We start from the raw sequence: 68,592 nt of genomic DNA, 5'->3' as shown, positions 1-68,592 counted from the left end.
AGAAGAAGAAGAAGAAGAAGAAGAAGAAGAAGAAGAAGAAGAAGAAGCAGCAGCAGCAGCAGCAGCAGCAGCTCTCAGGGCACCTGGCTCAGTCAGTAGAGCATGCAACTCTTGACTCAGGGTTGTGAGTGAGCCCCACGTTGGGTGTAGAGATTACTTAAAAATAAAATCTTTTTTTTTTTTAAAGAAGCAGTTCTCTATGTCCTGATATACTGCTAATGTAAAACAATAATAATAACAACAAAATCAAGAATGGTGTGTATATTACACTGCTGTTTGAGGTTAACAAAATGAATGAGAGAGCCTGGGAAGAGTATTTGCTGGATGAAAGAGCAAGAGTCTTGCTTCAGTCTCTATTGCCTTCAACCTTAGCCAGCTGGGTACTGAGCGGTTCCTGTATGGGGCAGCCTGAGCTGAGGAAGCACACGTATGTACTCCAATGAAGTAGATTTTAAATTTTAGTGGGCATAAGAATCATCTAGGTTACTTGCAGAAAATGAAGAGTCAAGTGGTCTATCCTCAGAGATTGTGACCCTGTAGGTCTGGGATTGGGTACTGGAATTGGCGGGGGTTTTGTTTTATAAGTACTTAGACTATTTTTAGAGCAGTTTTAGATTTATAGCAAAATTGAGAGGAAGGTACGGAGATTGCCCAAATACCTCATGCCCCCACATATGCACAGCCGCCTCCATTATCAACATCCCCCACCATAATGGTGCATTTATTACAACTGATAAGCCTACATTAACACATTATTATCACTCAAAGTCCATAGTTTACATTACAGCTCACTCTTGTACATTCTGTGGGTTTGGACAAATGTATAATGCCATATATCTACCATTATAGTATCATACAGAGTAGTTTCATTGTCCTAAAAATCCTCTATGCTCCACCTAATCTTCCCTCCCTCCCCACCTACCCCTGGAAACCACTGATCTTTTTACTGTTTCCATAGTTTTGCCTTTTCCAGAATCTCATTCATGTAGTTGAAATCATACAGTATGTAGTCTTTTCAGATTAGTTTCTTTCACTTTAGTAATATGCATTTAAGTTTCCTCCATGTCTTTTCATGGCTTAATAGTTCATTTCTTTTTAGTGCTAAATAATATTCCATTGTCTGGATGTACCACAGTTTATTTATCCATTCACCTACTGAAGGGCATCTTGATTGCTTCCAGGTTTTAACAATTATGAATAAAGTTGCTATGAACATCTATATGCAGGTTTTTGTGTGGACATAAGTTTTCAACTCCTTTGGGTAAATATGATTAATAGATTGTATGGTTAAGAATATGTTTAGTTTTGTAAGAAACTGTCAAATTGTCTTCCAAAGTGGCTGTACCATTTTTCATTCCCATCAGCAATGAATGGGAGTTTCTGCTGTCCCACATCCTCGCCAGCATTTGGTGTTATCCATGTTCTGGATTTTGTTCATCCTAATAGGTATGTAGTGGCATCTCATTGTTGTTTTAATTTGCATTTCCTTGCTGACATAGGATGAGGAGCACCTTTTCATGTGCTTATTTGCCATCTGCAAATCTCCTCTGGCCTATTTGTTATCTTTTTTATTGAGCACAAGAGGCCACTGTGGGGCGCCTGGGTGGCTCAGTTGGTTAAGCGACTGCCGTCGGCTCGGGTCATGATCCTGGAGTCCCTGGATCGAGTCCCACATCGGGCTCCCTGCTCAGCAAGGAGCCTGCTTCTCCCTCTGACCCTCCCCCCTCTCATGTACTCTCTCTCTCTCTCATTCTCGCTCTCTCAAATAAATAAATAAATCTTAAAAAAAAAAAAAAAAGAGGCCACTCTGATGCAGCAGATCCTTGGCCCAGTCTTTGAGAAATAGTGCTAGAGCAACCACAGAACTCACATCTGGGGTGAACTAAAGTCTTCTCAATGAGCTGAGGTCAGATCCAGGATCTATGAGAGGGGAATCCATACCAGTCAGCCTCAAGTTCAACCTCAAAAGAGCCCTGAAATTCGGCTCCTGTTCATGGGAGAGCTCCCGTTCACAGAAGTAAGAGGTCCCTCCACAAATATTCATATTTCGGTCCTTTTGAGCTTGAGGCTCTCTATATCATTTTTTAATAACTATAATGGAACTGCAATAAAGGTCATTGCTAGTCACCCAGAGTTATTCACAGATGGAAAGCTGGATTTATGAGCACAAAACAATTGGCTGCCCAGTTGATGACTTAAGAATGTTTTATCTAAGGGCATCTGGGTGGTTCAGTCGGTTAAGTGTCTGCCTTTGGCTCAGGTCATGATCCCAGGGTCCTGGGATCGAGCTCTGCGTCGGGCTCCCTGCTCAGCGGGGAGCCTGCTTCTCCCTCTCCCTCTTCCTGCCGCTCCCCCTGCTTGTGCTCTCTCTGTCAAATAAATAAATAAAATCGTTTTTTTAAAAAAAGAGTGTTTTATCTACTTCAATTTATATGGTGACACTTTTCTTCTCAGAGAACAACATGAGATAGATATCCTTTAAATAATAATTCATACCATTTTATACAATTCTATGTATTGTATATACTACATATTATATAGTTTAATTATACAATACATGAGTATTATAACTTCATTGGTTTGTCAATTATCTTTATTTCTTGTAGTCTATTTAGCCATTAGTTGTCTTTTGCCACTTATTTTTCATTTACTTCTTTTGTTATTTTTAGATGTGATTCGGGTAAAGTAGAAGTGCAGATACATGTGCAACGTTCACACATTTTTCTTATACCAGTATTTATTATTCTTTTCATCAGCTCTGCAACATTTTTGAAACCCATCAATATTGTTTCATTTGCAATTTAAAAAGTTTAAATTACTCAAGAAATTTCTAAATTTATATTTTATTCAAGAAAGTACAGCATAATCTTTGTTACATATCAGATGGGTGAGAACTTAGGCACTGCATTTTCCCCAAATTTTGTCCTATTGTAAGATACATCTCCTGATATGTAGTGCTTACTATGTAGGGTACTATTCTAAATGCAGTATAAACATAACAAATCTGATCTTCAAACAAGACTATAAGGGAAGTGCTGTTCCCACTGTGCATGTTGATTCTCAATATTACTGTCAAAGTTAGACTTCTGACCCTAATTGAAATTCATCATGAATTGCAATTTCCCTATCCTACCTAGATTCTAAGAAAACCTGAATGCTCTGTGGCTTCCTTGGTGCTCTCAGAAGAGAGTTTCCCCTGCATATTGTACTGCTCCAGGTCAGTCCCGGCAACTGCAAGGTGTCTTGATAGTTCCTATTGGAACTGGGGTTCTTGCTTGCACCCTGCCCTTCTTGACATATTTCCCAGTCTTTGCATAACAAACCCTCTCTTTTTATCTACCCTAGCCTCTGCCTGCTTCCCAAGGCATTACTTGCTTCTACTTGTCTGAGCAATGTCTGTTGTCCGCATTCCCTCTGAACATAGCACATTTCACCTTCACCCCATCCTTAATTGATTGGGCCACTGGACTGGACATCCTAGAGACTATTGTCTTCTTGATCTACTTCAGAGTTCAGCAGGCACTTGAATTGCTGAAAATAACCCCACAACTGGGCCAGTTTCTTCTGACTCAGTTCTGACTTTCTACTTCCATTTGTTGGGTTTGGGTGCTTAATATATGTAGTATAAAAATCTACTCAAGCTTTGACACTTTTGTATCAAAAGTAGACATTCTTCTGATTTAGAAATGATAAAGGCTCTGAGAAACTAGGTTTCAGTGATGTGACTGAAAACATAAATCTGTCATGTTATACAAGGAAGGGAATGTAACAGAATCCCCATGGGGAGGTAAACATCCTTCCCCTACCCTTCCTGCTTCACAGTTGTCTCCTACTTCTTTACATCTGGTCTACTCTTTCAGTTTATGTAAAGAACCATCTATTTAGAGGATGTAAGAGTTTTGTTCCCCCAAATAATGGTTCTATACTTCAGGTTGGGCAAGTGAATACATCTATACAACCATCCTAAATTAACTTTCCCTCAAATTTGTTTTTCCTCCTAAGTCTGGCATTCTCATTGTAAGGAAGAAGAGTGAGTGCTAAGCTTTAAAGAATTCTGCCTCATATTCAAGACCCTATATCATCACTGGAGTTAGTTCACCAGTGACTACACTTAGTACTCTTGAATTCCATAGTATTTATAACCTGCTAGTTTTGTCTCAAAAATCATTGAATCGACCTCCTTGAATTGTAAGTTTTTTTGTTTTTGCTTTTGTGTCTGACAGGGTACCCTTATAAAAATCCCTAGAAGGATTTAAAATGTTTAATGAGGGATCTTGTTGACCCAAATATACACTAACATGGAAAGTCTTCAGTTTTAAATCCACTTTCATTCAACTTATTCAACACTTAATGAGTGCTGAGTATATGCCAGGCACAGTTCTAGGTACAACAGAGAACAAAACAAAATTTCTGCCCTCATGGAGTTTACATCCTAAATGGCAATAAACACTAAACATAATGAGTAAATTATATACTTAGAAGATGTTAAGGTCTACAGAATAAAGAAAAAGAGTGGAGTAGAAGGGACCAGAGTATAGTGAGGGAGATATAGGTTGCCATTTTAAAGAGTGTTCAGAATGGTCTTCATTAAAAAGATGATATTTGAAGAAAGACTTAAAGGAAGTTATGGAGAGAAGCATGTCCAAGAAATGGACATATGGTCTGGTAGGTGAGAAGTGGATGGAATGAGATGCGTTAGGGATTGAATAGGTCATATATGGGGGACAGGGATGAATCTACAACAGCCCTATTAGCTTTGGTTCAAAAATGAGAGAACAGACTTTTATTACTTTGAGTAGAGATTTATTCTTCTGTATATTCCCAATAAGATTTTACTTTTTAATATTTATAAAAACTTAAAACATATTTTATCAACTATATTGATATATAAACTGTACAAGTCAATGAATTTTGATAAATTACACCTGTGTACTCACCGCCACATGCAAGTTACAGAATATTTCCATTATCCCTATGAGTTTCCCTATAATGCTTTGCAGTCCATCCCTCTCTTCACTGCTAGCCCCAGTCAGCTACCAGTCAGCTTTGTGTCACTATAAATTGGTTTGCATTTTCTACAATTTTTATATAAATGGAATCATACAGTATATACTATTTTATGTCTGGTTTAACGTGACACTTTTCTTTTTTTTTTTTTTAAGATTTTATTTATTTATTTTAGAGGAAGGGGCAGAGGGAGAAGGAGAAAGAGAATCTCAAGCAGACTCCATGCTGAGTGCAGAGCCCAAAGCAGGGCTTGATCTCACAACCCTGAGATCATGACTTGAGCCGAAACCAAGAGTCAGATGCCCAACTGACTAAGTCACCGAGACACCCCAACACGATGCTTTTCAAATTCATCCACGCTAATGCATATATAAGTATTTCTCATTCCTTTTTATTGCTGTGCATTCCAATGTATAAATATACCTTATTGACTTCCAGGGAAGATGGCGGAATAGGATGACCTAGACTCACCTTATCCCACAGATAAAACTAGAGAACACTCACAGCAGTATAAATAACTCAGAAAATGACCAGAAAACTGGCAGAATAAACTCCACAACTAAATATAGAGAAGAGGCCACACTGAAAAGGGTAGGAAGGGCAGAAACATGGATGGTCAGGAGCTAAATGGTGTCACAGGGCGGTCTGTGGCAGGTGGGGGAGGGGGAAAACTGCAGGCATGGAAGTGAGTTCTTACAACCAGTGGGACTTAAACCCTGAAATTAAAAAAAAAAAAATCAGCTCGTTCAGATCTGGGAGAGCAAGGAGGGTGAGAGGAAACTGAGTCCCCACCCTTAAAGAGACAGTACAACGAACAGTCCCTAGAGATACAGCATAGAAGCAGCGATTTGAAAGGTGCCTGGGGCATAGGGGCGGTAGAGTCACTTACTCAGAGAGTGTCTGGAGAAGCAGAAATCACTGAGGAAGTCCTCCAGGAACAAAGGAACTGACAGGCGCCATTTCCCTCTCCCTGTCCCCTACCTAACTTCCTTTTTTTTAAAGATTTATTTATTTATTTGAGAGAGCGAGAATGAGAGAGAGTACATGAGAGGGGGGAGGGTCAGAGGGAGAAGCAGGCTCCCTGCCGAGCAGGGAGCCCGATGCGGGACTCGATCCCGGGACTCCAGGATCATGACCTGAGCCGAAGGCAGTCGCTTAACCTACTGAGCCACCCAGGCGCCCCCTACCTAACTTCCTAACACTGCCACCCTGCCCCTGCCACCCAGCCTCAGTCCACTGTGGCAGGGCCCCTTCCCCAGAGGAACCAGGAGCGCAAAGATCACCAGCACCGCCACCCTGCCACTCTGCTGCCTGCACTGTGCTTCTGTGGAGACTAATGGCCCCTTCAGTGCCAGTGCTGCAGGGCCCCGGCCATGGCCCACAAAGCTTGCTGGCATCACCACCCCACCCGCAACCCCAGCCCTGCCCTGTGCTTCCGGGGAACCACCCTCTCCAACATGCTCTCGGCCAGAGCCCATACAGGGCAATGCGGCAGGTCTGGCAGTGTGCAAGCAGCGCCTACAGTGGCCAGCACGGCTCCAAAGTGACTCCTGCCTCAGAGAGAGAAAGAAAACCACACACACCTGTCAGATAGAGGCCTCAGCAGTGGGCTGGAGGCAGACAACTGGTCTGTCTATAGGCTCCACCCACCAGTGAAAGCTTCTCAGGGTACAACATAGGGAAAATGCCCTGCATCTTGGGCAAACACCTGGTACGACTCAACTCAAGCCCAAGGAGTCCCCAGACTGGCCCATAACACCACAGGGAAACCATTACAGGTAACTGCACTGAAGGAAAAAGCAGCTTAGCCACAATAGCAGGGCATGTGCAACACACACAGGCGATCTTCCGAAAGCACCAGGTTCTGATGACCATGAGATCCTACACAGCAGGGCACACAGGACCTCATCTTCAAAAGGCCACTACTCTCCAGTGTAGGAGACAGAGCTGATCGTCCTAACACACAGAAACAGACACAGACCGTTAGACAAAATGAGGATACAGAGGAACATGTCCCAAATGTTGATTTCTATACACAAATAATGAAACAACAGAAAGAGAAATTTAAAATACAATCTCATTTATAATTACACCAAAAATAACAAAGTACCCAGGAATATACTTAACCAAAGAGATGTAGGTGCCCGGCTAGCTCAGTCAGTAGAGCATGAGACTCTTAACCAAAGAGATGAAAGACCTACACTTTGAAAACTAAAACATTTGAAAGAAATTGAAGACACAAGGAAATGGAAAGACATTCCATGCTCATGGATTGGAAGAACAAATAATTTTAAAATGTCTATGCTAACCAAAGCAATCCACACATTTAATGCAATCCCTATCAAAATACCAACAGCATTTTTCACAGAACTAGAACAAACAATCCTAAAATTTGTCTGGAACCACAAAAGACCCTGGATAGCCAAAGCAATCTTGAAAAAGAAAAGCAAAGCTGGAAATGTCACAATTCCGGACTTCAAGCTATATTACAAAGCTGTAGGGAACAAAACACTATGGTACTGGCACAAAAACAGACATATAGATGAATGGAACAGAACAGAAAACCCAGAAATGAATCCACAATTATATGGTCAGTTAAACTTTGACAAAGGAGGAAAGAATATGCAATGGGAAAAAGTCTCTTCAACAAATGTTGTTGGGAAAACTGGACAGCTACATGCAAAAGAATGAAACTGAGCCACTTTCTTACATCATACACAAAAATAAATTTAAATTAAAGACATAAATGTGAGACCTGAAACCATAAAAATCCTTGAAGATAGCACAGGCAGTAATGTCTCTAACATCAAGTTTAACAATATTTTTCTAGATATATTTCCTGAGGCAAGGGAAACAAAAACAAAAATAAACTAGATGATGAATGAAGAGGTGGTAATATATACAATGGAATATTATTCAGCCATAAAAGAATGAAATCTTGGATCTTTATCCATTCATGTATCGATGGACACTTGGGCTGCTTCCATAATTTCTTAGCTATCATAAATAACACTGCAATAAACATAGGGGTGCATGTATCCCTTTGAATTAGTGTTTTTGTATTCTTTGGGTAAATACCCAGTAGTGCAATTGCTGGATCATAGGGTAATTCTAGTTTCAATTTTTTGAGGAACCTCCATACTATTTTCCACTGTGGCTGCACCAGCTTGCATTCCCACCAACATGCACAAGGGTTCCTTTTTCTCCACATCCTCTCCAACTCCACATCATATATATATCCATAGTCACACAATGTAATATTATTCAGCCATTAAAAAGAATGAAATCTTGCTACTTGCAACATGGATGGAGCTAGACAGTATAATGCTAAGTAAAATGAGTCAGAGAAAAATACTATATGATCTCACTCATATGTGGAATTCAAGAAGCAAAGCAAATGAGCAAAGAAAAAAAAAAGACAAATCAAGAAACAGACTCTTGACTAGAGAACAAACTGATAGTCACCAGAGGGAGAGGTGGGGGGTTGGGTGAAATAGGTGATGGGGATTAAGGAATACACTTGTCCTGATGAGCACGAGGAACATGTTGTATGGAATGGTTGTATCACGATTTTGTACACCTGAAACTAATATAACACTGTATGTTAACTATACTGGAATTAAAATAAAAACTTCATAAATAAAAAAATTTAAAATATTAAAAATAAAATAAAAGATTTGGCTTTTAAGCTTCAATAACTGCAAAGATGCCAAATAAGCAAAGTCCTCCTATACCCATCAGATTATCTGTTCAGTGTTCATTTTATCAAAATAAATCATGAGCTCAAAAAAATATATATTTATATATCATATTCAGTTTATTATTAATATATTAATGTTGCATTTATTAATTGTGTTCTAAAAGTAATTATAACGATCCCACAATCTGGATTTAAGTACTTAAAGCCTATGGACACAGGACATTTAAAAGCCCAATCCAAATTTATATCCATATGTTTGCTCCATTCAGTTATGATAGAGTAATAAATAAAAGACATTTAAGGATGAGACTATGTTACATTAATAGGATAAAATTCTATGGAGGGTGTGGAATGGAAAGGAATAATAGGAAATTTCCCAGTGATAATGAAGTTAGCATGTTACACTAGGGTTTTTAGCCCCCATTATATACATTTAAAGAAATGATGTGACTTTTATATTTTTAAATCAGTATTTATGATATGCTAGAAATTTAATACTTTACAACTTTTTAAAATTATAAAATTCTATATATATTAATTTTAAAATGTGACAATTAAAAAATAAAAGTAAAATGTTTGTGTATCCCTTCTCTCAGATCCCATTCCTAGAGGTTGCTCTTTAATTGGCCTTTAATTGGTGCAAGAATGTCACACGGTTTTTAGAGTTCCCCAGGTTATTCTAGTGTGTAGCCAAAATTGACAATAGCTGTAGTCTAAAAACAGTAGTCTCTCTCAATAGGATAAGACTGGACAAGGAGAAGGAAAAAATGAAAGCTGCATTGTTTACCACTTACCTGAGAGTGTTAGTTGTCTGGCAAGTAATGGTTTGCAAGGTTTAGAAAAATACCAAATCAATAGTCCTTATAGAACTTGAGCACAAAAATGTTAACCGGTACTATGGCTGATAACTATGGTGCTTTGCAATGATGAAATGCTATTATTTGCTAGGCACTGTGCCAACTATTATAAGTAAATGACATTATCTCACCTGTAGATAATTCCAGGCCTGGAACACTAAACTTCAGCAGGTATGGTGACAAAGAAAAACCCCAGGTGGTAGTAATTCAATTATACATTAACTGACCTTTGCCCCTGGGCTCATCTATTAGCCTTTTTTCATAGCAGTATTTCTTTTTGCTTACTGTCCCAAAATTCAAGTCTGCAATTTAACTGTTTTCTACTTCCCTATTCTCCTCTATTCTCATTTTCTGCCTTAGCTGTGTCTTCTTCTCTCTCTTATTTCTTGTTATGATTTATAGTACAGTGTTAAAAGATGGGACTAGCATTTAGCCTTGAAGGCCAAATTCCATAATTCATTAACCAAGTGACCTAGTAAAATAATGTAAAATGAGGGTCATCATTACCTTGTGCAGTGGGCCGAATGGTACCAACTCCAGAAGAAAATGCTCACATCCTAACCCCTAGAACCTGTGAATATCACCTTACATGGTAATAGATGTGATTAAGTTAAGTATCTTGAGAGGAGAACCTTATCTCAGGTTATCTGAGTGGACCTAAAATGCACATCACATGTGTGCCTGTGAGGGAAAGGCAGAGGGAGTTTTGAGACACGTACATAGAAGAAAAGGTGATAAGAAGACATAGCAGAGAGATAAAACCACCACAAGTCAAAGAATGCCAACAGCTACCAGAAGCTGGAAAAAGCAAAGAACAGATTCTCCCCTTCAGCCTTTGGAGGAATTACAACCCTGCTGAACCATCGATTTCAGATGGATCCCAATACTATTAGGGAATAAATTTCTGTTGTTTTAAGTCACAGAGTGGCAATTTGTTACAGCGGCCATGTTGGTTACCTCCCAAGCCAAAGAATAAGCTCAGGAACGTACAAATGTTTTGTGAACTGAAGTGCTATGCGAATACGAGCTCTCCTTACTGGTCATTTTTACGAGGACCTCCGAGGCCGTGCAAATAGCCATCATCGTGAATCAGTCTTCATGAAACAGAGGTAAGAGTTGTTCCTGAGGCTTTCCTGTGTCTTTGTATACCTTTCCCCTTAATCCTTCTCTTCCCCCATAAAGCTTAGTATTTCTTTTGGTGGTTGTGTGGATATTGCTAATAATAGCAACTTCCAAAAAAAATGAATTAGAACTACCTTAGCTGTGCCTCTTAAATCTTGCTAGTAATACTCTCTTTATTCCAAGATCTTATGTTAGTCCAGGATTTAGAGCAGGTTTTCTCAATAGCAGCAAGATTGACACTTGGGACCAGACAATTCTTTGTTGTGGGGAATATCCTGCATATTGTATGTTTAGCAGCAGCTTTGTCTTCTATACATTAACTGCCTATATAGTATTGCCCCATCAAAATGCCTCCTGACAAAAAAGGCCAAATATTCTGAGGGGCAAAATGCCAGCCCTCCGTCCTATCCCCACCAGGTCAAGAGCCACTTGTTTAAAGAATGATCACACAGACTGGCCAAATATCTAGTAGGGCTCTACTCCTGGTAGATAACCCCAATCACCATTCATAATAATATTAAGATCTGTCCTAGATCTAAAGAAAGGATATATCTCCTAGTAGCCTACTGATTGATCATTAAGTTAATCTTTTTGATAATTTCATCAGTGTTTTTCAAAGTATGATCAATATTCCATTTGTGGCAGAATTATTTGAGCTTCTTGTTGATCTACTGAGACACCCAGAAATTTGCATTACATGTTTTGCAGATGATTCTTTAATTTGTTAAAGACTGGTTTTGATGAACTTCAGACTCTGGGTGGATGCTGTTCTTTGTTCCTCTTTCTTTGTTCTAGAACCTGATTCTGGTTCCCGCAAAAAAGTTCTTCACACTTATTGTCAATTAAACCCCAATTTTAGATACTACAACCTAGCCTTTGCCTATAGTGACATCTCAGATCCTATATCCTCACTCACAGTACTGATATATCACCTGTCTGTCCCCAGTAGTACAGTCTCCTTAGGTGTACTCTCAGATTTCCTTAGATGCACATTCAGACCTCTGTATTAAGAGTTAGCTCAACTACTGCCTCAGCAACCTTTTGGTGTGGCCAAGTGGCTTCAAGCTGACATTAGCCCCTACCTTAAGCTCTTGCCCTCGAGAGTTAACAGCCCGCAGAATCACAAGTAAATATAAATTCCTGATATGACTCCCTCAACCACTCTTGCAATAAGCATTCTCCTCCACCTCCTAGGACCTTCCCCTTGTGTGCCAAGACTCCCAGAATTTTACCAAAATCTACCCTTTTCTGGTTTGAGTTAACCAATCTGAACTTAGCCTAGGAACCCCAAAGCACTCCATCCAAGTACCCTAATAGAAGTATATGCCCAGATCCTGCCATGCTCTCTCTCTACCTGCACTCAGCCGTGACCTCCCTGCATGGCCTCTCTAGGCATGCAGAGTACCTCCTCCGGGACCTGTGAGTAATAAACTTCTCTATTTCACTTTCTCTTAGACTCTTTTGTTGAACTCTCCAGGCTTACCATCTGACAGCCCAGAGCTATACTTAACAAATGTTAATTTAACAAAGTCACAACACTATGATTATCTCTATACAAATTAACCCTTGACTCTATCCAATGTAGCAACTCTCAATCCTCCCAGTTTCACCATTTTTGTGTATATGCCTACAATCTAAATCCTGGCCTTGTCTTGCCTCTTTAACTCTGAAAAACGATAGCCTAGAGAGGCAAGAAACCCACAGATCTAGCAGAGAAATGGCCAAGTTGAAGGAAACAGATCCTTCAGTATTCCCCATCTTGGTTGCCCAAAGAAACTTGGGAATAATCTTTGATATCTTTTTCTGCCTTATCTCTCATATACCATCAATTATCAAGTCCTATGGATTCAACCTCTTAAATATCTCTTTAATCAACCTCATTCTCGCCATCCTATATAAGGCCTTTGGATGTGCTGTTTCCTCTGTCTTTCTGGCTGCATTGTAGCCACTTCATTGTTAGGTTAACCCATAATCATGCTCCAAAATGCATCAAGAGCAAACTTACATATCTGCCAAATGCAAGTTAATATGAAGATGTCACTGATAAGACAAAACAATGAAAATACCAAAAGGCACCAATTTTACCATAGATTCAGTGCAATCTCTATCAGAATCCCAGCTGAATTCTTCACATAAATTGACAAACTGATCTTAAAATTCACATGGAAATGCAAGAGGATCCAGAATAGCCAAAACAATCTTGAAAAAGCTGAACGAAGTTGAAGTATTCACAGATCACAGTTATAAAACTTACTACAAAGCTACAGTAATTAAGACAGTATGGTACTGCCATAAAGACAGACATACAGATCAATCTAATAGAACTGAGACTTCAAAAATAAACATATGTATCTATGGTCAATTGATTTTTCACAAGGATATCAAGACAACTCAATGTTGTCTTTTCAACAAATAGTGCTAGAACAACAGATATCCACATGCAGAAGAATGAAGCGGACCCCCACCTTGCACCATACACAAAAATTAACTCCCTGTGTAACCCTAACATAAAAATTAAAAATGGGATTATATACCTAAATGTAAGAGCCAAACTATAAAACACTTAGAAGGAAATATATGGGGGTAAATCTTCACAAACTTGGATTTGGCAATTGTTTCTTAGATATGACACCAAACGCATAAGAAACAAAAGAAAAAATAAACTGGGCATCATCAAAATTAAAACTTGTGCTGCAAAATGATATCACCAATGAAGTAAAAAGACAACTCCCAGAATGGGAGAAAATATTTGCAATTCATGTATCTTACAAGGGACCTGTATCTAGACTATATACTCTTCATAATAAAAAGATAACTAACCCAATTTTATATAGGGCAAAAGATCTGAATAGACATTTCTCTAAAGAAGATATACAAATGACTAGTAAACACATGAAAAAAATGCTCAATATCATTAGTCATTATGCAAACACAAGTTAACATCACAAGGATGGCTATAATAAAAGACATAAAAATAAGTATTATAAAAAGAACAGATTGGGTGGGGGTGGGGGTAGGCAAAGTAGGTAAAAGGTAAAAACTTCTAGTTATAAAATAAATAAGCCCTAGGGATGTAATGTGCAGCATGGTGACTATAGTTAATAATACTGTATTGCATGCTGAAAGTTGCTGAGAACAGATCTTCATATCACAAGAAAAAAATCTTTGTAACTATGTATGATGACAGATGTTAACTGGACTTATTGTGGTGACCATTTTGCAATGTACACAAATAACAAATCATTATGTTGTACACCTGAAAATAATGTAATATTATATGTCAATTAAATCTCAATTTTAAAAAAAGAAAAAAGTGTTAGCAAGGATGGGGAGAAATTAGAACCCTTCTACATTGCTGGTGGAAATGTAAAGTGGTACAACCACTTTGGATAACAGTCTGGAGTTCTTGATGGGGTTAAAAATAGGTATCAAATGACCCAGCATTTCCTAGGTATATACTCAAGAAAAGCAAACATCCGCACAACAATTTATACACAAATGTCATAATAGTGTTACTCATAATAACCCCAAAGTGTTATTCGTAATAGTCTAAATGTGTCAGTTGACTAATGAATAAATAAAATGTGGTATACCTATGCAAGGGAATGTTATTTGGCCATAGGAATGAAGTATTTATACAAGCCAAAACAGGGATGAATCTTGAAAATACTATGCTGAGTGAAAGAAGCCTGTCACAAAGGCTACATATTTCATAATTTCATTTATATGAAATGTTCAGAATAGACAAATACACAAAGTAAATTAATGGTTGTGGTAGCCTAGGGCTGAGGGTAGGGGATGGACAGGGTTTCTTTTAGGAGTGATGAAAACATTCTAAAATTAGATTGTGATAGTTGCATAACTCTGTGATATACTAAATAAAAACCTCAGTTGTATGCTTTAAATTATATAATATGTAGACTATATCTCAGTAAAGCTTAAAATGCATCAACCAAAAAAGTGAGATTTAAATTTTCAAAAGTGCATCAACTTAAAATATGAACATTCCTTCAAATATGAATTCCTCCTATATCATCTAATAGCTGGATGGTCAACTGTCAGCATCTCAGATGTATCTTTGACCTCCCTTCCACAGACCATGTCTCATATTCTCCAGGTTATCTGGTGCACTCCAGCCACACCATTCTCCTGTCTATTCCCTAAATGAACCACCTTTTTTTCCTGCCACCATTTTAAGGAATCAGTCATAAGTGTACATGCAGACTTGTGAATATCGCAAGGGTGAGATCAAAGAGAAACATATTCATATGGTAAAAGAGAAAATTGTAGATTCCTTCGGGATATAAAATATTAAAAGTGAGTTCTGGAATAACAGATAAGCATACTTGTCTTTTGAAATTTTGTAGTTTTATTTAAACTAATTATTGGCTTCTTGAAATTTTGTTCTTCAGATTTCAAAATGATACGGTAACTAAGAGCGAGGGCTCTTATCCCAGTATCTAGATTCAAACTGTGGTTCTGCCACTTCTTAAGAAAGTTACTCAATGTCTGGTAACTCAGTTTTTCTCATCTGCAAAAAATGAAAATGATAGTACCTACCTCATCAGGTTGTATTAAAGACTAAGTAAGTTCATATAGAGTGCTTACAATACCTGTAAGTATTCAATAATTAACTAAAATAGAAGACGGTACAATATAATGGTTAAGAGTCAGATCAAAAAGTGTTTGAATCCTGGCCAACCTCTTAAGAGCTCTGGGAATATGAAATCTTGTTCATAGTGTTCTTTTCCTTTCCTCAAAATATCTGTGCATATTTCAGTTCTGCACTTAAAAATTACTTAAGGGGCACCTGGGTGGCTCAGTCGGTTGAGCATCTGCCTTCGGCTCAGGTCATGATCTCAGGGTCCTGGGATTGAGCCCCGCATCCGGGCTCCCTGCTCAGTGGGGAGTCTGCTTCTCCCTCTCCCTCTGCCCCTCCCCTCTGCTCGGGTATTCTCTCTTGTGTGAAATAAATAAAATCTTAAAAAAAAAAAAATTAGCTGAGGTCCTGATCTCAGGGTCCTGGGATGGAGCCTGCTCAGCAGGGAGTCTGCTTCTCCCTTTCCCTTTGCCCCTCCCCACCCCCTGCTTGTGGTTGCTCACACTCTCTCAAATAAATAAAATCTTTAAAAAAATTATTTAAGTAATATCTAGAAATCAAAACATCGGAAGGGTAAGAGAAGTCTCACTTCCTACCCTCCCACCCTCGTTTCTATCCCTCAGGCTAGCCACTCCATTTTTCAGGTTTCAGTTTTGGTTATAGCTCTAAATAACAATTTTACCTCTTTTATTTACATATAAGTAAAAGATGAAAATTTTAATCACTCCTTTCCTCCAATTTTATAATTTTAGTTCTTCTACTGCTGAATAACTTTAAAAGACACTTAAAAATATTTTTCTCAACCAACCAATTTTAGAAAATACCTTCACTTCCTTCTGAATTATCAGTTATACAACTACTTTAGTAGTTTTCTTTCTAGAAATTTGTCCATTTGATTTGTTGGCATAAAATTGCTCTTAGTATTTCTTTATAATCCTTTTTATTTCTATACAGTCATTAGTAAAGTTCCCTCTTGCATTTCAGATTCTAGTAGTTTCAATCTTTTTTCATAGGTTGATCCAGCCAAGTTTGTCAATTTTGTTGATCAGTTCAAATAACCACCTTTTGGCTTCATTGATTTTTCTCTATTGTTTTTCTATTATCTACTTTATTTTCTGCTTTAAATCTTATTTCATTCCATCCACTTGCTTTGGGCTTAGTTTGTTCTTTTTCCAGTCTTAAGGTGAAAGGTTAGGTTGTTGATTTGTGCTCTTCTATAATGTAGGCAGTAGAAGCTATACATATTATCCCTCTGAAGCATTGCTTTAGCTGTATCCCCTTATGGTACATTGTCTTCATTTTCTTTTTTCTTTTTTTTTTTTCCTCCCATTGCCCGCCGCACACAAAGCCCTTCCATTGTCTTCATTTTCATTCATTCCAATGTATTTTCTATTTCTCTTGTGATTTATTTTTGACACATTGGTTATTTAGGAACGAATGTTTAAATTCCACATATTTATGTATTTCCCCAATTTCCTTATTTTTTCATTGTGATTATTTTGCATGATTTTAATCTTTTTAAATTTACTGAGGCTTGTTTTATGACCTAACATATTGCCTAACCTGAAGAACGCTCCATATGCCTTAAACAGAAAGCAAATACGTCTGACTATACATGGCATAAAGGGAAAACAGTCCTCAGCTTGATTCCATGATTCAAACAGCATTAAGCCTACTGGCCAAGGTTTAATTTGGGGATTCCACACCAGCAGAGGTCCTATCTCTTTCACAGGAAATTCACATCTTACTACATGTGTTAAAAGTAGCCTGGGGTTAGCTAGAAACAGTATTTATCGGCCTTTTTCAAATCATGGCATTCAAAAAGTGGTTTTATTCACAAGGCATACTGGAGTAAACAGAAGCAGCTCCTGACTCTGGTTCTTCCAAGCAAAAGCCTAACTACAACAGAGGTGAAAGGAATGCCTAAGCACACTCATAACTACAGTGACCATATGCTCCAGGTTGCTTATTGTCCAGGTATGACTACTAATTCCTGCTTTTTCAAAAAACCTCCCAGCTTGGATAATGGACTATAATTACCCTGCCTATAACCCACTCAGAGTAATACCAGCCCCTACTACCAGGTTGGGAAGCCACACTACAGTACTACTCCCACCAAACTCCCAGCTGCACGTTATTTTACCAAGAGAACTTATAAAAGCCAATGCTTAGTTCTACCCTCCAGATTTTGACTTTAGGTATCTGCATGTTTAAAAGCTCTAGGGTTGATTCTTTTGAGTAAGGGTTAAGAATCATAGCACATAGTTTGGATAGAGCCCACCATACAGTATCATATCATTCTACTTTCGTTAGCTGAGGCAAAATAAGGAGAAACAAACTCTAGCCTGTCCATTCTGACTCCCCTTCTGCTCCACCCAACCCCAATTTCTCTCCAACAACCTTAAGGGATAACCTTTGTTACCAGCCCCCACTACTCAGTACTGGTGAGACCTGGATGATTTTCACTCACCTTATGTGGTTTGTTTACATTGGCACCAGTGAACTCCTATTAATCCCTACCCATCCCCTATCTTCCAAAAATACCTAGAAATTACTGCTCTATTGATGGCACGGTTTCTTGTTTTCTAATATTGCTATATTTGTCTACTTGTTTTGCATTTCTTTAGCCCCTTTAATGAATTTTGGAAAAGGAAAAGGGAAGGCTTCATCTCACCATTTTCAAACTTTTTTTCATCATTTGGTTTTTATAGAGAGCAATGGCTAGTTCTAATTATTTTCTTCATGTACATTTTTTTGTTCTTAATATTCAGCAACAAACTTCATCAACAATCAATTCCCATTTTCCATTGAAAAAGAGGGACACTTCCCTTCTGAATCCAAGATAACCCTGTCAATAATAGTAATGGCTAAATGTTGTGACATATCTCACCATCCATTCAAATTGTCATTCAGGCTCTTATTACAGTAGACAAGTAGGAGCTTCGCAAAAGTAAAGACTGAGGGTGAGGAGATAGCTTTGGGTAAATATCCTGAGTTGTTTAGGTCTAACTTATATCTGATACTAAGTTTACACATAATCATATGTTGTTAATGTCAAAATTAAGAGAAAATTTCTATGCCTTTAACAAATCTCCACTACCCTCACCTAAGTACTTTTGTAGTCAAGGCATAAATTCCCAAGTGGTAAAAAATACTGGCTTCAAAAAACATAAAACACAAACAAAAAAAAAACTACTGGCCTCTACCACCAGTAAAACTAAGTACCTGCCACCAGTAAAATTCTTGTTCACCTTAGTTACACAACTACTGAGGACCTGTTCTACTGGTGACTGAGGAAAAAAAAATCCAAAATTGGTAGCAAATGCTCATAATGCTTCAACAATTTCTGAAGGATTAATAAACAAATTTGGACCCCTCCTCTCATCACTTAATCCCACCCAATTCAATGCACAAAATTTCCAGTATAAACAAGTAATTTAAATAGAACCTTAGAGAGCATGGCCTGGGAGCTGAGCGGAGGCAGAGGAGATGGCTTCCCAGCCGCTGCCTCCCCACCCCCCCACCCTCCCCCGGAAACCCTGGGGGACCCGCCGAGTTCCTGGGGCCGGGCCAGGACTAGGACCTGGCCCCACTTTGCAATCTGCTTATTTGGGTCCTACTTTACTGACGAGCCCTGGCCAACCAACACTTACCAGAGTGCCCCCACCTATTCTTCCAAGGCCATCCCAGCAGACAGGAAGCAGCAATGTGAGTACTTTCAGACCTGCTTATAGCTCATTTTCTTCAGGATATGGTACTTATGGACATTCATTTTCTGGAAGCTATAGCCCTTATAGTTATGGATATAATGGGTTGGGCTATAACCGTCCCTGTGTAGATGATCTGCCACCGAGTAGATTTGTTCAACAAGCTGAAGAAAGCAGCAGGGGTGAGTATCGTGCATGCATTTGCCTCTGTCAGTATGATGACGGATGCTACCTTTTCAGCTGTCTATAACAGTTTCAGGGCTGTATTGGATGTAGCAAATCACTTTTCCCGATTAAAAATACATTTCATAAAGGTTTTTTCAGCTTTTGCCTTAGTTAGGTCTATAAGGTATCTTTAGAGACAGTGCAGTGGATGATAGTTTAAGAGGCTCTGAGAATGAGGACCTTTGGGCAGAAAGTGAAAAACTGTGGCTTGCCTTGGTGATGAGGACAGAGCAGCTAACTCAGCAAAATCTTGGCCAATATTCTTGTTTTTTGCTCTTTTTTTTTTTTTAAAGATTTTATTTATTTGACAGAGAGAGCACAAGCAGAAGGAGAGAGAGGGAGAAGCAGGCTCCCTGCTGAGCAAGGAGCCTGAATGTGGGACTCGATCCCAGGACCCTGGGATCATGACCCGGGCCGAAGGCAGCCGCTTAACCGACTGAGCCACCCAGGTGTCCCTTGTTTTTTGCTCTTATCCTTGCTGGTGGTCCTTACCTCATCTGGAAACTGCTGTCTACCCATAACGATGAAGTAACAGACAACACAAACTGGGCAAATGTGAGGATGACCATGTAGCTGCTAGAGCAGAATATGATTTTGCTGCTGTATCTGAAGAAGAAATTTCTTTCCATGCTGGTGATATGCTAAACTTAGCTCTCAAAGAACAGCAACCCAAAGTGTGTGGCTGGCTTCTGGCTAGTCTTGATGGTCAAACAAGACTTATACCTGCTAATTATGTCAAAATTCTTGGTAAAAGAGGTGGAAAAGCAGTGGAGTCCAGCAAAATTTCTAAGCAGCAACAATCTTTTACCGATACAACACTAATTAAAGAAGCCACACCTACTGATTCTTTGGATGAACAGGAAGCTGCCTTTGACTCTGTCTTTGTTGAAACTATTAAGGTTCCAGTTGTACCTGATTCCACTGGGAAAGGTGGAGATAAACAAGATCTTTGATATCTTTCATGTTTGCCTGCAATTGAACTATACTTTTAAAAAATTACTTCTAGGGGTGCCTGTGTGGCTCAGGTGTTAAGCGTCTGCCTTTCAGCTCGGGTCATGATCCCAGAGTCCTGGGATCGAGCCCCGCATTGGGATCCCTGCTTGGCAGGAAGCCTGCTTCTCCCTCTCCCTCTCCCCCTGCTTGTGTTCCTTCTCTTGCGTTGTCTGTCAAATAAATAAATCTTTAAAAAAAATTACTTCTAGGGTGCCTGGGTGGCTCAGTTCGTTAAGCGACTGCCTTCGGTTCAGGTCATGATCCTGGAGTCCCAGGATCGAGTCCCGCATAGGGCTCCCTGCTCAACAGGGAGTCTCCTTCACCCTCTGACCCTCCCCCGCTTGTGCTCTCATTCTCTCTCAAATATATAAAATCTTTAAAAAAAATTACTTCTTACAAAGAAATTAATCTACAATCCAATGAACACATTTGTTAAATGGCTATTCCAGATATTTCCCTGCTAGAAATTATTAAAGTTATACACTAGCATGTTGGTCTAGTCACCTGGTTACATTTTACAAGTTACTGAACCTCACAGTCCAATTTATTTCACCTAGATTTTAAGATTATGGAGATTGCTATCATTTTCATCTGTTATTTGAAAGTAAGATTAATGAACTATAGAATACACCGTTTGCTACAGTAGGGGTCTTTAATGCTTTTTAAAGTTAGAGCTTAAGGGCGCCTGGGTGGCTCAGTCGTTAAGCAGCTGCCTTTGGCTCAGGTCATGATCCCAGAGTCCTGGAATCAAGCCCCACATCGGGTTCCCTGCTCGGCAGGAAGCCTGCTTCTCCCTCTCCCACTCCCCCTGCTTGTGTTCCCTCTTTCCCTGTGTCTTTCTCTGTCAAATAAATAAATAAAATCTTAAAAAAAAAAATAAAGTTAGAGCTTAATTGATTTGGAATCCTCAGAAATCAAGTGATATATAAATATGAGAACAGGCTAAAGCCTTTTTTTTTTTTACAAATTTAAACGGAATAAAAATTTTCTGATCTGTGTATAAATAAATAAATAAAACCTTAGAGATGTCTATAGCGAAATTTAAACTGAATAAAAATTTTCTGTTCTGTGTATAAATAAATAAATAAATCGAACCTTAGAGATGGCTATAATCAAGTTTTTTAAATTAAGGCTGGTAGTTGGCAGCCTATATAATAAAAGGTCACTGTGTCAAAACTATACACTCCCTTCCTTCTTCCCACATTTTATACAGGATTTGTGAGGAAGGAGAAATGAAACTGGATAAATTCTAAATTCAGTCAATACAAGCAAAAAAGACTAAATTCAAATACTTTGTTGCACATCACCTAAGTAAATCAGAAACCATTTTATAGAAGGGTGTTTCAAACGATGTTAAAATGAAAAAAATATTTAGCTTATTTAAAATTCTTGTTTAGGGTCTATTTTAAATATTTAGTTCCTTACCCAGTAAAATTTTTAAAAATATTTTAAAATGTATTAAATGGTTTTGTATCTTATTTGCCATTAAATATAATAAATGATTTAATCAATTATCAAAAGTACTTTGTGAACAATGTGAGAGTCTGATGAAAGCAGCTTTGTATAATTATGCTTTGTTTTTCAAATTCAAAGTAATAAATGTTCATTTTATTCTTTCCAAAGACTCAATTTAAAAAATATTTTAAAAATATTTAGCATATTACTGCTTTAAAATTTTAAAACACAGTCTGTGCTTAATAACATTTTCAAATTTGTCTGTAAGAGGTTGCTGCTATGTAGAGGAGGGAAAGTGGTTGGGGACAGGAAAGAAAGGATGAGAATATTCTTAAAGTGAATGTTGATAAAATTAAGAGAAATAATGGATATCATCATCAGTTAACTATATAAAAACTTCCTGCTGTTTTAGCACAACCTGGTGATGACTGTTTTAGGTACAGCAAATGTCAGAAAAAAATCAATAAAATTTTCTAGTTATTTTAAATCCACTTCGAGTAATATCCTTTTAATTCACAAATTTAAATATACACATTCAGAGCAACTATAAAAACATATGCCTTATTTTTAAAATGGCATTTCCAAAAAAGGAGTTAGCCAAATACAATAGCAAAATTACATGATTACAGTAGGCTGAATGTGCAAGACATCCTTTAAGTAAGTATCAGAAAGTAAAATAATCACACAGCCCTCTATTCTGTCATCAAATTATTTCAAAAACCCTAATATTGGTACTCCCATGAACAAAAGTACAGAAACCTCTTTATGACAAACGGCTTAGAACAGCGTAACACTGTTTCATTTCTTCAGCATCTTCCCCTCTAGCACTCTTTTGTACTTCCTACAGCAATTACTTTGTTGGGGCAACTTAAGAAACATCTAAAAAGCAAGGCTTTAAGTGAGTGGTCACTGGTTACTGATAAAAGTTCTTGTTCTTTATAACAGAAACTTTGAGTATACTGTTAATCAAGATGGCATTTGGCATATGGCATGCCCGTCTTCAGCATGTACTGGTTTATTAAGAAAGGTGTGGAATCAGATTATTCTAATATATAAAGTATTAACAGTAACATTCTCTTACAAACAAAGCAAACTCAATACAATTTGATATTATAATCTAGTTCTGCTCTAGCTCTTTCCACTGTTTCATACTTCTTTTTCCTATATGAGGGTGTAAATACTTGAGAACTTACCAGATACTGAGCCTCCCAATATATGTAGGAAGATCTGATTTGAATGTGTTGATTATAAAATAGCATCCATAGGTAAAATGCTAAAAGAGTGCAGAAGGTAATTGCAAAGATGTGTTTTGTACTTTTGTCAGGTGTTTACAAAATTCATTTCTATCTCACCCATTCTACAATACTCACTACCAACATTGACGCCTATGTGCTCCCTGGGCTCATCTGAAGCACAGGACACAGTAAATTATTTGACTAATGACTTTCACCGTTCTCCTAAAGATGGTATATAATAAGTACCATTCTAGATGCCACAGGGAGTGAGGGCTTAATTCTGGAAACCGAAATAAGAAACTGATAGACAACAGTGCACCTCCTCTTCTTTTCCAAAACACTCTAGCCTCAGAACCATGGTGTATCTATTTTTTTTTGCATGGTGTATCTATTTAACTAATGGCAGACTGTCCTGTATTCATAACCACAGGGGAAAGTTGTTTGAAAACACCCAACTTTATACATTTAAATCTTATTCTTCCTCTTGTTATATTTTTCTCTTCAGTCCCTACCTTTGTCAAGCTCAGTATACATAAGTCACCTTTTTGTGACTTTTGACTTATTTTCTATCCAGAAACAACAAAAATCTTCAAAGCTTTTCTGGAGATTTAGAAACTACCATTTCTCAATATTTAGCATAATATAAAGCCCATATAAACTTTGAGTTATCCTGTTCCTGAACTGATGATGAGAGAGATGAATGATTTTGATCAAAAAAGTGGTATGGATTTTGAAAACCTTTGCTTGACTCTCCTAAGAGGATAAACAAATGCTAAAAGTTGGTAAGGTTTTGGTGGTATGTGCTAGCCGGAAAGTTCTTGAAGTTCATTTTACTAAGGCAAATACATCAAAAGAATCTCATTCCACACTATACAGACCTTTTTTTATTATACTGCAACATAATTTGAAACTAAAGATAATTTTCCTTGCTAACACTGTGGAGCAAGTTTGCTTAGCTTTTTCAGTGGTCTGACTTCTTTTCTCTTAAGGTAATGGTGACAAAGATTCTAAAACAAGAACCTCTGAAAGAGTTTTAAAGAACTACCCCAAGACATTTATACACTGGAACACTAGTCACACTACTCTGTACTATAGACCATAGGCTGACAAACTTACTTTATAAGGGGTTGGATAGGAAATATTTTAGGCTTTGCAGGATACAGTCTCTGAAACTACTACTCAACTGTCACCGTTGCACAAAAGCAACCATAAACCATGAGTAAAAGTATAACCATGTTCCAATAAAACGTTATTTATTTATGGACACAGAATGTCATATTAATTTTCATGTGTCTTGAAATTTTCTTTCTAATGACTTAAAATTGTAAACTCAATTCTTAGCCCACACGCCATGAAAAGCAGGCATTGGGCTCGATTTGGCTCACAGGCCAGAGCTGGGTGTGCCTTATACACGGGCTTATATATGTTATACAAAACGTTTAAATTCCAAGCCTAAGACTTTGGAGACTTGTTTTTAGATCTCTCATTTTAAAATTTATACCAGACAAATTATCTACTCTGGATAAATATACTCACATGAGAAAGAGAAAATAATTCAGAATACATATCCCTATTTAAAAAAGAAAACAAAATCTGCAAAATGAATGTTTCACCTTAAAACATATAATTAGGAAACATTTAAAATTTTTATTCTATGCAGTATAAAACAATATGCATAGATTTGGTACATAATTTCTTGGTTTTTACTGTGGGGAAAAAGGCAAGTAAAAGGTTTATAAATCTCTCCATCCCTTTTATAAAAACTGCAACTGAAATCAGCAATTCCTTGCATGTACAACCATCAACTCTGAATATATGAATTATACCTAGGGACTGGAATTTACCTAGATGAGTTATGGGTGCTCTTCTAAAATGTACAATTATATCATAGAACACTATGACTTGTACAATTTGGGACAGTTTTGAATATGAAACTCCTGCCTCCATATATAATATATAAGGAAACAAGAATACTCTTTGCAGTCATCAAGTATAAAAAAACTTCACAGTCTGATTTACCTTTATCAAAGGTAAAATGATTCACTGCTGCATTTCATGGATTATTTTGATCCTCAGTAGTTCCTTAACACAAAATAAATTTCACATGAACTTTTTATCTGTTTGGGTTTCCCAAAGCAAGATACTAATACAAAATGTACTGAACTGGCAGAAGTCCATGGGCTAAAGAAAAAGGAATTAAATATAAAATGTTCACCAACTTTATCCTTTCTAATTTTCAATAGCTTCAGGTATTGACACCTAATTGGTTTCTTGTGTCTATCCATTATGAACATAACTCAATCTTCTATTTTAATACTCCTCAGTGTCATCTTTTCCTTGGTGCTTTACTGTGCGACGTATAAGATCATTTCGTCCAACTTCCATCATTTGTTCTTCCCAGGATTTCATTTCATTATAATAACGAATTTTATCATCATTAGCAAGTTGAATATATACCTGAGAAAAAGTGTAACTGTTAAAATGATTTCTTTAGAAGAGTCCTTTACAATTAATTTCTAGAATGCTCCATATACTCTAGAAATCACCTTACTGTTCTACATGCATAAAGGGGGACTGAAGAAGGAATGCTTTTTGAGATAAAAGATGAGAAAAGAGGCAGAGATAAAGATTTTTGTAAGAATTAATAAAGCTGGTACAATTTTAGGGCTTGGGATGTGGGAGAGGAGCAGAGGTAAGGCGTAACTGTCACTGGATAGAGTGAGTACTCTAAGTTATGAGTGACATTGTTTTAAAATACCAATTTTATTTGCAATTAAAAACTACCAAAAGAAAAAAGCCACACCGTTTCTAAGGATATAAAAATAATTTTAAAATATTTTAAAGTGTTATTAGTGATATAAAATTGTTTTCACATGAATCAAGCCTTGCCCTAATATATTCTCTCACAGCTATTCTAACTAGATACTGGAAACTAAAACCATACTACTTACCTGTTTTTGAGAACTAGAGAGATTTTTCCAGTTTTCATTTATAGTCTTCAGCTTTACCTGTAAAACACATATGTTTAAGTAGCAGATACAGAGACTTCAGTGGTTAAAGATCTTTTTTTTATTATTCATTCCAACAATAAAATCTCAGACGTCAAGAATCACAGGCAGTCTTATCAATTCCTACCTTTCTTTCTAAATAAAAACTATTAAACTGTTGAAACATACAAAAAATGAATAGGATGAAGATATTTACCTTTTTATTGAGATATAATCAACATGTAACATTTTATTAGTTTCAGGTGTAAACTTCGATTCGTTATTTGTATATACTGTGAAATGATCACCACCGTAAGTCTAGTTAACATCTGTTACAATAACACTGTTACAAAAATTTTGTTTGTGATGAGAACTTTTAAGATCTATTCCAGGCAACTTTAAAATATTAAGTATAGTCACTATGTTGTACATTATATCCTCAAGACTTATTTATTTAAAATTAGAAATTTAGGGCGCCTGGGTGGCTCAGATGGTTAGGCTTCTGCCTTCGGCTCAGGTCACGATCCCAGGGTTCTGGGATCGAGTCCCGCATCGGACTCCCTGCTCGGCGGGGAGCCTGCTTCTCCCTCTGCCTCTCTCTCTCTCGGTCTCTCATGAATAAATAAATAAAATCTTTAAAAAAATAAAAAATAAAAAATAAATAAAATTAGAAGTTTATACCCTTTGACCATTCTCACCCATTTTGGGCCCCAACCCTAACCTCTGGCAACTACCAATCCATTCTCTATAACTATGAACTTGGTTGTTTTCAAGATTCCACTTATAAAAGAGATCATCCAGTATTTATTTGTCTGTTTATTTCACTTAGCCTGCTCTCAAGTGCCATCCGTGCTGTTGTAAATAGCAAGATTTCATTCTTTTTGATGGCTGAATATTCCATTGATAAATAAACCACAGTTTCTTTATGCATTCATCCATTGATAGACAGCTGGATTGCTTCCACGTCTTGATTATTGTAAATAATGCCCAATGAACACGGGGGTATGTAGATATCTTTTCGAGATAGTGTTTTTGGTTCCTCTAGATAAATACCCAGAAGTAGAATAGCTGGATCATATGGTAATTTTATTAATTTTTTGAGGAACCTCCATACCATTTTCTATAGTGAGCTGCAATTTACATTCCCATCAACACATGCACAAGGGTTCCCTTTTCTCGGCATCCTTGCCAACACTCATGATTTTCTCATCTTTTTGATAACAGCCATTCTTTTTGATAATAGCCATCTTCTGATAGTATCATTCTGGGGTGATATCTCATTGTGGTTTTGATTTGTATTTCCCTGATCATTACGGATGCTGAACACCTTTTTATGTTAAGCTAACACCTGTTAGCCATCTGTATGTCTTCTTTGGAAAAATGTTTATTCAGATCCTCTCATTTTTTTTAAAGATTTTATTTATTTATTTGTCAGAGAGAGAGAGAGCATGCAAGCAGAGGGAGGGGCAGGCAGAAGGAGAAGCAGGCTCCTCTCTGAGCAAGAAGCCCAATGCGGGATTCGATCCCAGAACCCTGTGATATGACCTAAGCCAAAGCCAGACACTTAACCGACGGAGCCACCCAGGCACCCCCTCCCCACTTTTTAATCAGATTTTTTTTTTACTATTGGGTTGTACGCGTCCTTTACATATTTTAGATATTAACACATATATGATTTTCAAATATTTTTCTCTCATTCAGTAAGGCTGCCTTTTCACTCTGTTAATGGTTTCCTTTGCTATGCAGATGTATCCTTTTTGATTCAGCAATATTAATATCCAAGTATAAATCTATATTCCTATGATAGACTAACTTCTAAGATTAAGCGTTTATTTCTTCCCTGTATCTTAATGTTTTATTCTAAAATCTGTGCCAAAGTGTTTAGGTGTAGTCATAGGAACAAAACAACACTAGTCCTTAATTCTACTTAGCTGAACTTAATTATATGACTTGGAAAAAGTCATTATTATCTCCCTTAGGCTTGGTTCTTCATTTATAAAATTAAAAGGATTCAGGGAACCCATGGCTGGAGGAAAGGCAGAGAGGAGAGTCAGCACACCTCATAGAGCTTGTGCTGTTACTTCCAGAAAGCAGAGACTGAAGGAATAAATGGGTGGGTGGAGAATGAGGGGCAGAGGGAGACAGACAGGGATAGGAGAAGGCAAGTGTGAAGGAGACAGGCAAATGGTCTGAAAAGTATCTGTTTAAAGCTAAGAGGAAGTCATCAGTGATTTTAAGGAGAAGCAGAATAAGAATAATGAACTTTACTGTTCTGAACTCTTAAATTTTGTCCTATCAACAAAAATGGAGGTACCCGATAGTATCTAGGGCTACATAACCATTACGTTTTGAACATTTTAAAACTTACCTTTATAAACACATCTAATATATTCAGGGACAGTTACTAAATAACTGCTCTCTTAGCTTTGGAAGGAATTGCTGTAATGCTCTCAATTCTTTAAGTTTTTTGCTTTATTTAATCCATAAAGTTTTGTATTCACTGAGTTCAACAATAATTTATGAAGTTGCATGCCTAAATAATCTGAGCTTTCACCTAAATAAAATAATTCATTAAAAAAAATTAAAGAGATGGAAAGGTATTTACTTTTGCTCCCTCCTAAAACCCATTAAACAAAGCCCTTCCACCAGGTGAGAGGAACAGTGAGAGGATGCCAGCTATGAACCAAGAGGGACCTCACCAGTAGGCAACCATGATGATGTCTTGATCTTGGACTTCCCAGCCTCCAGACTGTAAGCAATAAATTTCTATTGTTTATTTTTTTTTAAAAGTAAATGAATAAGCATTTTTTTTATGGCATAAGCCCACATGGAAAAGACAACAGGAGAGGGCACTACCGACACAAAATTTTAGAAGCTGAAAAGCAGGTGGAGAAATGGTGACTTACCTAACCAACAAGGCAAATTCCCAAGCTGGCATTGGGGAAAGCCAAAAAAGCACACCAGTTCACAATGCAGAATTCCCAAGTAGCTCAGGAATTGGCAGCATCAGATAGGTAGAAAACAGCAGTGAAAGTTGGGCTTAAAACAGGAGACTGACCGAAATTCTCTTGAAAAGGAGATTAAATCTCCACCATGGGCAGATTCTAGGATTTATCCTCTCAAAAGGGTAAAACAGAGCTACTCTGTGGATACCAGGTACAGTTGGGGCCAGTGGCGATTAAGTAAAAATGTATATAGTATCCAGAAAGAAAGGCAAAAAAGGCTAAGAGAAAATAATACAGAAAAGAAAATGAGAGGACCAGCTCAGAAGACTCTCTCTTAGAGAGAACAGAGGAAAAAAAGAGGGGAAGGGAAGAAAAATGAAAGCAGATCACATTCAAAGGACTAATAATCAAAATGGCTTTATACTTCTCAAAAGCAATAACAAGAAGCTACAAGGGGCACCTGGGTGGCTCAGTTGGTTAAGCAGCTGCCCTCGGCTCAGGTCATGATCCTGGAGTCCCGGGATCGAGTCCCGCATCGGACTCCCTGCTCAGCAGGGAGTCTGCTTCTCCCTCTGACCCACACCCCTCTCATGCCCTCTCTTTCTCTCTCTCTCAAATAAAATCTTAAAAAAAATACAATAACAAGAAGCTACAAGAGAAAGAAGCAATATTTTTAAACTTTTGAAAGAACATGATTCCTACCCTAGAATTCTATGCCTAAATCATCAAACAAATGTAATGATAGAAATATTTTCAGACATGCATAAACTCAAAAAATTGATCTTCCATGTACTCTCACTGGGGAGATGCTATAAACCAAGAAAGACAACAGAAGAAGCAAAAGCACCACAAGGATGAATGTCAACTGTGCACTAAGCATAAAAGGCCACAACCAAATTGGAACAAATCAGAGGCACGAGACTAAAACTGACAGAATAGCTAATGCATCTAAATGCACTGAAAGCTGGTGAATATATTTAAGAGTTTAAGGCTAAATTACTGATAGTATATAATAAGCTAAGGAAACAAAAACACAAAACATAATGAACTTCAGTGGAAGTGAGTTTTGTAAGAAAGGAAAAATAATCATAGCAAATGGCACAGCTCAGCTATAACTACATTATCATAGTAACATACTCGATATTGAACTAACCAAAATTATGGTAACTACACTGGGAGGCAGGTGAGTGGAAACATGTTGAACAGTGGGATGAGAAAGTGTTAAAGGTTAGTCTTAAATAGTGGGAGGTAATGCCTAAAATATAGATAATGCTTAAAATTGAAATAAATCAAGAAGTAACAATATAAGGTATTAATTACTTAAGAGATATGGAGGTAAATACCACAAGAATGAGCTAACAGTTGAAGGTATTTGCTTCTGGAGTAAGCAGTATGACAAGGCTGTGAAAACTGGTACCTTTCATAACAAGTCTTATTTTGATTCTTTTAACTATGAGGATGCATAACCAATATTTTTTAAATGATTAAAAATGACAGTTGCATTAATTTTAATTTCCCGGGATAGAGTCCCTCAGCCATTAAGCTTTCTAGGTGATTCCAAGGTAGTCTGAGTTGAGAACCACTGATTTAGGAGGATTCTCTAGCATATAACTTTCTTATACTGATAAAACTAAATCCAAAGTAAGTTAGTGATTGAGTAAATTCCAACTAAAAAAATAAATAGGCAGGCATTTTAGTAATGTAAAGACACAGAAACTGAATTTTTAAATCCCAAGGAGTGGGGCGCCTGATGTCTCAGTCGGTTAAGCATCTGGCTCTTGATTTTTTTTTTTTTTAAAGATTTTATTTATTTTTTTATTTATTTGACAGAGAGAGAGATAGCAAGAGCAGGAACACAAGAAGGGGGAGTGGAAGAGCGAGAAGCAGGCTTCCTGCCGAGCAGGGAGCCCGATGTGGGACTCGATCCCAGGACCCTGGGATCATGACCTGAGCCGAAGGCAGACACTTAACGACTGAGCCACCCAGGTGCCCTGGCTCTTGATTTTAACTCAGGTCATGATCTCAGGGTCCTGGGATCGAGCCCCGCAGTGGGCTCCCTGCTCGGCGGGGAGTCTGCCTGTCTCCCTCTCCCTCCGTCCCTCTCCTTGGCACGCATGCTCTCGCTCTCTCTAAAATAAGTAAATAAATCTTTTAAAAAAATAAGATAAAATCCCAAGGAAAAAATCAGTGAAAAGTATACAGCCAGGGAAGACTACGTCACATATACATTATTTAATCATATGTTAAACAGATTTACGAAATGATCCAAATAACCCAAAATGTGGCAGGGTGGCAAAAACCATCTCAGACTGACAAGAGTTAGGGATCTGAATACGTATCATATTATAAAAGGAAAAATATAATTGCCCATTTGGAGCTTCTAAGAAGGAAATAAAGGAAACAATAAGCCACAGCAGGAATGACGAGCTTCTCTTTTTCTTTGACCCATTCATATGATGATATTCATGTGTATAACACATTCCCACAGGCATAACCAAAATTTTATTAGAGGATGTAAGATGAAGCAATAGGTTATACTCAAATCCCAGTACAAAATATTGTAATTCTACTCTCACTCTTTCCCAGTGACTGCAAAACAGTTAAGAACTGCCAGATAAGGGGCGCCTAGATGGCTCAGTTGTTAAGTGTCTGCCTTCGGCTCAGGTCACGATCCCAGGGTCCCGGGATCGAGCCCTGCAGTGGGCTCCCTGCTCGGCGGGGAGCCTGCTTCTCCCTCTCCTACTCCCCCTGCTTATGTACCCTCTCTCACTGTGTCTCTGTCAAATAAATAAAATCTTTAAAAAAAAAAAGAATTGCCAGATAAGAAGTCTCCAGAACTTTGACACCCCTATAAATTTGAAAATGTTTTTTAAAATAGAAAAAAATTGAATATACATATATATTGGCCACTAAGTACTCAATCATATGTGGCAAGAAAAAGGGTTTTCCTTTAAAAGAGACACAAGAAAGAGGACCCTATTTGTATACTTATTTATAATAATTTACTACTTTTCTTCACCTCCTAACATATGGCACCCCTATAATTTTCTGTCTAAATATTTTAAAAATCAAAATAAACAAAAATTTAAAAAACAAATACTGTTCTGTTTTACCTGTGATGTACCATCCTTAGTTTCCTGGAACCTTTCAGCTATAAAAATGTTATAAGCTGAGCGAGGTCTTTTCGGTTTTCCAAGCATTGTTAACTCCTGAGTAACAAAAATGAAAAAAGTTAGATATAGTTTTAACTTCTGTGAGACTTAACTTTATCTACAGAAACTTTATTCACTACTATGCACTATGGAAAGTTCCTGTAAGTGAATGTTATAATTCTTACACAAAGTGACCATTCTGGGGATAAGAATTTTTTTGATAGCACTAAGTTTTGAAAATTATAATAGATTTTATGAGTTATTTTCCATATAAAAACATTTCCTTTACATATGATTTTCATAGTCTCCACAAACTGAATAACTGAGCAAATATGTACAAAATCTTTTTTAAAGGTTAAAACAATCTCAGCTTCATCCTTACAGGACACTACCATCTCCTAGTCACTACATGGCTCCACCACAACTCATGAACACTACACTATCTGTTTAATAATCTCTCATTTCATTTCCTTCTCTGATAAATCTCTCAACTTTTAAACCTCAACGATGTGTTAAATTCAATTCTTTTAACTGGACACCAAAGAGCAGGGGATGCAGGAGATGGAAAATACACATATCCCTTGCTGTTTAAATCAGTTTAGTTTCTGACTTTCAGAGAGTAAGGGATACTGCATTATCCTACTTAGTTTCTGAATTTGGATAGTAGTACTTGTAATTTATAAAAGTATATGGCTTTTGATGGTAATTTGGTTAAAGTCAATAACCCAATTTTTATTCATAAGTAAAAGAAGGACCCCTGTGATTTACTACCTTCTCCCTGAACTTCTCAGTCATAAAACTACTGTAGACTCCAGGCACTTTATAACTATTTCTTTTTTGTTTCTATAGCTACTGCTAGGGATTTCTCTCCCAGGTGCTCTACTTGTAACTTCCTGATCCCCACACTTCTCACCTGATTTCTAACTGGTTGGCACTGGGAATTTTCAATAGAAAGAAAAATTCCAACAGGGAGTGAAAATGGAAGTCTGAGAGAAAAAACCTTCAGGTTTCAAGTTTCTGGTTCTACATGCAAGGAGCTTGGAAGTCCTCTCACTCCTTCCTAACAATAAGTATAAAGCTGAACAGACTGAAAAATCAACAACCTTTCTTGGATCCAAAAGAAAGAGGAGGAAACAGGGCAAACTGCTGTCCCCTAGACTGGAGAGACATACAAGTGAATATAGGGAGTCGAGGCAACCCCTGCTGGAACCAGTGCTGGGGTAGGAAAACCTCTATTGTAATAAATGAACTGCTGGATGCTCTGTGTGGACAACTCTTAAGAGTTTAAAAACTACAGGGGGACCCAATCATAGGAGGGTCCGCACAGTATTATGAGATTTACCTCCAGGAGCTAGACCAGATTTCCACAATAAATACTGGAAAAAATCCCCTCCTGCTTCTGTGAGGGGAAGAGGAAAAGAAACTATTTTGAAATGCCTGAGCACTCAACTATTAACAAGGCCTGCCCTCAGGGTTAACTAGTAAAGGAGAACCTAACTGACCTGAGTGGAGGGAAATACCCAACTCCTGCACACTCTAGCCATCCTGTCCCACACCTAAGGGGGAGGCGGTGTGTGCAGGAGTGAACTGAGAAACTCTTGTGAAGTTCACACACAAGTGGCAAAGGCTCACTAAAAGATCAGGACCTAATCACAGGACTACAGAATGCTTTTCTTGCCCCCACACCTCATCACATTATGAAGGCCTATTTACAGTAGTTCCTTCTACCCAGTACCTCACGTCCGTCTATCAAGAAAAAACTTCCAAGGCATACTAAAAAGCAAAAAAACATAATTTGAAGAGACAAAGCAAGCATCAGAACCAGATGAGAGGGATGTTAAAATTATTAGGCCAAGAATTTAAAACAACTAGATTAATATGCCAAGGACTCTAGACTGCATGCAAGAACAGACTGGCAATAAAAAACACAGAGATGGAAAACCCAAGGATGAACCCCTGCCCCCCCCCCAAAAAAAAGTTAGGTATCAAAAATGCTGTAATAGAAACAAAGAATGTCTTTGATGGACTTATTAGACTGGACATGGCTAAAGAAAGAATCTCTGATCTAAAGGACATATTAATAGAATCCTCAAAAATCCAAAAGCAAAGAGAAAACTGAAAAAAAAAAAAAAAACTGAACAGTCTATCCAAGGCCTATGGGACAACCTACAACAGGTGTAACAAACATATAATGGGAATACGAGGGGTGCCTGGGTGGCTCAGTCAGTTAAGTGTCTGCCTTCGGCTCAGGTTGTGATCTCAGGATCCTGAGATTAAGCCCTGTGTTGGGCTCCCTGCTCAGCTAGAAGTCTGCTTCTACCTCTCCCTCTGCCCCTCATGCTCGTGTGCACGTGCTCTCCCTCTCTCTCTGTCTCTCAAATAAACAAAATCTTTTTTAAAAAAATAATGGGAGCACGAGGAGAAAGAGTAAGGAACAAAAGAAACATATGAAAGGGAAATCCCATATCACTGCCCAATCCTCATTTCTGGTCCTCTCCACTCTTAACAATGGATGGGTGCATTAAAAAGGAAGGGAGAATAAAAGTGGGACAATAAACTTTAGTAATCACACCTCCAAATACTATCCCTAAGTAGACACAGTATTTCTCTTATTTTCTTTTCTGGCTCCCTTTTACTAATTGGATCAGAAGACTAGATGACTATCTAGATTACTGACTTTAAAATGGATGAGTCCTCAACTCTGGTGCTAGGAGGGCTTGACATTAGGGTCAGGGAGAGAAATGCTGGCATCTCACATCAAAGTCTCAAATCTACTTTTCCAAAGAAATAGTTTTAACTCTGATGACCATTTTCTATAGTATATAGACACCTAACAACTGAGCCACCTAGGCGCCCCTATCTCGTTATTTCCTAAATGGGGTACTCCTGATGACATTCTACCATTTAGCCACACATATTAATATAAGAAAAACTCTCTATATTCATAGTTATATAAATTTCAGTCCTTTGCCATAGGGAAAGAATATTTCAATAATACTCACTCTTTTTTTTATTAATGCTTTCTTTTTTAAACGTTTTTGCAGAATTTCTTTTTCCAAAGATATGATCTGACTTGGAGTTAACTGTTCGTGAATTCTGCTTATCTCTTCTTTGTATGCCTGCCAGTCTGCCCTGTAAGCATCTTCATATATCTATAAATAAAAAGCCCAAATAAGAAGTCAATAAACTACTGCTGACAAATTAAACATAGCACACCTGCCAGGGAAAGACAACTGCATGACTTCAGATAAAGACAGGCTGAACCACCAAGTGGAAAATGTGCTCTGGAATCACATGTATATGGATTAAAAACATATATTTTTCATATACATGCTAACCAAGGTGAGAGTCTACCAATTAGTCTTCAATTTCAGATTGCTGCCAACCCTTCGTCACCACTGCAATACATTCACATTCTAATCGTTTATGTGAATCAGAAGGTATGAAGTTCCTTTATAGATAATGGGTATTAAATATAATTTTTTTTGGTACCTTAAAGGACATGACTATTGTTTTTAACTGCAGAATAACTGGTCAGCAATGCTGAAAAACCAATATGCTTACTTTTTTCTCTGAATCAGGAAGTTCCCTCCATAGTTGGGCGATTTTTCTAATTAGTTCTGAATTTTTCGCATCTATAGATTGGAATAAAATGAAAAAAAGTCACAATTTTATGTCTCAGGATTAATTCTAAAGACTTCTAGGAAAGTATAATCCATTAGCTCTAAGTTTTATTACAGATGCCTCTCTACCACACACAACTCAATACAATGATTTAGGTTTTCTTTAATCAACTACTTTAAATTTGATAATTTCATATTTTATTCAACATTGTTAAAATCTGTTATCTAAAAATTAAGAAGTATATCACATACCCCCAAACAGTCCTTAGAAATTATTAGTTTAAGCAGTTGGGTAATCAACTTCTTCAAGCTTTTTACTTCGTATTTCAAACAAAACTTTTTTCCCAGTCTTTCAGGAATTATTAAGTTCATAAAGCCTGACTAAACAATAAAATATAGTCTTGATTCATATAACATCACCTTGTATTTCAATTACAGAAATACTATTTGCAAACAAACTATTCTCAAATCAATTCATTATTCCCCATTTCCTTCCTCATTTTAACTGGAATGACTGGGATGTATGTAAACATTTTAACAAACCACTGAGTTTGAACTACCATATTTTAAAAGATGTGAGTACTTCTGAAACATGTCTCTTAAACCAATTCTTTATAATGTGAGAATTTTCATTACAGCTCATTTGGTTTGCACAAGCGCCCTGTGAAAGGGCTTTTAGAAATCATAAACAAAGTTGACTGTTATTAATTTATTATCTTTACACCACTATAACCCCAAAGGCAGGCCCACAGCCTTTCTAGGGAGTCAACAAACATACTACCTGGAAATCTCTTTTTTCAGGAATTCAACCAATTTCCAGTGAAAAAGCTCTTGAAATTAGCAGTAATTTGTATAGAGCTTTAGAGTTTATAGAACACATCCACGTAAGTTATCATTTCATTGCAACTTCCTTAACAATTCCCTGAAGTAGGAGCTAAGTAAGAGATAAGATGATTTATCAATGGTGCTCCATGCCAATGGCAACCAAATCCTCTAAATTCAGTTTTTTCATCCTCTTCCCTGGATGCTTTCCACTCCACATGCAGCTGTTTTTAAAATACCTTTCATTAAATGTCAGGAGGATAAAGTCAACGATACTGTAACAGCATTGTATGGTGACTGTTAGTAGCTACACTTGCGGTGAGCACAGCATAATGTAGAGAGTTGTGGAATCACTAGAGTCACTATGTTGTACACCTGAAACTACCATAACACTGCGCGTCAACTATACTTCAATAAAAAATATATATAGTAATAAAAAAGTAAAATGAAAATAGCTTTCATTACCTCGTAATTTATTTTTAAGGCATTTCTACTTGGTAAAAGATATGTCCTACTTCCTATTTTATGGACCACTAAATGTAATGATTGTGTTTCCGCAGTCAATGGATGCTTTGAAAATGCAAATCAGGTTTGAAGTTTAACTGTTTTAGTGTCCTCTTCATTACTTCATAAAAGAGTAAATGCTCCAAAACTCCTTACCTGGGTTCTGAGCTTTAAATATGGGTAGCTGTTCTTTAGAAAATCGAACGTATGAAGTCAGAGGCTTCTTTGGATAACTATTCGCGGTGGATGAAAAACATCTCGGTACGTACGCAAAACTACGTATAAAGAAAATAACCAATATCAAGTATTTAATTGACAATATTCATTTGTATATGAACACAGATCCCAAATGAGATGTCATCAAGACGCTACAGATGACACCGTGTTTGTGACACTTAAAACCCTTTCCTAACCAGAAGGAAGACCTGCAAATCTGAAGTCTCAAAGCTCTCTCTATGCCTGCTAGGAAGGGCAAAATGGAGGAAAGCATCTATACTTCAGCTCCCGGCCCCTGCCTCCTTAACGCCTATATTGATGGCGGGAGGCTCGTGGCGCGACTTCGCAGAGAACTCTGGACGGGTGCTACAAGGTTGGACAGTGCGGTGGGGCGGGAAGGAAGGCGAAAGGTGGAGGGTGGCCGGAAAAACTACTGGCGTAAGGCCTGGTCTCAAAACCACCTAGGCAAAGTCGAGGTCTGAGTCAAAGGGCCATAGTGGCCCGGACCTCGTAGGAAGGACAAAAAGTATACATTCCAATCCCAGAGCGTCCTGGGCCGTGCCACCTCACGAGGTGGCACGCGAGCGGTCCCACCTGAAAGAAGAGCGCAGCCGACTTCCACAGCCCGCGCAGAGGTCCGCTCCGGACTTTCCCAGGGCACTCAGCACGCTCCACACGCCCCGGAAAAGCGCCATTGCACCAGCCCACAAAGCAGCGACCGGGCGCCAATCCCTGCGGCACAACAGAACAACTCCAACAATGACTAGAAGAACCCGCTGGCGACCCTCTGCAGTTTACTCTCATGCCCGCCACTCGCGAGGCACCATGGGAAATCCGCTAGCATCCGGTTGGTAGTAGGGGGCGGAGCAAGGCAGAATTGACGCAGGCGCCGTAGTGGCTTCCCTGGTGGCCGGGGCTGCAAAGGAGGAGGAGCTCGGGGGCGGAGAAGGGAAACCGCAACCCGGCTCTCCTGCGGAGGGTCCTGGCCTCAAGGGGGCGCAGCTGAGCCGCCTCTGCCCCCGGCCCCCACCCTCCGCAGTCGTTTCCGGCGCGGGGCCAGGAGGTTGATGGAGGCACTGCGGCGGCCTCACACGGGTAGGGCAGTGCTGGCTGGCGTCCGCCTGTGACGACCGAAAGGGCTAGTACGTAACAGACAATTTTACATCGAGGACGCGGGATAACTGTGCCGTCCGGGCTGCTGCGAGGTGAGGCTAGCGGGTCCTGCGCGACGAGCGGAGCCGCTCACTTCAAGCCGGAGCTGGAGCTCTAGAGCCCAAAAATACTGCTGGGGCGGGGGTGGGGGAGTGGGAAGTAAGGAGTGTTTTCAAACCTAAAAATGCAGGTGTCCTGGCCTTGCCGCAGTGCCTGATTAAATATGTCTGTGTGAGGCCCGTGAATCTCTGTTTTCAACAAGTTCCTCACGGTTTAACAAATTCTGATGCCAGTGGTCATGGGACCGCATTTAAAGCAGTACGGATGTAGACTGTCCTCCGGTCCATTGCAACTATCCCAGACCCAGTCTGCAAGCCTGACATCCAACCCTGCTTAATTTCTAGGAAGGAGACTTTGGCTAATTAACTGTGCAGAGACACTGTCTAGCCCCAGCGTTAATGTTAAAAGTCTTGATCCCGAAATGTTGCATCCTCTAAGATTCAGTTTTCCCCATTGCAGATGAGGATGTTGGACTAGATTAGTTTTCCCAAAGTCCTGAGAACGTGTGACAAAGGCATACTTGAGATATTGAGTGATAGGCTGTACAACCATTTTCTGTGTAGAAAATGGCATGAAAAAGATTGGGAAGATCTTATACTATACTATACTAAAACTATCTAAGGATCAGCTTTTACATTACAAATTATTTCCAAGATAGCCACCTCTTGAAACAGCCTCTGTTGGGTAGCTATAATTGTCAATTCTTAACTGAATAATTGAAAATTCTGGGCGCCTGGGTGGCTCAGTCGTTGGGTGGCTGCCTTCGGCTCAGGTCATGATCCCGGGGTCCTGGGGTCGAGTCCCACATCGGGCTCCCTGCTCACCGGGAAGCCTGCTCTCCCTCTCCCACTCCCGCTGCTTGTGTTCCTGCTCTCGCTATCTCTGTCTCTGTCAAATAAATAAATAAAATCTTTAAAAAAAAAAAATTCTTACCACTAATATTAAGCTGAGAGTCAACTGCCTTTCTGTAGCTTTGAAACATTGGCCCTTGGTGCTAGAAAGGACTAAGCCCACTTTTAAGTGGTAAGTAAGAAACTAGTACTTTTTCTATTTTTTTTTTTCCTATCCTTTCTATTTCTATCACCTATTCATAGACTCTCAGGGTTTGAAAGGAACCTCCCAGGTAAATCTGTTCAAACTTCCCATCTTGTCATGGAAGAAACAGGTTTTTTCTGATTATATAACTATGGACGAGGCCCCAAACTTGGGTAAAAGACACAACATTCCCCCACTCCCAGTAAAGTCAAATGAGAGAAGCAAAGAAATAAACAATTAAAATACACTGCCAAGATAGAGTTAAGTATAGGATACACTTCCTTATAATTACATTTTTCTCTATATTTTCTAGAATGTTTTTGTTCTTTCAGATGTTTGATAAAAGTTAAACTTCTTTTGGATATTTAAAAAATCTTTTTGTTGTTTTAAAGTGTCATTTTGAGGGGCGCATGGGTGGCGTAGTCGGTTAAGCCTCCGACTCTTATTTTCGGCTCCGGTCACGATCTCAGTTTCCTGGGATCCATCGAGCCCCGCAACAGGCTCCATGCTCAGCATGGAGTCTGCATGAGATCCTCTCTCTCTCTCTGTCCCTCCCACTCGCTATCTCTCTCTCTCAAATAAGTAAATAAAATCTTAAAGTGTCATTTTGATAAACCTTGTACAGGTCTTATAAATCTGATCTATAATATTTGTTTTCATCAGATACCAATATTCCTTAACATTCATTTACATTGCAGTGTAATTTTATTCTGAATGCAGCATTTACAAATATAATCCTACCTACTTAAACTGTCTTTAAACAAAAAGGCATATGATTTCATTTATATTTACTTTATGAAATGTGAAGACTTGCCACAGCCTTTCCCAGGGTTCTGTTACTTTGTTTTGTTTTAAATGTTTATCTACTCCCATGACTTCAACTATCAGTTATATCCTCATGATTCCCATATTTTATATTGAATCCAGACCTCATTTTAGTTCCAAATCTATATAGCCACTGTCTTCTGGACATCTTTACCATCATGTCTTACAGATGACTTCAATTTTCCCTGAAGAGAATTCACTAACTTTCTCCTATTTTGAGCTCCTTGTCCTGGTAAGAGGCACCAGTATCCCATTTGAATCATCCAAGCTAATAATTTGATAAATCATTTTATAATCTCTCCCACTGACACTGTAACTGAACTACTGCGAGTTTGCTCTTCGGTCGGTAAGTCACAGAAACTATACCGGTGGAGTAGTCAAACAAAGTAAACTTTATTTGCAGCAAATAAGGAGATCATGAGGAATAAACTTCAAAGACATGACTCCCTGAACAAGGCTGAATGGGTTCCTTTTATTTGCATTAGGATGAATATTTGGATAGGGAAGTGTTGTCATTGTAGGTAGGGGTGGGCACGAGGTCACATATGCGCCTTAAGGAAACATGCCTTAACATTGTATGTTATATAAATGAGGCTCAAATGAGGCTTGTGCTCCTTGGGTGGAGATTTTACTATTATAATGAGGTAAAGGTAACTGTCAGTCATTCCATGGCTCAGTCCATGGTCCATCTGTGCAGGTGTGAGTTGGGGTTAATCTCAAATTGGTCTGGGTGGTCTGGGCCAGCTGAACTCTGCCCAGGCAGTTGCTATCACTTGAGGGGTAGTTTCGGTTTCCTTCCCAGGATGCTATGCCCCTAGGGCCTTTTGCCTGCGTTACGAGATAAGCTGGACAGAAAAAAGTGGGGCAAAGGCCTATGGGTGCAAGCAGGCAAGCAGTAAAGGTCAGGTCATGGGGTCTAGCTGGTGACAACACTTCTCCCCCATCAATCAGCTAATGATAATTATTGCTGATTTCACCTCATTAACCTCTCTACTAAGTATTCCTTCTTCTCCAGTCCAATTGCTGTTCCTTCTGTTCAGGCCAGTAATATGTTGGTAAATCAGCTCTCCAAAAAGAAAGCCCTAATTTGTAGTGTTTGCTGAGATCTGTGGTATAAATTCTCCTACCGCGGCAGATTCCAAACTACCAACTTGATGTCCCTGCACCTGGAGTTGAGAAGAGCTGTATGTAATTGGCTCTCCGGGCCAGTGCCAGCCAGCTCCTGTGTGTTACTGGTTCAGGCTCTGACATCTTTTCCCAAACACTCACGGGAGTATTCCTACTTTCATCGTACTTCCCTCCTAACCACATTCCACCCTAGAAGACAAATCTCATTCATTCACCTATTTGTTGAGACAGACTCTTACGCTAATGGAGGATAGTTGGAAGAAAGGCAGGCGGGGATGACCCCCTCCCCCCAGCCCCACCCCACCCTAAGTTGAATGAACCCTTAAAAAGATTTTACACCACCCTGGTAGGAGCCCTCCACCCTTCCCCATGTGATAGGTAGATGATAAAAACTGGATTGGGTGACAGGCACATGGAGGGTTAATCAGATTAAACAGCTGCCATTAAGCCTATAAAAACCCCCAGTCTTAGAAACTCCGGTGGCAACCCTCTCAGGTCCCCTCCTTCTTTGGGAGCTCTGTACTATCGCTCAATAGCTCAATAAACTGCTTTGCTATCACTCAATAAACTAGTTTGCTGCCTACCACTCTTCCTCTGGTCTACCTCTTCATTCTTCGAAGCAGTATGACCAAGAATCACGGACAGTAAAGGAAAAGAAATCCTGCAACAATGCCAGGTAGGCAATGATCAGGTTTCTATATTTCAAACCTTCAATGGCTCCTGATTACCTACAGAATCAAGTTTAAATTCTTTTTTATTTTTTTTTATTTTTTTTTTAAAGATTTTATTTCTTTATTTGAGAGAGAGAATGAGAGAGAGAGAGAGCACATGAGGGGGGGGAGGGTCAGAGGGAGAAGCAGACTCCCCACTGAGCAGGGAGCCCGATGTGGGACTCGATCCCGGGACTCCAGGATCATGACCTGAGCCGAAGGCAGTCGCTCAACCAACTGAGCCACCCAGGCACCCCTACAAGTTTAAATTCTTATACATGGCATAGAAGTCCTCCACAAATTGGCTTTTCTGATTCCTCTATAGTTTCTCACTTCACCTTTGCTTAAAAATAATTTATATTTAAATACCTAGTTCTTTTTCTGATTTAATAAATACATCAAACCACTTCATTTGGCTCTGAGTTGCATTTTTTGTGATATACCGAAGTTATGGAAATTACCAGATAAGAATACAAACTCAGAAGTTAGACACATCTGGGTTGGAATCCTGCTCTTGTTACTTAACTAGCTGTGTGACCCTGCCAAATGACAATTTCTCTGACCCAGAGTTTTCCCTTCTGTGAAAAATGGGAATAATAACAGTTGATTCTTAAGATTGTTGTGAAGATTAAATTAGAAAATGTACAAGAAGTTCTTAACAGAGTCCCTGGGACATAGTAAAGACTCAACAAATAATGGCTGTAATTATATTATTTGTAACAATTATTATTAGCTTCTAAATAATTACAAGTATAGTATGAGTTTTCCCCAGTGGCAGATTTGCATCACAGACCTGCCATTACTTTGTCATTTCCTGCCCCTATTAAATTACATACATAATGTAGGCAAGATGTTAGGGTTCAAAGCCAACAGCCAAGAAATTCTTAAGATGTGTTTGGTGCAAAAAGATGATTTTATTAAACCACAGGAACAGGACCCATGGGCAGAAAGAGCTGCACTGGGATCATGGGGAGTGGCCCATTATATACAAATTGGGAGGGGGTTAGGGATAGTGTAAATCTCTAAGGAATGTTGGAAGCAAGGTTTCCAGGACCTTGAGGGGGCTAGCTATTGTTGGGAAAAGGTCATTTATTACCATCTAATAAAACCTTAGTCATGAGATCCTTCAGATGTATATCGGTGGGCCATATGCTTGGGGGATGATTGCCAACACGTATCTTGGGGGGTTTAGAGATAAAGGAATTTTTATATGTTAAAGTAGACTTACAGGATCCTGGGGGGGGGGTGGCGGTGGTTGTCAGGCTAGGATTGTCTTTTGCCCTTAGCAAAGTATTAACGTCAAGGCGGTTGAGTCCCTAGAGGAATGTCACTCTGCCAGTTTCAAGGACTTGTCAATGGGCTGTAGGTAGTAAGGAAATTTAATAATTTTTCTTTTGCCTTTGTTTCCCACATCAATACATACATACATATATATATATAATATATCAGCATTGCTCCTCTCTTCCTACTGAACTTTTAATGTCTCTTAAATTAGTGATGTTTGAGCATAAAACTATGGTAGGTGATGAAAAATTAAAACAGCACACCCTTAGGTTGGAGTCATACTTTAATATTTTCAGAACATTTTTAAATAACTTATTTGATTGTTATTCATAAATTAAAGAAGCAGACACAGAAGATAACATGATCATAGTTCCCAATTTGCAGATGAGAAAAGTTCAGAAAGCACAAGACACAAAAGGTTACACTAATTAGTTAAGTTGTGGAGGTGAAAACCTGGTCTTCCAATTCATTGTCATAATGCTTTCCCCATTATATCAGACTATCCCTCAGATTCATTCAACAAACCATATCATTCCAGCCCAAAATATCATTCTTGGATTTTTCTATGGTGTGTGAGCTTGTATTATTTACTTGTGACATATCATAGACTGCTCTGGTGTTTAATTTTTTTTTATGTGCACACATTTTTTTTCCTCAATAGATGGTAAGCTCTTGAAGACAAGACCAAATCTTAACACTTCTTTCTATCCCCTATAGTACCTAGCATAGTATATAGAGCATGACAGATGGGTAGAGGGAGGGAGGGAGGAAGAGAGAGACAGAAAATGTGAAAGGGTTCATATCTGCACAAATTATTTATATACAAATTTGGTCCCATGGAAAATTGCAATACCTGGGGCGCCTGGTGGCTCAGATGGTTAAGCGTCTGCCTTTGGCTCAGGTCATGATCCCAGGGTCCTGGGATCGAGCCCCACATCGAGCCCCGCATCGGGCTCCCTGCTCAGCAGGGGGCCTGCTTCTTCCCCTCTCTCTGCTTCTCCCCCTGCTCATATTCTCTCTCTCTATCTCTATCTCTGTGTCTTGAATGAATAAATAAAAAAACCTTTAAAAAAAAAAAGAAAATTGCAACACCTATTAGAAGTATCATTTGCCAATAAAAGGGACAGTTAATGTGTGGAGATGGGAACCATGTAAAATTTTGGAAAATACATATGAAAGTAATAATGGTTTATTGATACTTGTACACTGGTAAAATTGAATGTAGCACCAATAAATAGCGGCAGCAGCCAGAGACCAAGATAATTCCCTACTAAATAACGAGTTACATACATTGATATCACTTAAAGAAAAAATATCCCGGAAAGCGGTCTTGCCTTTGTAATTATAATGGATAAATAATTCACTAAAATAAGAGCAATCACCTAATAGGTTTAACACAAGGAATAGATGCATTCTAAACTCATAAGTAAAATGTATTTCTAGAAATAAGATTACACTGTCAACACCACATTTAAAGACAATTTACTCATTAAAAACTAAATAGCACTCTAATGGGTATTGGAAGTGGCACAAAAAGGATTGACATTGTTTCTGTCCCAAACAGGTTACACTCTGATTAGGAAAATGAAGTAACAACACATGAAAATTACAAAAGTATAACAATTTATTGTAGCAAGGTGGGGGGAATTATAATCTGAATTTCTCCTAGTGTATCTTTCCTATAAATCAGTATTTTAATTATACACATAGAAAACTATGTATATAATATTTTCCTCCAAAACATTTTCATTTACTAAGGGTCTATTATGACCACACTTGAGTTTGCCTTAAAATAATATACAAAGGATGGAAGGGAGAGAGAAATTAGATCTGTTGCATGTTAACAGTTCCCAGTTATCCAAATTGGTTTATGAATTATTTCCCGATTAGAACAAAGTCGAGATGCAGCCTTAATTATTAAGAGCACATCAAAGTTATTTTTAGCCATTGCTGTAGCAACACTACGCAAAATAAATATAGCCTTTCTATTTTAAAGCTGATTCTATGAGTCAGCAGGAGGTAGGATAAGCAAAAAGGATAGCTATAATTTTATGCAAATTATAAAACTCAAATTCATATTGCCAGATATTCCTGAAAGCTGACTTAAAGAGTGGAAGAAATCCAGAATGATTATGTTGAGGGAATAATGTTAATAAACAGGATAACTTTACAGTATTTGCCCTTGCATTATTGTAAAACACCTGATCAAATTATAATTTATTGCTCAATTATGTGCCAAACATTTTATTTCTTGGCTATTTACATCTTTTTTAATTTTTATTTTAATTCCAGTTAGTTAACATATAGTGTTATATTAGTTTTAGGTGTACAATATAATGATTCAGCACTTCCCTACAACACCCAGTTCTCATCACAAAGGCACTCCTTAATCCCCATCACTTATTTAACCCATACCCCACCCCTCTCCCCACTGGTATGTGCCAAACATTTTAATACATTATCTCTAATTGTTTCAAAATCCTACAAGGTGGAATTCTTCTTATTGTACTGGTATGAAAATGGGTATTCAGAAAGAGATATATAGGAAGGATTATCTTTATTGTTGCATCTTGTTATAAATTTCCACCTATGAATCCATATAGTTTACAGCTTTGAAATTATAGTTGATTGTATGAAAGGACAACATAGGCAAACGAGTCATGAAATTGCAGGGGTTTTTTTCAATACTCACATTCTATTGTTTCTTTGTAAGGACTCTTGACTTCCTTAACTAATAGTACTGTTAAAATAACATCTTAAGTTCCTTTATTCGCTCATTCATTCAGTTATTCAAAAACATTAGGCTTGAATTTTTAAAACTACACATGTGTAGTTTTACACACGTGTGAATGCATAAAAAGTGTGTAAAATAATACACACAAAATTGGGTTTAATGGTGATTATACCTGAGTATTGCAGGAATGTGTAGATGGTACTTTTTACTTTATGTAAACCTGTTTTACATTTTTTCCCAAAATGTAACAGTAATATTCATCTTTTATATTTTTTTTGAATTTCAGTTCCTAGTAGAAGCCAGTACTATGCTAGATACTGCAATAACTTCTAAAAATACAAAGATGACTAAGGCATGATCCGTTTAAATCTGCCTGGGGAGGAGGGGATGGCTTCATAAAACAGGTGACGTTTGAACTGTTTTTTTTCAAGTGGGGAAGAGTGGAGGTGCATTTCAGAAAAAGGAAACAGTATGTGCAAGTCACAGATAAACATGAGAGCATGGTATACTTTAAATACATATATGGAAATGAGTGGTATGACACAAATCCAAAAATGTTGGGCAGCATTAGGTTGTGAAGGGCTGTGTGTAAAATGCTAAGGAGTTTGTTGGCAAAAGATAATTTTTTAGGCAGGTTAAACTTGTTTTTAGAAAAATCTCTTTGGTAGGAGCACAGAAAGTGATGGGAGTGAGGAAATAGTAAAGAAGGAGATGAGTGAGGAGGGTATTGCTAAAATCCAGGAAAGAAACCGAGATTCTGAACTAGCATACTGCTGCTACAGCTCACAATCCAAAGTCATTTCTCAGTACCACCAGCATTGACCAGTTTAGCTGATGGAAACCAAGAATGACTTTGAGAATTCTAGTATGACAGACTATTCCTATTCAAATTTTATACTGTACTAAATAAATATCCCTAAACAAATGCTTTTATTACATCAGTTGCTGGTTAAAAACTTATACTGACTTCTTACAGGCTATCAAATCAAGGTTTCGCATCCATATATCTGCCTTCTCCATGTAACCTTTTCTTTCATTAATTGCACACAGACCTACCAATGCTGTTATTTATTTCTTATTTCTACTTACTTCTATTTATTATCCTTGTTAGGCTTCACTTATCTTAATTAATGCCTTCCCCAATTAAACATGCCATTTAAAATTCCAAGTATCTTCTGATAACTAGTTCATTCATGTATTCAATAAATATTTGAGTTCCTGTGTGACACATACTGTGTTAAGTGCCAAGGAGTCAAAAATGGGAAATGCCAAGGATCCCACAGTTAATTATACCAATAATATAGCGTGGTAAGGGCAATTAAAAAGATACACACTGGGGGTGGAGTGATGTCAGCATTATGGCCGAATAAGACATCCCTCATCTGTGCCCCCCCCCCACCAACAATAATTTGACATCCATCCATGAACAAAAGTGCCTAGGTGGGAGATGTGGGATCTAGCACTATTTACCAAGGAACCTGGAGGAGTTCTACCACCTGTATAATGGGTAATAGGCATATACCTTGGTCTCAGCTATGGACACTATACTGGCCTGTGAGCCACTCCGGCCCCTCTCAACCACAGGCTAGGAGCTCCTGCAAAACACTGTCTTAGATCATCAAGGCCAAAAGAGCCATTATAGAAGTCCAGGTTTCTAGAAAATTTCCAGGACAATATTGAAGTAAAAAAAAAAAAATGAGTTTTGACACATTGGAAAAGGAAGAGGAACAGAGTCATCACCTCTCCCCTAAGACAGCACAGCTTAAGGCCAAGAGAAATCTGAGCCTATGATTTCTCCTGTTAACAAGGGAAAGTGAGAGAAAAGTGTAGAACACTACGAAAGGAGCTCATTTTTCTCTCAGCCTATCCAGAGAGTACTGAATCATAAACCTAAGGACTGGAGAATGGAAGAGGCTGAGAGAGCACCAGATAGGATTCTCAGAGGGTATTAAAGGGATGTGGATCTTACTAACTGTGTTGTGGACTCCATCAGGAAACCAGCCCACTAGCTGCAGGGGACACCTTACCCACAGCTCCTTCCACCTGGCCCATGGGCACCCCCAGTCCTCGGTGCAACACAAACACACAACACACACAAATCCATACCCCATATCCAACTTCCTGTGTGCACTTTCTGATGACAGCAGTGAAAGCAATCTTTGGCATATGGCTAGTGAGCATTTACAGAGAGCCAGCTGGAATCTGCAGGCCAGAGAGAGACCACAAATTTGAGTTTTAATACCACCTTTGGAAAAACAAAAAGGAAGCTGTCAGCATTCAACCTGGTGCATTACAGGATCAAGAGAAGGCATATAAGCTTAAGAATTCTGCCACAAGAGGGAGCAAGAAGTATGGAACAGCTGTACAGAGGATCTAAGAAAGCCTCAGAATCCCTAGCAGGGCTGATGGAAGTTATTTCTCTCCTGAAGGCAGCTAGTAAAGATTAGAGGAGGTGACTCTGCCAGATATGAAGACCACAATGCAAAACTTCGAGGAACATAAAAAAGCAAGGAAAATGACACCAGGAAAGGATCACAATAATCTTCCAGCAACTGATGCCCAAAACGTAGAGATCTGCAATTTACCTGGTAAAGAATTCAAAATAGCTGTTTTAAGGAAACTGAATGAGCCACAGAGAAACCCCTAAAACCAAACCAAAACCAAAACCAAAACACACAGGAAGACAATTCAACAAAATCAGGGAAACGATACATGAAAAAAAAAAAACAAAAACCCAAGAAGTTTAACAGAGACAAATCATAAAAGAATAAAACAAATTCTGGAGCTGAGGAATTCAAAGAACAAAATGCAAAATGCCTTAGAGAGCATCAATATCACCATAGAACAAGCAGAAGAAAGAACCTGTGAGTCAGAAGACAAGAACTTTGATGTTATTTAGCCAGAGAACAACAAGAATTAAAAAGAATGAAGAAAGCCTACATAATCTATGGGATAGCATATGAAGAAACAATTTGAAAATTATTGAAGTTCCAAAAAGAGACAAGAAGGAGAAGGGGGAAGAAAGCTTAAAGAAATAATTGCTGAGAATTTTCTAAATCTGGGGAGAGATTTGGATATCCAAGTTCATGAAGCTCATAGATCACCAAACTCAACTTAAAAAGATTGTCTCCCAGACACATTAAATGAAACTGTCAAAGATTAAGGGCAAATAGAGAATCTTAATAGCACAAAAAGAAAAGAAGCATGTAACTTACAAGGGACCCCCCCATAAAACTATTAGCATATTTCTAGCAGAAATCTTGCAGGCTAGGAGAAAGAGGTGATATATTCAAAGTGCTGAAAGAAAAAAAGTGCCAACCAACAACACTCTGTCTGGCAAAGCTGTCCTTCAGAAATGGAGAAATAGACTTCCCCAGACAAACAAAAACTGAGGAAGTTTATCACCAATAGAACAGTCTTTTTTTTTTTTTTTAAGTTTTTTTAAAATTCCAGTTAGTTAGCATACAGTGTAATATTAGTTTCAGGTATACAATATAGTGATTCAACACCCATACAACACCCAGTGCTCATCACAAGTGTACTCCTTAATCCCCATCACCTATTTTACCCATCCCCCCACCCACTTCCCCTCTGGTAACCATCAGTTTGTTCCCTATAGTTAGCAGTCTGTTTCTTGGTTTGCCTCTCTTTTTTCCCCTTTGCTCATTTGTTTTTTGTAGAAATTTAAATTCTACATATGAGTGAAATTATATGGTACTTGCCTTTCTCTGACTGACTTATTTCACTTAGCATTTCAATAGAACTGTCTTATAAGAAATACTGAAATGAGTTCTTCAAGCAGAAATAATAAGACACCAATTAACCTAAAAATATGCAATACACTGGTAAAGGTAAATATATAGTGAAATTCAGAATACCTAATACCATAATATGGAGATGTGTTAACCACTTAACTCCAGTATAAAGGTTAAAGGATAAGAATATTAAAAATAACTATAGCTATAATAATTTTTAAATGAATACCAATATAAAAAGAGGTAATGATGATATAAAAAACATAAAAGGTAGGAGAGTAAAAAGGCAGAATTTTTGTATGGAGTCAAAGTTAAGTTGTTACCAGCATAAAATAGAATGTTATATCTATAAGATGTTTCATGTGAGCCTCATGGTAACCACAAGCAAAAACTTACAACTGATTACAAAAAATAAGGAGAAGGAAATCAAGGCATACTGCTAAGAAAATCATCAGTTCACAGGAAGGCAACAAAAGAAAGGAAAGAGGGAACTACAAAACAGCTAGAAATTAATAAGATGGCATGAATAAGTCCTTACCTATAATAACTACTCTAAATATAAATGGATTGAATTCTCCAAAAGAAAGGCATAAAGTGGCTGGATGGATTAAAAAAAAAAAAAATAGACTCAACTATATGCTGCCTACAAAACTCTCACTTTAGCCTAAGGATGCATAGGCTTAAAATGAAGGAAGGGAAAAATAGTGCATGCAAGTAGAAGCCTAGAGAGCAGTGGTAGCCATACCTATATCAGACAGAATAAACTTCAAGCCAAAAACTATAACGAGAGACAAAGAAAGTCATTATATAATGATAAATGAGTCAATTCATCAAGAAGACATAATAATCTTAAATATATATGCACCCTACACTGAGGACCTAAATATATTAAGCAAATGTAGATTTGAAGGGAGAAATAGACAATAATACAGTAATAGTAGGGGACTTCAATATACCACTTTCAAAAATAGATAGATTGCCAGGCAGAAAATCCATAAGGAAACATTGGATTTGAACTATATTTTATGACCAAATAGATCTAACAGACATATATAGAACATTCCATCCAACCACACTAGAATACACAATCTTCTTTTTTTTTTTTTAAGATTTTATTTATTTATTTGACAGAGAGAGAGACAGCGAGAGAGGGAACACAAGCAGGGGATTGGGAGAGGGAGAAGCAGGCTCCCCACTGAGCAGAGAGCCCGATGTGGGGCTCAATCCCAGGACCCTGGGATCATGACCCAAGCCGAAGGCAGACACCTAATGACTGAGCCACCCAGGCGCCCCAAATACACAATCTTCTTAAGAGCACTCAGAACATTCTCCAGGACAGATTATATGATACATCACAAAACAAATATTAGCAAATTTAGGGAAACTGAAATCATACCAAGTATGTATCAGACCACAATGTTAGGAAACTAGAGATCAATAGCAGGAGGAAAGCTGCAAAATTCACAAATTTGTAGAAATTAAACAACCCAGTCCTGAACAACCAATGGGTCAAAGAAGAAAACAAAAGGGAAATTTAAAAAATCTTGAAGCAATTAAAAATGGAAACAAAACATACTAAAACCTGTTGGAAACAGCAAGAGTAGCTCTAGGAAGGAAGTTTATAGGGATAAACACCTACACAAGGAAAACAGAAAGATCTCAAATAAACAACCTAGCTTTACACCTCAAGGAACTACAAAAAGAGAAACAAACTAAGGAAGGAAAGGACGGAAAGAAAAACAAAGATCAGACCAGAAATTATAGAGACCAGAAAAGAAATAGAAAATATCAATGAAACTCAGAGCTGAGTTTTTGAAAAGATAAACAAAATCGACGAACTTCTAGCTAGACTAAGATAAAAAGACTCAAATAAATAAAATCAGATATGAAAGAGGAAACATTGTAACTGCAACCACAGAATTACAAAGGATCATGAGACTACTATGAACAATTATGCACCAATAAATTGGATAACCTAGAAGAAACATAAATTCCTAGAAGCGTACAACCTGCCAAGACTGAATAATAAAGAAATAGAAAATTGAAACATACCAATAATAAGGAGATTGAATCAGTAATCAAAAGTCCCCCACCAAAGAAGAGCCCAGGTTTCCTTGGTGAATTCTTCCAAACATTTGAAGAATTGATAGCAATCCATCTTTAACTCTTCTAATCCTTCTGAAACTCTTCCAAAAGTTGAAGACGACGGAACAACTGAAAATCCATTTTATGAGGCCAACATTACCCTGTACCAAAGCCAAATAAGGAAACTACAAGAAAAGAAAACTACAAGCCAATATCCCTAATGAGCATAGATGCAAAGATCCTAAACAAAATATTAGCAAACTGAATTCAAGAGCATGTTAAAAGGATCATATACCACAATCAAGTGGGAATTATTCCTGGGATGAAAGGATAGTTCAACATATCCAAGTCAATAAATGTCTTACACCATATTAATTGAATAAAAGATGAAAATCATATGATCATCTCAATTGATGCAGAAAAAACATTTGGCGAAACACAACATCTTTTCAGAATAAAAGCTATCAACAAATTGATCAAAGAAGGAATATGCCTCAACGTAATAAATGCCATATATGACAAGCCCTCAGCTAACATCATAGTCAATGGTGAAAGGTTGAAAGCTTTTCCTCTAATATGAGGAACAAGTGTGCCCACTATCACTACTCCTATTCAACACAGTACTAGAGTCCTAGCCAGAGCAATTAGGCAAGAAAAAGAAATAAAAGGCATCCAAATTGGAAAGGAAGAAGTAAAATTATCTTGGCAAATTATATGATTTTATATATAGAAAATCCTAAAGACCAACCAAAAACTATTAAACTGGTCAACAAATTAAAGTTGCAGCCTGCAAAATCAACATATAGAAATCAGTTGCATTTCTATACACTAACAACAAAATATCTGAAAAACAAAATAATCTCATTCATGATAGCATCAAAACCACTAAAATACTCAGCAATACATTTAACCAAGGCAGTGAAAATCTGTAAACTGAAAACCATAGAACTCGGATGAAAAAATACAAAAATAAATGGAAAGATATCCTGTGTTCAGAGATTGGAAGAATTAATATTGTTAAAATGTTCATACTACCCAAAACCAACCATATACTGAATGCAATCCCTATCAAAATTCCAATACATTTTTCACGGATTTTTTTTAAATCCTAAGATTCCTATGGAATCACAAAGGACCCTGAATAGTCAAAGCAATCCTAAGAAAGAACAAAGCTGGAGGCATCACACTTTCTGATTTCAAACTATACTACAAAGCTATATTAATCAAAACAGTATGGTACTGGTACCATACTGGGTATGACATCAAAAGCACAAGCAATGAAAGGAAAAATAATTAAGTGGGACCACATTAAACTAAAAAGCTTCTGCTCATGAAAAGAAACAATTAACAATTAACAAAATAGAAAAGAAATCTATAGAAGAGGAAAACGTATTTGCAAATCATAAATTGGATAAGGAGTTACTATCTAAAATATATAAGGAGGGGCGCCTGGGTGGCTCAGTTGGTTAAGCGACTGCCTTCGGCTCAGGTCATGATCCTGGAGTCCCGGGATCGAGTCCCGCATCGGGCTCCCTGCTCGGCAGGGAGTCTGCTTCTCCCTCTGACCCTCCTCCCTCTCATGCTCTCTGTCTCTCATTCTCTCTCTCGCAAATAAATAAATAAAATCTTTAAAAAAAATAAAATAAAATAAAATAAAATAAAATATATAAGGAAATCATACAAATTAATAGCGAAAACAAACAACCCACTTTAAAAATGGGCAGAGGAACTGAATAGACATTTTCCCAAAGAAGACATACAAATGGCCAACTGGTATATGAAAAGATGCTCAACGTCACTAATCATCAGAGAAATGTAAATCAAAATCATAATGAGATTTCACCTCACCACTATTAGAATAGCTATCATTAGAAAACAAAGAGGTAACAAATTTTGGCAAGCATGGAGAGACAAGGAAACTCTTGTCCATTGTTCATTGGAATGTAAACTGGTGCGGCCACTATGGAAAACAATATGGATGTTCCTCCTAAAATTAAAAATAGAACTATTATGATCCAGGCAATCCTACTTTTGGTATCCATCCAAAGGAAATGAAAACAAGATATCTAAGAAATATCTGCACTCCCATATTCATTGCAGCATCATTCATAATAGCAAAGATATGGAAACAGCCTAAGTGTCTATCAATGGATGAATGGGTAAAGAAGATGTGGTGGCTATATACACAGTGGAATATTATTCAGTCACGAGAAAGAAGGAAATCCTGCAATTTGCAACAAGATGGATGGACCTTGAGGACATTATGCTAAGTGAGATAAATCAGAGAAAGGTAAACACTGTGTATCACTTATATGTGGAATCTAAGAAAGCCAGACTCATTGAGCAAAATAAAATGATGGTACCAGAAGGGATATGTGTGTGTGTGTGTGTGTGTAGTGGGGGTGAGATGTGATTGGGAAATGGGATGAGGTTGGCTAAAGGGTACAAACTTCCATTTATAAAATGAATAAGTTCTGGGGATCTAATGTACAGCATGGTTATTATAGTTAATAATATTGTACTATATACTGGGAAGTTGTTAAGAGAGTAAATCTTGAATGTTCTCACTGCAAAAAAAGATGGTAATTATGTAAGGTTATGGAGGTGTTAACTAACCCTACTGTGGTAATCATTTTATAATATGTAAGTGTATCAAATCAACATGTTGTACAAGTTAAACTTACACAATGTTATAGGTTAATTGTATCTCAATAAAGCTGGTGGGGAAAGATGCACACTAAGTGTCATGGCAGCACCAATGAGGATTACTCATTTACTCAACAGATAAGGAAGGAAGAAGTAACAGAGAATTAGACATTTAATGGATTGGAGAAGAGGGCATTTTCAGCAGAATGAACAATATGACCAAAGTTTGAGAATGAAAAGCACTGCTGTATACTGGAAGTGGGAGAGGTTGGGAGCCATTGGAACTGCAGGAAGTTTGGTGGGAGGCAGGCAGTGGAAGATAAGTCTGGAAGTGCAGCACAGGTCAGATCACAAGAGTCTCAAGGACTTAGTACTTTATTCTGCTGGTTAATGATTTAAACAAAGGGAACAAATGTGAGAACCCACAGGACCCTGATATATAAATCAGCTTCACTGTTTGAAGTAGAAGTGTAGGATCCAAAGGCTAACCCATTAACCTCTCCCTTCTTTCTTTCTCAGGCCCTTCAGCAAAACCACTACTGAGGCTGTGGGGAGCTATTGAAACATTTTAAAGTTAATAACCCACAAGAACAGATTTGGGTTAGATAGAATACTTTGACATCTCCGTGGATGATGAATTTGAAGGCAGTCTGAGGACAGAGAGAGATAGGACGTTGTAGTAGTAGAACATTAAAAAAAGAGAAGTGATAGGGATTTCTGTTTCCAGGTAGTTGATCTACTGAGAATGAGAAGAACTGGTTGAAATATAAAAATTATAATTGATCAGCTGTCTGGCTGGCTCAGTCTGGAGAATGTGTGACTCTAGATCTCAGGGTTGTGAGTTCAAGCCCCACAATGTGTGTAGAGATTACATAAAATTAAGTCTTTTAAAAATTTATAATTGAAAAGATATGAGATTGCTGCAGAAACCATGAGACTCTCAAAGGTAAGCTCCTGAGTATTTGCAACCATTCTTCTGTAGTACAGACTAGAGGGTGAGAATTTGGGCTTAACACAGGCCACTGGGCAGGCCACTACTGAAGGACAGAGAAACTAGCAGAACTTCCTGTGGTTGCACAGTGCTATAGAGACAGAACTGGAGACTTAAAAGGTCCTGGTCGGGAAGCTAAAAAACTAAACTTTTGAAACTATAGTGCAATTTTTTGCAATCTTGTAGTGTGGAGAGACAGAGGAAAGGGGAGTTAAAAAAAAAAAAAAAAAAAACTATCTACAGTCCCTTTTCACCATGGAGTACTTGTTAATTTGGTTGTGGTGAAAGGCTGACAATTCAGGTTGGATCTCTGACAGAGGGTAACTGCTTATGACAGAAAAACCAATAGTACTTTTGGTAGTTTCCAGCAGATTGGGGAGTCTTCAAAAATATGGTTATTTCCCTCTAAAAACATCTGCCAAATTCTGCAGTTCTAAGAAGCAAAAGGCTGAAATTGGGAATCAAAAATATTGAAAAGCAGAGTGGAATTTCCTGCAGTCTCTGCTCTGAGGAAACAAAGACAGTCCTAGAGCATTGTACACTCTAAATAAGGGTAAGTCAGACATATTGAATCGGATAAAACGGCAAACCAGCCTCAACTAAGTGCAGACCTTGATTGCATTAATGTGATCATCTTCACATGCTATTTGTCTAGCAGAGGAAAGGGTGAGTCCTTTTTTATGGAATATAACATCATCTAGAGTCTCTAACAGTTTTTATACACAATATCTGGCTTTTGATAAAAGCACAACTACAGGTGATTCAGTTAATTGAAATTAACAGAGAGACTTTAAAATAACTGTGATTAAGGATTTAAAAATAGGGAAAAACATGGAGAAAATAATTTAGGGATTCAATAGAAAATTGAAATATGTAAAAAAAAGATAGTTTTAGAACTGAAAAATACAATCTGAAATTAGCTACAATATTTGAAATTGAGTAGATGGGTTTAAGAACAGATTGCATACTCAGAACATAGGATTAGTGAACTGAAAAAAAGATGAATACAAAATTTCCAAACTAAAGCACAAAGGAAAAAAGAAAAGAAAAAAAAAAACAGAAGACATGCTGGGAAACATGTGGGTTATAGTAAAAAATTCTAATATACTTCATACTGGAGTCCTAAAGGGGAGAAATAAAATGAGGCAGAGGCAATAATTGCTGAATAGTTGAGATTTTTCAAAACTGATGAAATGCATCAACCTACAGATTCAAGAAGCTCTGTGAACCTCAAGCAAGATAAAGACAAAGCTACACTTTGTGACACTAGCAAACCTGCTAAAAATAAAAATAAAAATAAAAGAATCATCTTAAAAGCAGTCATAGAAAAGAGACATATTATTTTAAAGCAGCAACAATAAAACTAACACTTGCTTTATCAACAGAATTGTGGAATCCAAAGACAATGGAATGTCTTTACAAGGCTGAAAGAAAATAGTAAGCTAGAATTCTATTCCCAGTGAAAATATCCTATAAAAATGATGGCAATATAAAAACATTTCAGGAAAAAAGGAGTATTTGTCACAAGCATATTTGCATTTAAAAAAATACTAGGGATGTCTGGGTGGCTCAATTGGTTGAGCATCCGAATCTTGATTTGGCTCAGGTCATGATCTCAGGGTGGTGGGATCGAGCCCTTCATCAGGCTCTGTGCTCAGTGGGGAGTCTGCTTGAGATTCTCTCTCTCCTTCTCCCTCTCTCCCTCCCCCCGCTTGTACTCTCTGTCTCTCTCTCTCTCAAATAAATAAATATATCTTTAAAAAAAGGAAATACTAAAAGGAATTCTTTAGTCAGAAGGTAAATGATCTCAGATGGAAACATGAAAATGCAAGAAGCAATGAAGAGCACTGGAAAAAGTAACTATGGAGGTAAGTAGACTGGTAGTGACATGTAAAATAAGAATATTAATGTCTTGTGGAATTTCACTTATATAAAGAATTAAAATACATGAGAATAATAATGCAAAAGATGGGAAATGGGTAACAGAGTCCAAGTAGTGTAAGGTTCTTACATTACTAGGAAAATGGTAAAAATAATAATATATATATTAAACTGTAGATTGATCTCTTAATTCAGGGTAATCACAAACTTGAAAGAATAAAAGACTGTCTAGAAAGTTATCAGAGGGAAAAATAGGACTATTACAAAATTGATTAGTCCAAAAGAAGGCAAGAAAAGAGGAGAAAAAGAAAACATGTTTAAAAAAACCCCAGGAACATAGAAATCCAACTACATCAGTAATTCCATTAAGTGCAAAGAACTAAATACTCCAGTTAAAAGACTAAATTTGTCATATTGGATAAAAACCAAATCAAGTGAAACCCAACAATATATTAAATACAGGAGACACACATTTTTTAAAAGATACAGAAAGTCCAAAGTTAAAAAACAGAAAACCATATACACTATAAATATTAGTCAAAAGGAAAGCTATATTAATATTAGATAAAGTAGACTTGAAGTCAAAAGCATTATTACTCTGCTAGTAAGACATCACAATTTTGTGTGTGTATATTGTGTATATATATATATCCGATAATTTGATTTCAAAATCTTTAAAACAAAAATAAACCAATAAATAGACAATTTCACAATCATAAAGGGGAAACTTTAACATATTACCCTTAATGTCTATGAGAACAAGCAAATACACACTGTGAATACAATTAATAAACTTGATCTAATTAGCACATATTATAAACACTGTACCTAAAAACAACAAATGCATATTCTTTTCAAATGTAAATGGAATCTTTATCAAAATTTACTATATGCTGGGTCATAAAGCAAGCTTCAACAAACTTCCAGGAATTAAAATCATTCAGATTATGTTTTGGGACCATGGAGAAATTAAGCTATAAATCAATTGCAAAAACATAACTAAAAAAAATCCAACTGCTGAGAAATTAAATAATACATTTCTATAACTCAAGAGTAAATGGAAAAATAAAAACAGGACTTTGAAAATATTTTTAATTTAATGATAATGAAGATGCAATATTTCAAAATTGGTAGGACACAGCTTAAGTGGGGCTTAGTAGGATATGTATAGTCTTAAGTACAAAAGAAGAAAGACTAAAATCTGTTTCAATCTCAAGAGGCTAAAACAACCTAAAAATGAAACTAAAGGAAGAAAAAGAAAATAGTAAATATAAACGAAATGGAGAACAAATGTATAAGAGAAACATTTTAAAATCAAATGTGAATTCCTTGGAAGATTAAAAAACTGGTAATCCTCTATCATGAATCATCAGGAAAAGAAAAAAATATAAAATGTAAGAGATAAGACTATGAAAGAGGACACCATGGGGGCACCGAGATGGCTCAGTCAGTTAAGTGTTTGCCTTTGGCTCAGGTCTTGATCAGGATCCTGGGAGTGAGCCCTCCATTGGGCTCCCTGCTCAGCAGGAAGTCTGCATGTTCTTCTCCCTCTGTCCCTCCCCCCACTCTCTCTCTCTCTCTCTCTCTCTCTTGCTTTCAAATAAATAAAATCTTGAAAAATAGAGGATACCATGAACAACTCCTTGCCAACTAGATTATTTGTTTTTAATTTTTTTTAATTTTTAAAATGTTTTACTTATTTATTTTTTAAGATTTTATTTATTTGACAGAGAGAGTGAAAGCACAAGCTGGGAGACGGAGAGGGAGAAGCAGGCTCCCTGCTCCACTGAGCAGGGAGCCCAACGCATGGCTCAATCCCAGGACCCTGGGATCATGACCTGAGCCGAAGGCAGCTGCTTAACTGACTGAGCCACTCAGGCGCCCCTAGATTGACAATTTGGATAAAATGCACAAATTCCTTGAAAACCACAACTCAACAAAACTGAGAGTAACAAATAGAAAATGTGCCTATTAAATGTTAAAGATAAAGAATTTGTTATTAAAATCTTCCCACAAACAAAACTCTATGCACAGATGGCTTCTAAATATTCTTCAAAATATTTAAGGAAGATATAGCACAAATCTTACATGAATCCTTCCAGAGAAAAAAAGAGGGAATACTGCCCAAATCTGTTTTGGAGGCTAGCATAATTTAAGATATCAAATTTGACAAATATATTCAAAGAGTAAATTACGGCCATAAACATAGATGCAAAAGTCTTCAACAAAATATTAGTAAATAAAGGTCAGTGATTTTTTTCTTCAAGCTTTATTTAAATTCCAATTAGTTAACAGTGTAATATTAGTTTCAGGTGTAGAATTTAGTGATTCATCACTTACATACAACACCCAGTGCTTATCACTACAAGTGCCCTCTTTAACCTATTACCCATTTAACCCACCCCACTGCCCACCTCTCCTCCAGGACCCTGAGGTTCTCTCTAGTTAAAAGTCTGTTTCCTGGTTTACCAAACTCTCTTTTTCCCCCCATATGTTTGTTTCTTTTGTTTCTTAAATTTCACATATGAGTGAAATCATATGGTATTTGCCTTTCTCTGACTTATTTCACTCAGCATTATACACTTTACCTCCACTATGTCATTGCAAATGGCAAGATTTCATTTTTTTTATAGCTGAGTAATATTCCATTGTGTATATACACACCACCTCTTCTTTATCCATTCATCAGTCAATAAACGTTTGGGCTCTTTCCGTAATTTGACTATTGTTGATAATGCTGCTATAAATATTGGAGTGCATGTATCCCTTCGAATCAGTATTTTTGTGTCTTTTGGATAAATACCTGATAGTACAATTGCTGGACTGTAGGTAGTTCTATTTTTAACTTTTTGAGGAACCTCCATACTGTTTTCCAGAGTGGCTGCACCAGTTTGCATTCCCACCAACGGTGTTAGAGGGTTCCCCTTTCTCCACATCCTTGCCAACACCTGTTGTTTTCTGTTACTAGTTTTAGCAGTTCTGACTGGTATGAGGTGATATCTCATTGTAGTTTTGATTTGTATTTCCCTGATGATAAGTGATGTTGAGCATCTTTTCATATACCAGTTGACCATTTGTATGTCTTCTTTGGAAAAATGTCTATTCATTTCTGCCTATTTCTTAAATAGATTATAGGTTTTTTGGGTGTTGAGTTTGATAAGTTCCTTATAGGTTTTGGATACTAACCCTTTATCAGATATGTCATTTGCAAATATCTTCTCCCATTCTGAAGGTTGCCTTATAGTTTTGATTCTTTCCTTCGCTGTGCAGAGCTTTTTATCTTGATGAAGTTCCAATAGTTCATTTTTGCTTTTGTTTCCCTTACCTCAGAAGACATATCTAGTAAGAAGTTGCTATGGCCGATCTCAACAAGCTTACTGCCTGTGTTTTCCTCTAGGATTTTGATGATTTCCTGTCTACATTTAGGTCTTTCATCCATTTTGAATTTCTTTTTTGTGTATGGTGTAAGAAAGTGGTCCAGTTTCATTGTTCTGCATGTTGTTCTCCAGTTTTCCCAGCACCATTTGCTGAAGAGACTGTCTTTTTTCCATTGGATATTCCTTCCTGCTTTGTCAAAGATGAGTTGAACATATACTTATGGGTTCATTTTTGGGTTTTCTATTCTGTTCTACCGATCTATATCTTTGTTTATGTGCCAGTATCAGACTATCTTGATTGTTATGGCCTTGTAATGTAAATTGAAGTCCGAATTATGATGCCTCCAGCTTTGCTTTTCTTTTTCAATATTGCTTTGGCTATTCAGGGTCTTTTGTGGTTCCATACAAATTTTAGGATTTTTTGTTCTAGCTCTGCAAAAAACACTATTAGTATTTTGACAGGGATTGCGCTGAATGTGGAGATTGCTTTGGGTAGTAAAGACATTTCAACAATATTTGTTCTTCTAATCCATGGCCATGGACTGTTTTTTCATTTCTTTGTGTCATCTTCAACTTCTTTCATCAGTGTTTTGTAGTTTTTAGAGTACAGATGTTTTAACCCTTTAGTTAGGTTTATTCCTAGGTGTCTTATGGTTTTTGGTGTAATTGTAAATGGGATGGAGTCCTTGATTTCTCTTTCTGCTGCTTCATTATTGATGTATAGATGTCAGATCCTTTTTCTGCATCCATTGAGAGGATCATATAGTTCTTATTTTTCTTTTATTAATGTGGTGCATCATGTTGATTGATTTGTGAATATTGAACCACCCTTGCAGCTCAGGAATTAATCCCACTTGGTTGTTGTGAATGATTCTTTTAATGTACTATTGGATTTGATTTGCTAGTATTTTGTTGAGAATTTCTGCATTCATGTTCCTCAGGGATATTGGACTGTAGTTCTTTTTTTAGTGGAGTCTTTGTCTCATTTTGGAATCAGGGTAATGCTGGCCTCATAGAAAGAGTTTGGAAGTTTTCTTTCAATTTCTATTTTTTGGAATAGTTTGAGAAGAATAGGTATTAATTCTTCTTTATATGTTTGATAGAATTACCCTGTGAAGTCCTCTGGACGTGGACTTTTGGTTGTTGGGAGATTTTTTTTTTAATTTTATGTGTTCATTTTTAGAGAGAAGGAGAGTGAGTGGGGGGTGGGGCAGAGGGAGAGAAGCAGACTCCCTGCTGAGCACAGAGCCCAAGACAGGGCTCAATCCCATGACCCCAAGATCATGACCTGAGCCAAAATCAAGATTCCGATGCTTAACCAACTGAGCCACCCAGGCGCTGTTGGGAGACTTTTGATTATTGATTCAATTTCTTTGCTGGTTATCAGTCTGTTCAAGTTCTCTAGTTCTTCCTGTTTCAGTTTGGTAGCTTATATGCTTCTAGAAATTTATCCATTTCTTCCAGATTGTCCAATTTGTTGGCATATAATTTTTCATAGTATTCTCTTATCATTGTATTTCTGTGGTGTTGGCTGTTTTTTCTCCCTCTCATTTGTGATTTTATTTATTTGGGTCCTTTCTCTTTTCTTTTTGGTAAGTGTGGCTAAGGGTTTATCAATTTTATTAATTTTTTCAAAGAATCAGCTCCTGGTTTCATTGATCTATTCTACTGTTTTTTTAGTTTCTATCATTTATTTCTGCTCTAATCTTTATTATTTCCCTTCTTCTGCTGGTTTTTGGCTTCATTTATTGTTCTTTTTCTATCTCCTTTAGGCATAAGGTTAGGTTGTTTACTTGAGATTTTTCTTGCTTCTTGAGGTAGGCCTTACTTACTTTTCTTACTTCCCTCTTAGGACTGCTTTTGTTGCATCCCAAAGATTTTGGACGATCGTGGTTTCATTTTCATTGGTGTCCATGTATTTTTTTAATTTCTTCTTTGAGTTCCTGGTTAACCAATCTTTAGTAGCATGTTGTTTAACCTCCATGTATTTGTGGTCTTTCCAAATTTTTTCTTGTGGTTGACTTCAAGTTTCATATCATTGTGGTCAGGAAATATGCATGGTATGATCTCAATCTTTTGGTACTTATTGAGGCCTGATTTGTGATCTGGTATGTGATCTCTTCTGCAGAATGTCCCATGTGCACTTGAAAAGAATATGTATTCTGTTGCATTAAGATGAAATGTTCTCAATTTATCTGTTAAGTCCATCCGGTCCAGTATGTCATTCAAAGCCATTGATTTTCTGCTTAGATGATCTGTCCATTGTTGTAAGTGGGGTGTTAAAGTCCCCTACTATTATTGTATTATTATCAGCGAGTTCCTTTATGTTTGTTAATTCTTTTACATGTTTGGGTATTCCCAAATTGGGAGCCTAAATATTTACAATTGTTTGCTCTTCTTGATGGATAGTTCCCTTTATTATGATATCATGTCTTTCTTCATCTCTTGTTACAGTCTTTGGTTTAAAATCTAGTTTGTCGGGTGCCTGGGTGGCTCAGTTGGTTAAGCGACTGCCTTCGGCTCAGGTCATGATCCTGGAGTTCCAAGATCGAGTCCCACATCGGGCTTCCTGCTCGGCGGGGAGTCTGCTTCTCCCTCTGACCCTCTCCCCTCTCATGCTCTCTCTCTCTCTCATTCTCTCTCTCAAATAAATAAAAATAAAATCTTTAAAAAAAATAAATAAATAAAATAAATAAAATCTAGTTTGTCTGATATAAGTATGTCTACTCTGGCTTTCTTTTGATGTCCATTAGCATGATAGATGGTTCTCCATCCCCTCACTTTCAATCTTCAGATGTCTTTAGGTCTAAAATGAGTCTCTTGTAGGCAGCATATAGATGCGTCTTGTTTTTAATCCAATCCTGTGTGTTTTGATTTGAGCAGCTAGTCCATTTACATTTAGAGTAATTATTGATAGATTTGTATTTAGTGCCATTTTATTACTTGTTTTGTCATTGTTTCTGAAGATTTTCTCCAGAAAAATAAAGTTTGTCACTTTTGGTCTTTCCTTCCCAGTGGTCCCCTTTAATATTTCTTGAGGACTCATTTATTGGTCATGAATGCCTTTAGTTTTTGTCCTTTTTTTAAAGATTTTATTTATTTAATTGAGAGAGAGTGAGAGAGAGAGCATGAGCTGGGGGCAGGGACAGAGGGAGAGGGAGAAGCAGGCCCTCACTGAGCAGGGAGCCCGACAGGGCTCAGTCCCAGGACCCTGGGGTCATGACCTGAGCTGAAGGCAGACACTTAACTGAGTCACCCAGGCACCCCATGTCTGGGAAACTCTTTATCTTTGTTTGTATTCTGCATGATAGCCTTGCTGGATAGAGTATTCTTGGCTGCAGATTTCCCCCCATTCAACACATTGAATATATTTATATATTCAATATATATTCTATCTATCTATCTATCAACCATCATCTATCTATAATGCCACTCCCTTTTGGCTTGCCTAGTTTCTTTTTTTTTTTTAAGATTTTACTTATTTTATTTAACAGAGAGACAGCAAGAGAGGGAGTAGGAGAGGGAGAAGCAGGGGGAGTAGGAGAGGAAGAAGCAGGCTTCCCGCTGAGTGGGGAGCCTGACGCGGGGCTTGATCCCAGGACCCTGGGATCATGACCTGAGCCGAAGGCAGATGCTTAACGACTGAGCCACACAGGTGCCCCTGGCTTGCCTAGTTTCTGTGAATAAATCTGCAACTAGCCTTATGGTCTTCCCTTGCAAGTTAGGGACTTCTTTTGTTTTGCTGCTTTTAGGATTTTTTCTTTATCACTATATTTTGCAAATTTAAGTACAATATGTCTTGGTGTCAGCCTGCTTTTGTTGATTTTGTTGGGAGTTCTCTATGCCTCCTGGATTTGGATGTCTGTTTCCTTCCCCAGTTTAGTGATGTTTTCTGCTATTATTTCCTCCAATAAACCTTCTGCCTCCTTTTCTTTTCTTTCTTTCTTCTAGGACTCCTATGATACTGATGTTATTACATTTGATGGAGTCAGAGTTCCCTTTGTCTATTCTCATGATCCATCATTCTTCTTTCTCTCTTTTGTTCAGCTTCATTATTTCCCATAATTCTATCTTCTATATCACTTATTCATTCCTCTCTGCTTCTTCCATGCTTGTGGTCATTACATCCAGTCTATTTCAAATCTCAGTTATTGCATTTTTTATTTCTGCTTAGTTGTTTTTAACTCTTTTATCTCTGCTGTAAGGGTCTCCTGATGTCTTCCATGCTTTTCTCAAGCCCAGCAAGTATCCTTATGATTGTTGCTTTAAATTTTCCATCAGGCATATTACTTATATCTGTTTTGATTAGATCTCTGGCCAAGACCTTTTCTTGTTCTTTCTTTTGGGATGAATTCCTCCATTTCAGCATTTTGTATAGATCTCTGTCTTCTTCTGTTAGAAAAGCTTGTTATGTTTCCTTTTCCTGAATGTAATGGCTTTATGAAGAAAAGGTCATAGAGTAACCAGAGCTTGGTGCATCAGGGAGTGTCTCTGGTATGTGCTGTGTGCGCTCAGTTGTGTTTTGGCTGCTCTACCCATCAGGTCAGTCATCTACAGAGGTTCTCCTTGCCTGGGGTGGGCAGTTTTTGGTTCTTGGCTAGAGTGTGGTAAGTTTTAACTGGGTGTGCTCTGGTCTGCTTATTAAATGAGACCTGATGCTACTTCCACTAGAACTGAAACCTCGCAGAACTCTATGGTTTGTAGATGAGGTTCGTGCAAGGGTTTGTGCTAGTCTTTTGGAGAAGAGGTCCAGTGCACTGCTCCTTAGACACACTTGCCTGAGAAAAGCAGTGTCAGGAGAGCAGAGGGGGATGGGACTTGGTATAAGGTTAGGCAACCAGTGTTGGTGCTATGCTGTTTACTGAAGTTGGTTTATGCTGAGGAGCAGGGGAGGGAAATGGCAGCAGCCAGCTCCTTTGTCTCAGAGGAGGGACCTCGTGCTTGCTGGTCTCAGGGAAGAGCGAATAATTTCCCCTTGTGTGTCCCAAGTATTTCTCAATCACTGTTTTCACGTTGTTTATTGGTTGCTTGTCTGCCTGGATTAGCACAGTGCACTTTGGGCTCTATTCCAGCCAAGCCTGCTTTGAAAACTCCAGGCTTTCGGCACCTGGTGTGGCAGGGGAATCTGTGCTAGTCTTCTGGGGGAGGGTCTCGCTGCACTCGGACTGATGCAGGTTTGACCAATTGGGGCAGTGGCACCAGAGTGCAGGGTCATGGTATTTGGAGCAAAGCAGGCTGAACAGCCAGTGTCTGGGTTAGCAACCCTCAGCAGGTGTCTCTGCACCTATGCTGAGGGGCAGGAGAGGGATATGGTGCCTGCTGGCTCTTTTGCCCCAGGAGAAACATTTCTGTGAACGCCGCCTCATAGATGTACTCCAAAAAGAGTGAACATTCCCTGTGCACCTTAGGCAAGCCTCAGATCATGCCATCGGCCCTGGAGTTGCTTGCATGCCTTCTCTTCAGAAACAGGGCAGCGCCCTCAGGGCTCTATCTCAGCCACGCCTGCTGACATCTGAAACTTCAGTCTTTGAGCCCAGCTGGTTGCAAAAACTCACAAAAATCAGCCCCTGTCTTTTCCCCAGCCAATGGCTTTGGGGAAGTGTTCTCTGTGTGCATATCCCTGTGCACTCCACTCTCTCTCTCACCTTTCTCCTTGACCAGGGCTCCCTCCCCTCTGCAGAACCCTTCGATCCATTTCTACTCCAAACCACATCTCTGCACTTCCTACCTTCCTCCATGTGGCCTCTTCTTTTCCTCTAGTTGTGCAGTTTGTTCTGTCAGTCCTCAGGTCAATTTCTTGGGTATTCAGAATGATTTGATAGTTATCTAGTTGTGTTTGAGGATGAGTCAAGCCTAGCATCCTTCTCCTATGCCACCATCTTAGCTCTCCCTGAGAAGTTAGTGATTGTGAAAGAGGATAGTGCATCTCAAAGGGGGTTTAGTCCAGAAATGTAGAGATAATTTAACATCTGAATATCAGTTAATGTAATTCATGCTACATTAATAGAAAAAAAAGGATTAAAACACAATAATAATCTTGATTGATGTAGAAAAAGTATTCGATGAAATTTAACATGTAACTCAACAGTGATTAAAAATGCTCAATTAGGAATAGAAGGGAACTTAGTAATAAACACCATACTTAATATTGAAAAATGAAAGCATTCCTTCAGAAACAAGAAAGGACGCTTGCTATCACTATTTTTATTCAACATAATACTGGAGGTCATAGCTAATGCAACAAGGAAAGAAAAGGAAATAATAGGGATATATATTGGAAATGAGGAAGTTATCATTACTCACAGGTTACATAATTATAATTGTAGAAAACCTTAAAATTCTACAAACCATTAAAAAGTCAATTTAGTAAGGCTGCAGGATACAAAGCAAATATTATAAATTGATTTCTACACAGTAAGAACAGAAAATGAGATGAAAAAAACTTTCTAATACATTTTAAAAATTAGATACCTAGGAATAAAACAATGAAAAATATGCAAGACCTCTACACAGAACACTACAAAACAATCAGTATATACCTACTGACTATATATATATACATACTGAATATACTGAATATATATATATATTCTTTTCTGATCCATGTGTGTGTGTATATATATATATATATGAAATGGAGGAATTCATGTATATATATGAAATGGAGGAATTCATGAATGAATTCGTAAGATGAATTTGATGGTGACCCCAAATTTTCTCATGGAAAGGTGGGAGTCTATGTCCTCTTCCCTTTGAAAGGGCTTATGACTGCTTCAACCAGTAAACTACAGAAGTGACACTATGTAACTTAAGGTGAAATCATAAAAGGTCATGGAGCTTTCTCCTTTTCTCTTAGAACACTTGCCCCCAGATGCTCCCTCTTAGAACTGAGCTACCATGTTGCGAGAAGCTCAAGTCACATAGACTTTTAATAAGTGGCACATCTGAGTGAAGAAGCCTGCTAATGATTTAAGCTCCCAGACCCCTCACCCCCAGCTGAAGCCTCTAAGTATCATGGAATAGATAAGCATCCCTACTGTGCCCCATCCCAATTCTGTATCCAGCAGAATCTAGGAGCGTAATAAAAAAAGGTTTTTCTTTTACACTATTTAGTTTGGGGTGATTTGTCGTTCAGCAATAGATAACCAGAACAAAAGATGTCTTTACCAAAATTGCTCTATGCGTTCAATACAATCCCAATTAAAATTTCAGCAGAAAAAATGGAAAAGCTGATCCTAAGATGCATAAGAAATCACGAGGGACGTGGAGAGTCAAAACACTATCACAAAATAATGAATCTGGAAGACCCATACTTCCTGATTTCAGAAGTTACAACAAAGCTACAGGGATCAATATATTATGGAATTAACATAGGCATGTAGGTCAATGAGTCCAGCAATAAGCCTCTATGTTCAGCTGATTTTCAAGGATACCATGACCATTCCAAGGGAAAGAATAGTCTTCTCAACAAATGGTGTAGGTCTAATCTTTAGAAGGGCTTGCTTACAAGGTTGGCCCTCAGCTGGCATCTAGAAACTTAGCTTTTGAAATTTTCTTTATTTGATAAGATTGTACTGGTTGTGCTAGCCTGACCAGACTGTTTTAAAAACCATGTGATTTACGGTAAACACCTGCTCTTCTTCTGGGAAATTGGAATTTTGGTGGGCAAAGGGTGCCTACATGATTTAGCACCCAATAAAAACCCTGGGCTTTTTAAACAGGCTTCCCTGGGCAGAAATACTGTGCCCATGTTAATGCATTTCACTGTTGGAGGGAGTA

The 68,592-nt window shown here is 37.8% G+C and overlaps 1 protein-coding gene and 1 pseudogene across 2 annotated transcripts; one reads left to right on the top strand and one right to left on the bottom strand.

The window, feature by feature from the left end:
* Positions 1 to 18,775: 18,775 nt before the first annotated feature.
* LOC110589580 lies at positions 18,776 to 20,171 on the top strand (annotated as a pseudogene).
* A 1,982-nt stretch (positions 20,172 to 22,153) lies between these two features.
* On the bottom strand, positions 22,154 to 37,981 carry TFAM (transcription factor A, mitochondrial). Of its 2 annotated transcripts, XM_021699605.1 has the most exons (7): positions 37,745 to 37,981; positions 37,091 to 37,209; positions 35,550 to 35,620; positions 34,988 to 35,137; positions 31,947 to 32,042; positions 25,853 to 25,909; positions 22,154 to 25,358 (listed from the first exon to the last, which is right to left on the bottom strand). In XM_021699605.1, exons 1-7 carry the CDS (start codon positions 37,843 to 37,845, stop codon positions 25,212 to 25,214), a joined length of 741 nt encoding a protein of 246 aa, XP_021555280.1. In that variant the 5' UTR covers positions 37,846 to 37,981; the 3' UTR covers positions 22,154 to 25,211. The 2 variants fall into 2 exon arrangements, with proteins under 2 accessions (XP_021555280.1, XP_021555281.1); XM_021699606.1 differs by lacking the exon at positions 31,947 to 32,042 and having other exon boundaries at positions 37,745 to 37,972.
* Between the last annotated feature and the right edge of the window lie 30,611 nt (positions 37,982 to 68,592).

This window comes from Neomonachus schauinslandi, chromosome 6 (assembly GCF_002201575.2).
Source record: "Neomonachus schauinslandi chromosome 6, ASM220157v2, whole genome shotgun sequence".
NCBI lineage: Eukaryota > Metazoa > Chordata > Mammalia > Carnivora > Phocidae > Neomonachus > Neomonachus schauinslandi.
This window is presented reverse-complemented; position numbering and strand designations above follow the sequence as displayed.

Coding starts and splice junctions, on each gene's coding strand:
- TFAM (XM_021699605.1), bottom strand. CDS start 37,845: ATGGCGCTTTTCCGGGGCGTGTGGAGCGTGCTGAGTGCCCTGGGAAAG. Junction 35,138..35,549: donor TTCCTGATTCAGAGAAAAAA/GTAAGCATATTG, acceptor TTTTATTTATAG/ATATATGAAGATGCTTACAG. Junction 32,043..34,987: donor AAGCATTAATAAAAAAAAGA/GTGAGTATTATT, acceptor TTTGTTACTCAG/GAGTTAACAATGCTTGGAAA.